Raw genomic sequence first — 60,948 nt, 5'->3', positions numbered from 1 at the left:
AGCCCCAGTGTCCAGACTGGCCTTGAGCACTGCCAGGGATCAGGGGCAGCCCCAGCTGCTCTGGGCACGGCGGGAGCCCACAGGGGCGAGTCCCAAGGGCGCTTCCCAAGCTCCCGATCCCGCAGCAAAGCCGGCCTAGGCCGCTCCCACACGGCTCTGCCCGCCCGGCAGCGCGGGACAGGAGGCCTCGGGAGCTCCCGCCGCCCCTCGGAGGCGCTCGCTGCCGCCCCGCTCCATTCCTGTTCCGTTCCGTCCCGTTCCCGTTCCATTTCCGTTCCCGTTCCCGTTCCCGTTCCCGAGCCCCTCAGGCCCGCCCCGCCCCTCCGGCGGGCGCCTCTCCCGGCAGCCCCGGCGCGCGGCCGGTGCCCAATGAGCAGCGCGGCGCTGCCCGGGGGGCGGGGCCGGGTCCCCGCTCTTTCCGCGAGCGCCGTGACATCACGGCGGCCGCAGCGCGCGTGCGTGTGCGCGTGCGCGCGGCGGGGGCGGGCGGGCCGCGGCGGGGCCTGGCGGGCGCGGGGCGGCGGCGGCGGCGGGGCCGGGCCGGGCAGGGCAGGCGGAGCGCAGCGGCCGCCGCCGCGATGGAGCCCGACTCGGTCATCGAGGACAAGACCATCGAGCTCATGGTGAGTCCCCCCGGCCCCCGCGCACACCCTCCCGCCCCCTCTCTCCCCCTCCCCCCCCCGGCTCAGGCCCCGCCGGCGCGCCCGGCCCGCGGGGTCCGGCGCCGCCGCTGCGGGGCTGTGGCGGGCCCTGCTCGGCCCCGGCCCGGCCGCGCCGTCCCCGCGGGGGGATCCGCTCGCTCCCGCCTCCGCCGCGGCCCGCCCGGGGCGCCACGAGCGCCTCCGTTTCATTGAAAATAAATAAATAACTGCAGTGAACCCCCGCGGCGGGCAGGGCCGGGCCAGGGCACGAACCGAACGCGAAATGCCCCGGCCACGGGGGATCCGGCCCCAGCCCCGGCCCGGCCGGACCCCTCCGCGCCCCCGGGGCGGGTCAGACCCCGCACCGGTGCTGCGGCTCCGCTCCGGCACACACGGAATTACCTGACGAGACCTAATTGGTGTATTGGTTCTGCTGCTCATTAACGCTCACGCCGCTAAATTCGCGCTATGGAGAGGCAGCCAGGTGGGAGCGGTAGAAAGAGGTGTTGATTATTTATTTTAAATATTAACAAATTTGTATCTCTATGGGCAAATATTGGAGGCCCCTCATTTTACTGCCTTTAGGCATGAATAAAATTAAGTTAGGAGTTGAGAGAGAATACTAATCGGTAAAATATTCTAATTTATTTGTTATAAACATAATTGCTTTTTCTCCGAAGCATAATTTGCTCTCACGTAAAAAATTTCATATAGTTCTCCAGAACTGAGTGGCAAAATGCAAATAATTTCCCTTTAAGGCACTCTGAAGGTGAGCTGGGTTCAGTGGAGACATAAATGGGTTTTTTAGCCCGTGGAGTTGTTGCTAAACTACCTGATCCAGAATATATGAACTTTCTTTAAATGTGCCATCTGGTCTGAAAAAGCAGAAATAAAAAGAAAAAGGGGAACCTATAAAACCTTTGTGTATCTTTCATTATTTCTACTGATCACTGAGGGCAGGGGCTTAAATTCATTCCTAGGGAGCCTCCTGCCCTGGTCTGTGATCTCACACTTGCCCTCAGGACATCAGAGCCATCAGTCCCTCGGCAGGACAGGCAGGGCTGGGCAGCTCTGTGGGCAGAGCTCAGGAGCAGCCTCCCAGAGATGCCTCCTCAGTTCCCGAGGTGGGAAGAGTGCTCTGGTGCCTTTTTGTGCAGTGGAACACTCACCAGCACTCCTCAGCTTTGGGTTCTGTGAGGTGCTCAAATAGCATTTGGAGCTGGAAGGTTTGGCTCCCTCACCTTTCAAAAACCCCCACTTCTTTGTGTTTTCACAAGTGCTCTCCCGTTTTAGTCTCTCCTCTTTGTGGCCAGGTTGTATCAGGAGGAAGCAAATGGGATTTTTGCTGGTGAGTGTTGTACCCTCCCCTTGCTGGAGCTGGGAAATGTGCTAATCCATGCAAACATCAGTGGGGCTTGGAGGAGTTTCAGTCTCTAGTAGGAGGTTTTAGAAATACACTTTTCTCTCTTTCACAAGAAATGAATACATGTAAAAATCGAATAAGATGAACAATTAATTCTGTCGTTTCCAAGAGAAATTGTGCTCTCTGCAATGTAGTTAGTAGTTGAATTTAATGTTAACCTTGGTAGAGGCTTGCCCAGGATCACTTGTGTTTGAGTGGAGGTGTTTCCCTAAAAGCATTGCAGATCACTGCTGGATGCAGATGTGGAGGTTTTGCCTTCTGGTGTGGTGCAGCAGGGGAGATTGTCCAGGAGATTTGTGTGAATCCACGGGGCAGAAGCTGTTTGGGCTGAGTTCCCTGTTGGGGATTTCTGTGTCATCTGGAAATGTGGGAGTCAGTCTGTGGGAACATCCCAAACCTGGGATCATCCCAGTCATCCCTGGTAGACTTAGGGGGATGCTGCTCCTTTCAAATGTTCCACATTCCTAAAAGCAGATGTTTTATACCTTTCTTTGGTCAGGGAGATGGGGTTTGCTGCATTGCTTCCCTCCAGTGCCAGGGATGAATCTGTAAATACAGAAATGAGTAAATACAGGAGCAGAGTGTGATCTGAAGGTTCTGAGGAGCAAATAGACCATCATTCTGATGAACATAATGTGTCAATATGTTAATTGCATGGAAGTTTGAGAACATGCTGCTCTACTCATCAACTGTGCCTTCCCTGGATTGATCATTTGCATTTATTTCAAGGAAAATCAGTCATGGAAATAATACTGTTCTATTTTTAAGGCTGGAATCTCAGAGAACTATTTCAAGGTTTCAGAGTGACAACTTTGATTTGCTGTGTGAAGTTTTAGTGGGTGTTCCAAGCCACTGTGTCCCTCAGGACAGCTGAAGGCTTCCTGTGCCCTGTGCTGCTTCTGTGGGTGTCCTCAGTCATTCCCAGGGGATGAGTGTTGAGTGGTGCCACTCCAGGTGCAGGTGGTGCCCACCTGTAGGGGTGGGATCCCCAGGGGTGGCTGGGGCTGCCCAGGCTGAGCTCCTGGTGTCTGGCAGGGTTCACTGTGGGCTCAGGGAAATGCTGGGTGTGAGCAGGTAATCCAGAACAGATGGAGGGACACTCACTGAAAGGGCTCTTTCTGCCCCTGGTTTTGGTTTTCTCAGTGAAATTAGATAACTGTGACCTTTTTGCTCTTTTAAAGAACCAACTGCAATGCTTTGTGAAATAAGTTTTGTTGCCTGCAGATCTGAGTTGTGTATAAAATCCGTGTTCAGTTGTACCAACCCTGTGATTTGCATTTACCTTCAATATCTGCTGAAAGCCTTGTGTTCTTCATTTTCCCAGGACCCTTCCCATAATTGTTATTTAGTGTTACCAGCAGCTTTCACACTGTGGGAGGGTTAGCTGCTTAGGTTGTACTGAGGTGGTTGTAACTGAATACATCAGTGTGGTGAGTAGTTTGAGGGGCTTTTTATACATTTGTGGGGTGAACTGTGTGCACCATGAGATGTGGAATAAATAAAATAAATCTGCTGCTCCCAGGCTCTGTACCTACCAGCCACCTATGGGAGATGGCTCCTGAGCAGGAATCCAGCTGTGTGGAAATTCTCCCACTCACTGAGCTTGTGCCCCTCATGTTCCACTGTGGCCTTGCTGCCCAAGCTGCTCTCCAAACACAGGTCCCTGTTAAATTCAGCATTCACTGCTCTGTGTTAGGAGCATGAAAAGGTTTGGGGAAGGCCATGCCTGGCAATAAAATGGGCAAGCACTTGTTCATTCACACTGCTGTCATTTGTATCTTGAAGTTGTATATATGGAAATAATCTTCCTAACAAATGGCCTTCAGTGTCTAGAATGCCTCTCTCTGGCTCTCCTAAAAGCATCCAGTGTTTAAGTATCTTGGTAAATAATAAATGAAGAATTATAATTTAATATCTTGAAAAAAATCTTTGTTTCTCCTGGTAGGACTTGGATGTGAGGTGGAGGTGTTCAGTTCAAAGGTACCAGCCTGGGAAGGAAGTGTTTCACACAGGCCTGAGCAGCAGCAGCTCCTGCTGTAAATCACTCCAGGGCTACCTGGAGTTCCTTGGGTCACTGCAACTGGAGATGGTTGTGCCCCCAAACTGTTTAAAGCTAAAGTGCAAAATAAATCCCAACATTCTAAAATACAGCTGCTGTGTATATATCTCAGTAGGGCTGCAGTGCTCTGGCTTTTTCCTTCCCTGTCTCAGTCATTGCAAGCTAAGCAGGCAGTTGGATTTGTGGGATTTATTTTTCACATACTCTTGGAGGAACCCTTCAAAGAGTTGACTTTTGTAGCGACACAGACAGTGATCATCTTTGCAGCTGAAACAAAGGAGATGCTGTTCTAGCTGAAATGTGACTGGTTCTTCACTGAAGCCTGGGAGTAGATGGAGTGTTAGTAAAGTATTTGTAAACCTGTGTGTAACTTGGATGTGTTTTCTTCAGCAGGATAACAATCTGTTTGCTTTGCTGGCATCTTTTTTTAATCTTCAGTAGCTAAATGAGCAGAGCTGAGAGCTGCACGCTGGACAGTAAAGCATGCAGGGTTTTATACGTGGGGAAATCAGCAATGGTTGGAGCATACAGCTAAAGAGGTGCTGGTGGGATGGATTTGAGGAAGGCACAGCCTTGGGGCAGGGGATGTGAGGTCTGTGCTGCTGCCAGGCTCTCAGAATGACAGTCCTGTTTCAGAGAGTGCCTTGCAGAGGAAGGATGCAAATCTGAAGAGAAGAGATTGCTGTGACTTTGGCAGCAGTGCAGAAAATGGGAAGGAAGAGCTTAAGAACATGAATTAGAGCAAGGCAACTGCACTCAGAGCCAGCAGAGTGGTGAAAGGAGGGAAGTGGACAAAGGAGTGTGGAAAGCTTTATCTTTTGGTAGGGTTAGCAGGAGCAGTGGCCTGATTGGGGAAATGAGGTGGCAGAGAGAAGGAGGTTATAGAGATGCAGAAGTGTGTAAAGTTATCTGAGTTTTCTGGTGATGGTGGCAGTAGCCATCAGATAATTCAGGTGGAGGAAAGCTGCAGATGTGCCAATTGTGGGGGAACTTCTGAAACGAAATTGCTTTTGGTTCTTAATGAAAGGAAGTTACCAATTACTGGGGAGACTAAGCCCTGGTGTTTAACCAGAGGCTTTTTAAATCTCATTCCAGACTCAGATTTCTCACTTCATATTGCAGTTACATTTTCTAACATAACAAAGTTGTCCAGGCTCTACCTGGTGCTGAGCAGAGGAAGTTCCTGCAGTCTGGAGCACATGCAGGGCTCACCTGGGGAGTGTGATGGGGCAGCCCTTGGCTTGTGCAGGGCTCACCTGGGCAGTGTGATGGGGCAGCTCTCAGCTCCAGGGGCTGCCCCAGAGCTCTGCCCCGGGGCTGGCAGCTCCCAGAGTGAATCCCTGCCCAGGAGTCGGTGTGGAAGGAGATCCTGTCTCTGCAGCAGCTGCTGTGGGTGCAGCTGCCCTCTCTGAAGTGCTCTGGGGCTGCTGCTTTGATGAAAAGCCCATCTGCCTTTGGTGTGTGTCAGACAGTGCCGGCTGTGTCCCTCAGGATACTGAGCTTTGAGCACTGCTAAGATCTGGGTCACTGAGGAGTGTTGTGAGCAGCGTCGCAGCAAAACAACCTGCCTTGTTACAAGCTGTACCCTCAGAGAGACCTGGGAGTGTTCTTTGAAAGATGGATGTACCTTTTCATTTCATGCTTTGTAAACCCCCTCTGCTGCTTGTTAAATCAGCTTGCCGCGTGTCTCGGGGTGTGCTGGGTTTGTTGCCTCGCGGTTTAGAGGTCGCTGCTGCTTTGGCATTTCCAGTTGCCCAGCCCTGGGCAGCCTGGAGTGCTTGTGCAGCAGCGTGCTCAGGGAGATTGCTGATGGCTTTCAGATGAAATGGATGTTGCAGCAAATGTGCCAATGCGAGAGGAATGATGTGTGGGAGAGAACAAGAGGCCGTGCTTGTGAGAGGGCTGCTCCGTGACGAGGAATTTTTTTTGTTGCAGGGCAGAAAATGAATTGAAGGGAAATGAGAATATTGACTGAGTTGTTTAAATTAATGCTGATGGATAACAATTCTTTCCTTCTAGCTTTTTCCTTGGGCGATGTCTTCTTTATACGGATGCCACTGTTTATGTTGTTACATAATCTGATTTCGTGGTTTGATTTTTATGGCACCATTATTCACAGAAAATCCACTTTTTCTGGAAATTCCCTTCCTTCCCCAGTTTATTGATGTATTTATGAGCTCAGTGGTGTGACATCTGACAGCCTACTCTGTTTTCCTGTATCACTTCCACACATTTCCCAATATGAGCAATGCATGACCGAGAGCAGATAATGCAAAAATAACGCAATGCCATTGGTGTTGTAACAACGAAAAGCATTGACTCTTTCTGAAAACTCAATTTGCTCCTCATGCAGGCTGAATTAACAGTGGGAACATTTGAAGGCACGTTGTTTCTTTGGTGCTTTATTAATCCACATCCCCGCAGGACTTGCATCCTTGTACTTCCACCCCAGGAAATTAACAGTTTTGTGTGGGATCAAAGAGTAATTCAGCTTCCTGGGCCCATTTGTAGGATGAATACAGATGGAAATTTGTAAGATGTAGGTAGGGACCCACTTGTTAGGAATAGGGAGTGATGTGTTTTCTGGGTAAAATGACAAAAAAAGCTTTTTGGGTCAACTTCAAGCTGTTGGCAACAGTACAGAATTTTGGTTTACTCATTGACTTAGAGGAGAAGAGGAGAATCACTATATATATATAAAAATATATATATTCAGTGTTACAAGTTTGCTCTGAGTTTCATTCTGTTGAGTTCTTGAATGTGGAGTTTTGGTATGAAAGTTGTGCTAATGTGCACTGTTTGCCTTTTTGAGGGGTGTGAGCTTGTGTATTTCAGCATGGTTTGCATGATGGGGCTGTTTTCAAGTCTTCCAACCTTTGCAGTGAAACCAGTTTTTGATTTTCAGACAAAAATGCCTAAATCTCTTTGAAAATCTATACTCAGAATTTGCCAAACTTAGTAAGTTCCAGCTTGGACTCATTGGCAATTCTCTTAGGGCAGGGGAGGACTAGCCAGGGAAACTTGTTATTCAGGCTGTCTCCAGCACGCCAGGCCTTCTGGAGACAAAAATCAGACCTGTGCTGTTACACTTGCAAATAATGTTAAGGTTTGGCTGCCTGGAGAAGTGCCTCTCCTTCCAGCACCCTGCTGGCTCTGCAGTGACTTGGCAAATCAGTGCATTTATATAATTTGATAGCTGGCTTCTTGCTGAGCTATATTGTACTCTGAAAATTCTGAGTCATATGCCTTGACATCCTAGCACTTTCCTTGGCAGCCTTAAGCATCATGCATTGGACATGGTAGTGGCCCCACAGCGCTGCTTTGTCCTTGAAACGCTGCCCTGGGACTGCTGCCTCTGCCAGTGCCTGGGAGCAGGAAACCACCCCACCAGGAAGATGCTCCTTTCTTTAAGAGCTGTGGGCAGTCAGGGCAGTCCTGCCCTCATGGAGATGGTTTCCTGGCACAGCTGGAGACAGTGGCATTTTTTCCACCCTTCTGTGAGTTGCTGGAGCTCGAGGTGTGGGGCCCAGCAGTGGAGGCTGAGGTTCAGCTCTGGAGGGGCTGCAGAGCAGAGAGGGTGAGAGGTGGTGGGGATGTGTTCCTCTGGGGATGTTGCAGCATTTTGTTCTCACTGCTGGTGGGGGCAGCTCCATAGGCCATGGCCTGAAGTTTTTGAAGCTCTTGGTGGAGGTTGCATGGTTTGGTCTCTGCAGGCTGAGCTTTCTGTTGCATGTGGAGTATGAGTTTTCTGCAGACCCCATCTTCTCTGAGGTGTCACTTTCTGGCTGCTTTAAAGTAGTTACACTCTCACTGTGCTGCTGGCAGGACTGGCTGGAGGCCTTTTATCTCCCTGCTTAGCAAGAGGTGACTTGTTTCAGGAGTGGTGTACAGTGTCTTACTCTCTTCTGGCTCTAGATTGTTTTCCAGAGACACAGCAGTACTGCAAATGTACTGAATACAGTGCTGTGTTCCCATCAGGAGTGTCTTGACAACTCCATCTTTGTGCTGCAGATGTGTAAGGCAAATGAGGTCATTTTGAGCCTGGAAACAGGGAAATAATCATTGCAGTGAAGTGCTTTAGAGGATGTTTATGGCAGACCAGGAGAACCTTATTGAGCTGTCGTGCAAACCTGTGTTCCTGGAGCAGGCCTGCGAGGTGTGAGCTGCTGGTTGAAGCTTTAGGACTTGGCTTTGTTATTTGCCTTGTAGCTTCTTCTCATCTTCCTTAATCTTAGCAAAGTGAGCTGTACCCAAAACCATTTGTTGGGGTGACCCAGGGTAAGGGAAGGAGCAGTTTCTTGTCTGTAAATGCGTTTCTCTGTCTTAGATCCACCAATCCGACGACCCCACTAACGTAGTCGGTCCCGGGCTGGGCAGGTGCCTGGGCTGCCTTTCTCTAACAGCATTAGCAGTAATTGGGATTTCGTTCAAGAAAGAAGTAGATACACCAAGCTGAAGATGATTGGCTGCTCTCTTTTAACAGACAAGTCTGAGAAGGAAAACCCATTCGAATCCCCTTTCATTCTGGATTGGTGGATCTGAAGCCCAGAAACAAAGTTTCAGGTAAGAAGTCACCCTGTACTATCTCTTGCTGCTTCTGCTTAGATGAGTTTGTCCGCACATTCAGTCCCTGCTTTAACTGCTTCATGTCCCCAGGTGTTAGGGCACAGGGAATCAGCTGCTGAGCTGAGTCAGGGCATGGCCAAGAGGTACAGGAGCAGTACTGGAGGGAATGGCCAGTCTGCTGCGGAGCATCGGGCTGGGAGCACGAGGTGACCTTCTGTGTGGGCAGGAGCGGGCACAGAGCCATTGGCTGCCACATCCTGTGTCTGGAAGGGGAGAGCAGCCTTGTCAGTGACTGTCCCGGGCTCCCTGTGGAGTTCAGGGAGCTCCCAGCTCTGAGTTCAGGCCCTGTCCTGATGGATCCATCACAACTGCAGAGAACTTCTCTGGTTACTCCTAGGACAATATCCTATAGCTTTTCCTGCTGAAATGCCATTTGAAATTCTTGGAGTCAGTGTCCTAAACCCTTCCTGAGCTGTCAGTGTGAAGGTTTGGCCTCAGCTGTTTGGGACAGGTGTAGGGCAGGGGTGGCAGGAGAAATCCCACACTGACACTGGGTTTATTTCAGAGTAGGGGTGAGCCATTGTACTTGGAGTCTCATTCCTCTGAGATTTGGGATGCCTACAAAAGGTTGTCCTAGAGATGATTTGTGTGCCTCAGGAAGGCAAGCTGGGTCCCTGGCTGGCAGGAAAAGAAAATTATGTGTGTTCAATATCATATCTGGTGTGAATGGGAGAGCTGCACCTCCCAGTGCCCAGCTTTACTGTAAGTTGGTGCTTTGATGGACTTGGCAATTTATTTCTGCAGTCACTGTGAAGCAGTGTGCCTGGATTCCTGTGGGCAGTAAGAGCAGTAATGCTCAGCATTTGTGTGTTCTCCTTTGTAGGAGTTACTGCAGTGAATGGGGAGCCTCTGTATTTAACCTGCTGTAGCAGAAACTCTGTACATGCTGTTGATCTCATGCATGGTTTGAATTCTGCATTTGTTTTCCTGGTGTGGTATTTTGTGCCAAAGTTATATTTGAATTTAATCGATAAATACATTTATAATTAATTACTTGTGCAAAGGTTTCCTGGTTTGATTTTTAGTGTAGTTGAATTTTATTTGGTTAGGGTGGAGAAGTCTGTTTTAGTGTGACTCTTTTAAATAAACCAGAGGGAGAATGTAGGGGAAATACTTATTAACCTTAGACTGACACATTTCTTGCATTCTCATCCAGTATCAAATTGAATTTGTTCCACACAGCCATCAGACTCAATTTGGAGTTAAAATTGTGAAATAGTGTCTTTCTACGGAATATTTGCTGTTCAGGGTGTGCCTTTTTCTAAAAACTAGAGAACAGGGAGGCAGAAGCAAACTTGGCATATTCAGTGATGAAAACTGAAAAGAGGAAATAATTTAAAATACACTAAGCAGGGAGAAAAAAAAGAGGAAGCATAATTGAGTGCTCCTGTTGATCAAGATCCTCAATGTTATTTAATATTGCTTAACTTTTGGAAACATCAGCCAGCCCTTCAGAGGCAGGAGTTGAGCTGAGCAGGTTGGAGGCTTTGCTCTTGCCTGTGTTTTGAATGTTGCATTTCAGAAAGTGCCCTGTGAGGCGCTCTCAGAGCTGTGGCAGTGCTCCTGTGCAGCCCTGCCTGGCAGTCCTGGGTTGTTCTGGCAGCCCAGCCTCCACAGGCATTGGAACTTGAGTGCTTCTACCCTCCTTGGCTGTCCTGCGATTTATTGTCAGCTCTGTTAGGCCTCAGCCTTGAGAACATAAGGGTCTGAGACAGCTCTTAACATGTTAGACAAGTTTCAGCCATGTTTTTCTGTGTTTGACACCCTGCAAGTTTCTCCTGTGTGATGGGCAGTGCTGGGTCTGTGTTGCCCACTCAGGATTTGCCCTGAGCTGCTGGTTGGAGATGTCTGCAAGTCCCTGTTCTGCTGCAGGAGAGCAGAAGAAAGTGTTTTGTTTTAGAAATGGCCTTTTTAGTGTAACACAGGGGATTAGTGCAGAAAGGTGTATCATACAGCTGTGGGAGGTGGGGTGTATGTACATGAAGGAGGCAAGGGCTAATCTAAATGCTGTGTATTTTGGAAAATTGAGATTATTTCAGTAATGTTCAGAGTGGCTTGTGCAAACATTTTAGGATTTTTTCCCAGTCCTTTGTATCTTCTTGAAAACGAACTGCTGCATCTCATGAGTCTTATCCTGATTAATAAATTATAATGGAGTAAGGTGGTTATTCTATTCAAAGAAAGCATTTAATCTTCTCTCCACTGAACCCATATTCCTTTTGTAGCATTGACTGTGTGTAGCAAACACACTTTGATCTTCAGGAGCAGAGTGGGACAGCGTTCTCCATCAGCCTCCTGTGAATTCAGTGTCCTATCTAGAGCATCGCTGTGGTAATAAGGAGAATTTCTCTCATCAATTCTTTTCCCTTGTCTTGCTTTCAATTTCCTGATTCCTCACTTAGTGTTTTTCCCCCAGTGCAAGAGCTTATGTGCAGATCTTGAATGGCTGTTGGAAGGTTATTCCATTGAACAGTTTAAAAAACTATTGTGAATGGCAATGATTTGGCTAAATTGATTTTCCTAATGGCACTGTGACTCAGCTATTGGTTACCTAATTTTTTTTAGAATGCTCTAATAACAGAATAATAAAAAAAAATCACAAGTTAAAATTAGTTTTCCACTCTGTGGGTATTTATTTTTGAGAAATTAATTTTTGCATGGAAAGAGAGAAATAAATGCAAGAGTAAATTACGTCTGAAACAACTTTGTTGACCTGGGAGTCCAGTTCTGCTGAAATTGAAGCAGATTGCTGGAATGGAATGTAAAACTCCCTGAGTGTGGAAATGTGTTGTATGGATGGTGCTCCAACAGCCTTCTGAATGCCCAGGCCCAGTGGGGCTGCCCTGGCCATGGCAGCGGCAGTGATGTGGTGGCACCGGTTCCAACAGACCCGTGTGGAGCACAGGGCACCTCCCCGGGCACAGCCTGGCTGGGGGTGGCACAGGAGCGGTCAGAGTGCTGCTGGTGGTGCCTGCAGAGCTGTGCAGGGATGTCCCCTGGGGAGCTGGTGTCACCCTGCATGTCCCAGCCAGTGTTCACACACACCCTTGGATGTTCTGCTTCCCACCTGTGCACACTCCATCCCAGCCCAGGGCTTCACCACTGCTCTGCTTGGCACTGTTTGAAGCCTGAACAGGAAAAGCACCAGGTAAGATCTGGAGGAAATCCCAGCCTGCAAACCGGGAGGGAGTTGGACTTGGCTGCTGTTCCTGCCGAGTGTAAAATAATAATGAAGGCCTTGAAACAGTGTTACTGCTCATGTTTTTTTTATGTCTTAGTGTGGTTAATGCTGATTTTTGAGGAGATCTGAGCTTGCCGTTAAGTTGGAGGTGGGAGCATAAGGCTTTCCCAGACTGTCAGACTGCCCTCAAATCCAAGTTGGCTTTTCAGAGCACCTCTTGGGCTGCATTAAACTGAGCCCCCAGCCATGGAGAGGGGTTTAATTAGCACCACTTACCCATAAAATTATCAATATTAAGTGTTGGTGGAAATAAATACCAATTGCGTTGGTCCAGGCCAAAGTAAACTAACCAGGAAGTCACCATTGCTGAGTAGCATGTGAATTTCTTATTGCTGAAAATCTCAAAATAATTGACAGTGAAGGCTGAGGTTATTTGGTTGTACCTTTTTTGCATGTTTTTTCCTTAAGACTGGAATTTCCCAATAAATTTGGATTCTCTGAATTATCTTGTATAAATAAAATGAATGGAGTGAAAAATTTCGAGGTCATATTTTTAATATTTTATAAAACTTGCAGCATAAGTCTGGGTTATGTAAATGCTGTCATTCTTAGTTATGACGCTGCAATATTGCCATGCCTGGGTTGCAAAGGTGTTCTAATTCCATCAGAAACACAGGCTATGGGCATTTCTTGGGCAGTTTAAAGGGCTTTAGAGGATAAATGTGTGAGGTTTTTTAAGGGATACAAAATTGTGAGGATTTCTCCGAAGGAAATGATTTCTGGGCATGTTACAGTGCTTTAACCAGGCCATGCTGTAACCTGGGAGAAGTCCAGAGTGAAGGAAAACTTTAAGATAGGATAGTTCAGGGCCTGAGGAGGTGTTTTTTATACCTCCATCCTAAAAGTTCCCAGCTACAAAGTTGGTTTGTTGGATGCACACTGCTGTGTGCTTAATTAATATAAGAAGTTCTTAACATTTGAGTTTTAAAGACATTGAAGCATCTCCCCTTTTTACTGAGGATTTACAGATTTCTCTGGGAATGCAGCATTTTGTATAGGCTGCTTCAGTTTGAGATTTAAGATTGAAATGCAAAGCTTGAAATGTAATTCCTGGGGCTAGACCACCAAAGCAGTTCTTTGTGTATGGAATTAGCATCAGTCGTCTCATAATAAAATTAAAGTAGGAATCTTTGCAAGCCCAAGGCATTGAAGTGATCAGAATGAGAGTTTGTGTCTGTTCCTGCCTTGCCCTGGGGCTCAGAGCCCTCTCAGCTCTGCAGATAGAACCTCCAGGTGATCCCCTGCCCTCACAATGTGAGGCACTTAAAGCTCTGCATTGCTGATTACCTTCTTGCTTAAAATCTGAGTTTCAGTTTACCTTCACCTGTGCAGTTCTGTTCTCATTCAATTCTGTGCCTGTTGGCCACTGGCACTTTCCCCTTCCCAGGCTTTGTTAAACAGTGCTGCACCTCCCTGGGCTCCTGGTGAGAGAGGGGCCAGTGCAAAGTGAAGCCTTTGGAACACTGTTAAGCTTTTATTCATCCCAGGTCAGGCAATAACAGGGAAGCACACAAATATTTGCACGTTGTTGTTTTGGTGTGAAGTGGGACACAATATTTAATTTGCAGCATTGTGCAATAGCAGTGCTGCAGCTGAGTGTCCAGGGAGGTTTTTGTAAAGCCTTTCATGCAGTTTCATAATGCTGTGAAAAGGGTTTTGTGTGGCTTAACCTTGGCATGGAAATGGCCTCAGTGTCTAATGCATTTTGAATTAAATTTAAAAAATGTTCTCAACTTACCCATTTTTGTCTTAAGCACTTCAAATTCAGTTTATTTAGCTAGAGTAGTTCCTAAACTCCCCCCCACATGATAACCTCTAAACCAGTGATTTTTGGTTTATAATCTACAGGTGTAGATTCATTATAAACATTATCCTCAGCTTTGTACACCTCATCTGAACATCTCAGGAGAGGAGTTTGCTGTGGTTTTTATCAGTGACTTTTATAAAGTCACATGAGCAAAGTGACTTTTTAAATCAGGCCTGGATGTTTAAAAATGTTTTTGGGCTTTAATCAACACCTGCAGAAATACCCTGAATTTTGCTGGTTCGGTGTTTGCAGAACCATGATGAAGGTATTTTCCTAAATGGGAACTAAGAACAAAATGAATTGGAAAGGGAGTTTCTTGAATTATACACTCATTTTTGAGAAACAGACCTATAAAATGTGTATCTTCAATCAGTGGGTTTTAACAGTACATCCCATCTTTTTTGAAAATATGAAAGCCACTTTTTTTTTGGTGTCTTCTTGAAGTTAAGGTAGTTTCCCTGTTGTCACTGATTGTCTGTCTTAGAAGTGTCCTGGGAACTAAATTTCCAATGTTAATGCAAGGACATGTCAAAGTTAAGTAATGCAAAATAATGACAAATATAGTGGAGTAATTACTTTAAAGCTAAATCCCATTTCTCTATAAACATTAAATAAACTTTTAAAACCTTTTAGTAATTGAAAACTATGGATTTGTTTTGCTATTAATGAAAGAATAATACAATAAAACATAGATATGACTATTTTTACCCCTGTCCATAAGAGAGATGCTCCCTCTTTTGCCATTCCAAGTGCACAGCACAGGATGTCCCTGTGGAATCAGCACCTTCCTGCTGGGTAAGAGAGGGAAATTCAAGGTGTTTTGGTGCTGCTAGGGCCATTATTGTGCTGGTTTTGCTGTAATTTCTCTCCTTGGCATGGAGATGAAAATATGAGTCTTCCTTTTGTTTTATCCATAAGATATGAAACAAAAAAAAAGTTTTTTAGCCTTCAGGTGCTCTGGGCTCTCTCCCCCTCCTTGATCCTGGCACAAACTGCTTTCCATGAGGCTTCACCTCCAGTTATTCCACTTTCAGCTTTGACCTGTGTGGGGCTTTTCTTTCAAAGTTTTGGTGTCCATTGTAACTAAATTGGAAGCCTGTGTGGAAAATAGTGAAAGCTCAGTCTGTGCCAAATATTGCAGCTGGGTTTGTGCTCTGCTTGATGCTGAGAAATTGAATCCTTTTCCCTAACTTCATCTGGGGTATGTAAGCTCTGTCCTTAAAAAGAACTGGGAAATAATATTGGGGAGCTACAGAAATTTTGGGGAGTCTGTCTGTATCAAATTTCTTCAGCTTTCTCCAAACTTTTCCTACTTCTCATGTGGGGAATTTGGTAGTTAAGCTTGGGTGGCAGGAAGAGCAGTAAACGTAGCCAAGGGATGATTTGGCTTTAGGATATCTTCAACTATAATTCCAACATTTTTCCCCAGGTCATTAGGATTCCTTGATTAAGCAGAGCTGGGTCATGTAATGTGAGCTCAGTTAAGTGTGGTTCCTCTCTAAAATGTGCTCCCATTGTCGGGTTGAATAAAGAACCACAGTTTGTTTGAGAAAGCTGAGACACTGGGGAGTGCCAAACCTTAATTCCCAAAGCTCCTCCAGGTGGATTCTAAAGTCTTGCCACCCCAGTGGCACCTCCTGTCCCCAGGGCACTGTGCAGGGCACAGCTGGGCAGGGATTTTGGCCAGGCTGGGTTGCTGGGTGGGGGCTCTGCCCTGAAAGCTCTGCTGCGGGCAGCAGTGTGGGTGAACTGAACTCTCCTGCTGCTGGGAGTCAGTGAAAGCATTCAGCTGGGCACTGAAGGCACGGGGTTACAGAGGGGAGAAGGAGCTCAGGCCAGAGGGGTGGCTGGTCCTGGGCAGGCCAGAGGGGTGGCTTGTCCTTGATGGCTGCACAGCACCTTCAGTGGTTGTTTCGCCCCTGGCACTAACTATGGTGAATGTAGAAATAACATAGATAAGTACCCACGTTAACATACTAATGAGTTGCCTGCCTTGAGTGATTTGTTGTGGCATCTAACTGCTTCTTCTCTTCCTTCCTTTTTGTCACCCTGCAGTGTTCTGTGCCAAGGTCTTTGTGGCTAGGCTGCTCCAACCTGGTAGAGAGCATGTGCGCACTGAGATGCCTGCAGAGCATGCCCAGTGTCAGATGTCTCCAGGTGCCTTTCTTCTTTCTTGTTGTAAATGTTATGCTGTTGAACTTGTGTTAAACTCTCAGGACTCTGTTTAATCGAATTGTTTAGTCTGCTAAATGTTTTTTGTGCATCCTTTTCTGAAATCTTCTACTTAACTGCATTGTAGGAGTGACTCTTTAAGGGCTTTCTGTGCAGCAGGGCTGGGGGGAGCTGTTGTGTTTTATTGCCTGTTTACTGACATTGTGATATCAGTAGCATAGTTCTGCATGTTGCCTGCTACCTTTTGCTTTCTCTTTTAACTTAAAAATAACGTAATGAGCTTTGCTGTTAATGAACTGACCAGCCTGTGATATTTGTGTGATTGAATTTAGAAAGGAAAAGCTTTTTATTTGCTCCTAAGCGTGGGCCTGGGTGTAGCCTTACCTTAGTCTTTGCACGTGTTTGAACAGAGAATAGTGAGCATGGAGTCCTGGGCTCTTTGGGTTGCCCTGTTAACTCAGTTTTTTAACTTCTTAGAAGTGAGGGATGGGGGTGGGGGGTTGGTCTGCATAGAAAACCACTAAATCCTAAGTTGTCTGTTGTTTTTCTTCTAGTAAACTGTTGGAGCTAAGCCTGCATAACTTATAGATGGGGAATTGCTGCTTCATTGGTTTGGGAGGGATGTAAAATGATAAAAAGGGAACTTTGGGGACCAGTTAACAATTTTTCCCAGGGTATTTACCTTGGAAGGAAATGCTGAATGTGTGTAGTAACTTTGTGGCACCTCCCAAAGTGTTTCTGAGTGTAACATTTTTTTTAGCAGAAAACAAGGATTATTTAACATTAGTCTGTTTGCATAAGAGCATCATTCAGTGGTTCAAGTCTTTCATGTGCATAAAATGAGTAGTTAAAAGAAATTGCTTTTTTGTGAATGAAAATGAACAATTGTGTCACTCCATTTGAGGTCAGCCACTGGAGAACATCAGTGTCTTACCTTAGAGAGTAACCAGTTATTTTAAAACTTCTCACCTGAAAAATGTGGCCACTTGAAAGTCAGCAAATGTGAATTTCAGAATCAGAAATTCCTTCAAAATTTTTGTTAAAATACGAATCTGTTTTTCCATTTGAATGCTTTACGTTTCCAATTTTGAAATAGTATTCAAAGAAAGGACAAAAACTCACGTCCAAGACAAACTCCTAGATGGGTAATTCAGTTTTATAGAAATGAACAGTCTCATGGCCAAATCATTGCTTATAGAGGAGTGCCTACAGTCATGCCAGGGCAGTGTCCCAGAGGCTTGGTGTCTGTCTTGGCAATAATCACAAGCTACTTCTAATTTTGACAGGGTGGGATTGTTGGGGTGTCTGCAGGACTGGGAGTTGGACTTTGCTGATCCTTGTGGGTCCCTTTTAGCTCAGGATATTCCATGGTTCAGTGAAACATTGTGCCAAAATAAAGACTTTTTCTTTTTATTAAGGTTTGATTGTTCTGTAGAGCTGCAACCAGAAGAGGCTTTGAGACTTTTGGAAGTGTCTGTGAAGGATTATTGTTTTTTAAAAAGTTCTCCTTTTAGGTGTGTGAGTCAGTGATGTTGTAAGGGGAACTTGGAAGCAAAAGTGACACCAGCTGCTTTCCCCATTTATTATTTTTGGCACTGTGACTTGCCCTTCATAGCTTCCTGAACTCTTAAGCCCACACAGAAATCAGGTGGGGCACAGGTAGCAGGAGCTCTTGGTTCTGCAGCACACATTGGTTAGAGTGAAATGATGAATAGGAAGTGCTGGAAGAGAAATACAGAAGCTCTTGGTGATTGCCAGAAGTTACCTGGGATTGTTAATGTTGTGTGTGGTGTGAGCAGGCCAGAAAGGGGGAAGAGCAGTCTGGAGCCTTGGAGAATCTCTGCAGGAAGCTCTTGCTCAGTCCTGGGGGTTTGTCAGACCTTTAGGGTTCAGCAGTCACCTGCCATCCGCCTAAAGGAAGAAAGCAGGATTTGGTTTGTTCTGCCTTTCTGGGAGGTTTTTAACAATCATCACACCTAACAAAGCTAGTTAAAATCAAGCTGTAGAATTTCAGCAAATCCCCTCTGCCCATGGATGGGGAGGTGCTCCAGTTCTCAGTCTGGGTGTGTATTCTGTGCTTTTCCTCATGCAGTAAAATACCCTCACAGTGTTTTAAACCTTAGTATTTTAAACCTTGCCCTTTACTGGAGAAATATTTGCTTTCTGTATTCTGTGAGCTGTTAGTGAATGCAGAAGAGAAACAGGTCATTTATTTAAAAAAAAAAATTATTCCTGTTTGTGGTACTTGAGGTTTCTTCTCATCTACACTGGCTTTTGGTTTAATTGGTATTATTAGGAAATGCAGTCCCTGACACCTAACACTTGTTTCTGTTGCATGGAGAAGTACATATTAAGTGCCAGTTCATAATACTTGAAACTGCTGCAAGGCCTTATTTTTAACTGCTAACTGCTTAGTTACCTTTAATGATGTTTTTGTACGTGAACACACTGGTATCCAGTAGCTCCTGTTCTCATTTGCTTTGATATGGATTTCTCTGCAAGATTAAAACCAAAATTCTTGTTTAGGTCTTTAGAGAAACTGGTTCTTGTTAGAGAAATTTGTTAGCAGGTGTGTGATGCAGCCCTGTGGATGCAGCACCTTCCATGGCTCCATCCTTGGAGCTCAGCAGGGATTTTTGGAGTGTTTTGTGCTGCTGTTTGGGAAGTGGCTCCAGCAGGGCTGCCAGGCAGAGACTGCAGGGCTCTGGGCTCTGTGAGTAAACATCTCCAGTGTGGTGTGAGCACTGCTCATTAAGCAACAGAAGATAAGAGCCCAGGCATCACTTTGAATTATTGCATAATGTAGGAGGTGATGAAATAAGTCTTGGGAAATGAATTATTAGAGAGATATAAATGAAATTAACCCAGTAACCAAATACTGCCCCACCAAGTTTCTTCCCTGCCTTCAGTTATGCCTTTCTTCTACTTCTGTTTTTTTTAAAAATATTTTTATCTCTCTTTTAAAACTCCACTTAGGTTTTGTTGGGCTTATTTACACCCTCCCAAGGTCTTTGGGGTTCTTAGAAAAGTTTTCAGCTTAATTGCATGCAGTGCCCTGCTCTTCTTTGCCTCTGTGTTCAGCCATGGCCTGTGTGGCCTGGAAGCTCTAACAGAGTTCATTCCCTGCAGGAACAAGAACTGTCTCACTTCCAGAGCTGCCAGTGGGAGATCTCAGCTGGTTCCTCCACAGGCCAGACCATAAAGCTCATGCAGTGGCATTGTCAGACTCCTCCAGGCCCATTCTCCCAGGTACTCAGAGGCTTGGGGCAGCACCTCTGCCTTCCCTGTCCTTCATCCTTGCCTCCTGCCCAGCTCCAGAGGTGCTCCTGGAGCTGCATTTTCCTTTTCATGGAGTCCCCATCCCCAGAGGTGGCACTCAGAGCTCTGGGCTGGGTATAGAACATAAGTTTCCCTTCTTTCAGTTTAAACACAGAAGTTTTCAGAAGGAAGTTTATTTTTTTTTATTTATTGATGTTACAATTTAGTATTAACTTGCTTAAGCTTCTGTTTGTTTTTCTTTACTAATTTTGAGTTTCTGTTGATGTTTCTATTCTGATACCAGAGGGAAGCACAACAACAGAAAGTGTAGTTGGAAAAACTTGCAGTTGAAAGCTAAGAAATGAACATGAAAACTATTTAATCCTCCTTTTCCAGTACAAATTCAGGCACAGACATGATGCAGCTTTCTTAAAACCACAGAGTGCTGGAGATGGGCTCTGCTCAAACCTCCTCCTCCAGAGCATGAAATCACCAATGGGAGATGATGAGTGGCCTGTTGCTCTGGAGCTTGCATCCCTTTGGAAATGTTACTCTCTGTAGCTGTTGAAATGGGTTGTCATAACCAGACAACTGTTTTGCTGCTTCTGTTGGGTCTGAAGTCATTTACAAATACCTTTTTGACATGTTTTCTGGTATTTTGCCTCAAAACAGTGGAACTGTTACCATTTCTTTTTGGAAACAGTCCAACAGCTCCATTAAAAAGAAATACATATTTGATTCCTTTTCTTTAAAGGAACAGAATGTTCTGTCCAATATCTGAAATATTTCTGCTTGTTCCCTGTGTTTAAACAGACTTTTCAGGGACACAGCTTTCAAACCCAGGCCAGCAGTGTAGAAGCAAATAAAACTCCCCATGATGGGTCTGGGGGCAGTGTGGCAGGGGCATGGCCTGGATTCCCCAGTTCCTTAACCTGAGGTAAAAATGGCCAGTTCTCCCTCTGGTAATCAGCAGTGCTGCTTTCCAGTGTGGTTCCTTCTGTCTGGAGTCTCCTCTCAGTGAAAAGTGACACCAGTTTGGGGTTTGTTTTCAGCAGTTTCTTGTAATAACTTTTCTTTTTTAGTTCTCAGTGTGGGTGTTACAGATTTTGAGGCCTGATCCAGCAGCTCAGTTTGGTGGCAGTTGCACATCCTGCAGGCATTTGCAAAGGGTAGCATTGCATTTTATTCCCTGGTGCTCCAGTGCTTGGCCATCCTTGTCCTCTCCACCATATCCCAGCCTGTTTCCTTTGGAGAGCCTAAACTGGGATGAGCATTCTGCAGTCTGGACATCTTTTAGAGTCACAGCAGCTTCTGGTGGTGCTTCCAGCTGGTGTGGCCAGCCATGGCTTGGTGCTGGATCCAGATACCTCTGCCCAGCAGGATGGGGAAATGTGAAATGTAGGGATTGCTTTGTCCAAGTGTGATTTGTTCTCCAAAGGAAGCACTTCTCTGGTGTCCCTCATGTATCTGAGTGCTTTGGGCTTTATGACTTTAGTTTCTAACTGAGCCTGTTCATTCTTAGGGGCAAGAAGGGACCTTCTGTGTCTTGGGTCAGTTCTAGTGTTTGGTTGGAAATGGAAGTGAGTTGTTATTTACTGGAGTGAATCCCAGGATTGAGCTCTGAGCCAGAGCTTTGCTTTCCTCAGCTGAGGAGCAGAAATGTGTCCTTGATGTGGGAGAAGCAGCAAAATGGAGTAAATATCTGTGAGTTTTGGTTCCTGATTTGCCTGGGACATGACGTGCATCTGTCACTTGGAGCTGGCTGTGGCTCCTGCTGAGGATTCCAGCTGTATTCCCTGTGATCACAAAAGGGGGTGAGGATTCCAGCTGTATTCCCTGTGATCACAAAAGGGGGTGAGGATTCCAGCTGTATTCCCTGTGATCACAAAGGGGGTGAGGATTCCAGCTGTATTCCCTGTGATCACAAAAGGGGGTGAGGATTCCAGCTGTATTCCCTGTGGTCAGCAGAGAGGGGTGAGGATTCCAGCTGTATTCCCTGTGATCAGTTAGAGGGGGTGAGGATTCCAGCTGTATTCCCTGTGATCAGCAGAAGGGGATGAGGATTCCAGCTGTATTCCCTGTGATCAGTTAGAGAGGGTGAGGATTCCAGCTGTATTCCCTGTGATCAGCTAGAGGGGGGTGGGAGCAGCCTGTGAAACCTTGTGGCAGGTGGGAGTCACCCGTGGTGGCCTCCCCTGGCTGGCACCATTTGGGTGCTGCCAAGCCCTGACCTTTCTGCTTGTGGGGAAAGAGTTTTGCTACTACAGCCACCTGACACACACGAGTGCTTTTTTTGGACTTTGTTGTTTTCAGTGGTTTTTGGAGAGCGTTAAAGGTCATACACTTCATCCCCAAGCTGCCAAGTGTGCTTGAACAGAAGAGTGACCCCTTTCAGGAGCCTGCTCCTCTTGGTGGGGAGTTCTCTCATTGTGGTCTTCTCTTCAGAAGCTGCCAGTATTCAGAAGTCAGTAATTGACTTCATCACTGATCTTTCTGAGCCAGATGAGGTGGAAGTAGTGAAATGAGTCCCTCTGAGATACATCACTGCTGAAGGGACCTCTGAACACACCAAAAGTGATGGGAGCTTGGAGATCCAGTCCTTACTCCTTTGGGTGACTTGCTGGCCTGCCTTTTTTGTTGTTGGTGTTTCTGTCCTGTTCCATTCAGAGATCCCAGTCTGTCCACTCCACACTGGGCAGGATATGTCCCTGTGGAGGGAAGTTTTCCATGGTGAATTCATGGATCACCACAAGGTATTGGCAAATCCAGTGCCCATTGCTCAGAGCTGCAAGAGTGGATGCAATGCCAGACATTAATTGTGTCCCTCACAAAGCACAACACAGTCCCACTAAGCCTGAGAGATTTCACAAGTGGTGGGCAGGAGCTGTTATTGCTGATGGCTCTGCTCAAGTGTCTGCAGAAAGGATGCTGTTAGCCACAGCCTTGTGTTGATGCTTTCTCAGCCTCCTGTGGAAGAGAGGATTTTTTCTCTCTCTGATCCTGTTATGGTGGAAAGAAATGTGTTAGGAAACGTGCCTTGCTCCCTGCCTGCCTTCTGGAAGTGCCATGCTCGTGCTGGGAGGGATGGAGGAGGGAAATCTGCCCAAGGAGAGGAGGAGATGCAAGGCAATCTGCTCTGGGTGTGTGTGACAGTCCTCTTCCTTGCAGGTCTTGTCTCTTTCTCACAGAGGAATTTTCTAGGAAGCAGAAATGTATAATCAAATATTTCCTACCAAGATTGAAATATGGCATTTGTGCAGTGTCTTTGCACCTCAGCCTCCTCATCAGACCCCCCTGGCAGGAGGGTGGGTCCCTTGCTGAGGAGGATTCAGCAGCTGTGTGAGTGCCAGTGTTGATGGCTTTGCTGATACTGGAGGTGCCACTCTGCGTCTTCATCAGGACACTTACCCTCTCCAAGTGAGAGACTCCTGGTGCTTAGCACACTGCCCCTTCCCAGCTTCCCCTGAGCCTCTGTGATTTGCATCTGATGAGTTGGAGTTGTTGTGTGGGCCTTCAGGACTCACACTGAAGAGTCTTTACATAGGTGGTTGGTTTCTTATGGCAGGAGAACCCAAGTACATCAAGGGAGGCATCAGAGTCCAGGGTAGCACAGCTGGCTGCAGACACAGCAGGGGATTGAGCAAATTGTACCAATTCCCATCTGGCAGGGCTGGGGGAAGTGCTACAGCAGAGAAAGGAGGAACTGTAAAGTGAGCTTTTTACTCCTCTGTGTAATATTTCTGTGGCAAAAAGGTCCTGTTTGCAAAGCCTCACTGCTCTGTGGTGCAGGATGGTCTTCCACTGTTCCCAAGTGGATTTTGGGATTCCTGAGAAGTTTGAGGTGAAGCTGTGCCCTTGAAGAACAGTGCTGTAACTGATTTGTGTTATCCTGAAGTATCTGTGAAATCCTCTTTCAGCCTTGCTGATTTACCCTTCCCAAAGACCCTGCAGACTGTGGGGCTGCCCCAGGAAACAGAGCTGGGACTCCTGGGGCTGTCCCTGGGTTCAGAAGCTTTCCAGCAGCTTTCCTGCCTCTGTGCCATCCTGGCAGGCCCTGGGGCAGGGATTGTGCTGGCACTGCCAGGGCACAGGGCTGGGCTCGGGGTGCACAAGGTGTCAGCTGGCCCTGCCTTTGGTTTGCCCTGTGCCACAGCTCTGCCATCCCTCTCACACAAGAAGCTGTGGTGTGGATTGAAAATAATCTTCCCAAGCCAGGAACCTGACACGTGGGGCAACTGTTCCTGCTGTTCTCACATCCTCTTCTGCAGAGTCCCACAGTGAGGTGCTGCTGTATTCATCAACTGGATCTTGAAGTTGTAGAGAGAGAAGGGGTGCTGACCTTCCAGGTCAGGAACATTTACCATCCATTATATAAATCATGTGAAATCTAAATTATGCAATTGCACATGCCTTTGAAAAGCCAGATGGAATCAGCACTCAAGTGCAGAGTGTCTGCCTATCCCCAGGCAAGGCTGGGTGAATATTTTTAAAAAATTATTTGAGTATTTTTTTACAACTTGTATCACTGAAGGCCTTTTCATTTAGCTGCAGTTAGGCTGCAGCCCTCATGGAGATAAGATTTTCTCCACGTTCTGGGTTGCTTGGATATCAGCAGTTCCAAACCCACACTGAACCTGTGCATAAAAAGCTTGTGTTTCAGGCAATTAGGGAGTGATTAGAATTTCCTGAGGAGTTGTGAAGATTGATCCATTTCTGTGAGCTGCCAAGTCTGGAAGACCCTGCTCTACATCTCTGGAGGGAACAACTGGACTTCCAGCAGGACAGGATTCTTCCTTGGGGTAGCTCGCTGGTTCTTGGCTGCAGTTGTATTGAATTTTCATTGTGGTGGCTGCTTTTTTCTGTATTTCTTTTGTGTGCAAATACCATCTATTTTGCAAAAGATGAATAATTGAGGGTTATTGCAGGTTTAGTATTTCAGACTGTCCAGTGGCTTTCAGTAACCTTTGTGTAGCTTTCCCTGTAAAAGTTTGTATAGAAGCCTGTTCAAAACCTGCTTAAAGTTTTGCAGTGTCTGAGGCCTTTGAGTGTCCCCTCCCTCTCACAGCTCTTCAAACCCCTCATGCTGAGGGTTGTGCTTTGGGCTGACAATTTGAGGTAACTCCCTTTAGTTTGATATGGAAACAGCAGGAGAGATCTGAACCCAAATTCCCTCTGGGAAACCAGGAATAATCTTTGAAGTATTTTAACTTTGCACCAGGCAGCCGAGTTGCAAATGTGTAGTTAATCTTAACAGAAGCTAATTTATTTTTGATGAATTTGAACTGATCTAATTACTAGCTTAGCCTGAAATTTGCTTCCCAGATGTTACTTATCCTGCCTTGAATCTGGAATACTGTTAACATTTATTAATTCTGTGGGGCAGAGTGTTGTCTTCTGCCTTGTTTACCCCTGAATGTGGTGTAGAGAAAAAGGTCCAACTTCTGGAGCTTTTGGAGTTTGATTTTGCCTTGCCGTGGTGTGGAGGTGTCCATCCAGGCCCTGGCTTTGGGAAGGATGCTCCATGGGAAAGGCAGAGCTTGCAGGAGGGGCTGGGCAGGGTCTGAGCTGTGAGCAGCAGTGCTGGTGGAGCAGTTGGTGCTGCAGGGATGCAGCCGCTGCCTCTGGAGTGTCTTGGCTGCTCCTGGAGCTGGAATTCAGCTGCTGTTCTGTGCTCAGCCCTCGGTCAGGTGTGCGAATCTGAGCACTCAGCAGTCGAATGCAACTTTAAATAGTTTGTTTTACTTTTACAAGTCCTGTAAATGACGAGATGAGTGGATCTGAAGAGGTCTCTTTGCATCTGCTCTAAAAGGAAGAAAAGCGATGATAATCTTAAGCCGGTATTTTCCCTTCAAGTTTTCTTTTTTGGATGCTTTTTTAATACAGGAAATAAAAGCCAAATCAGTTTTTTACTAGACATTGAGAGAGTTTCTAAGGTAGTAAATATGACTTAATGTTTTCATTATATATATTAAAAAATCCCAAAAGCTTGACATACCTAATCCTCCTAACTGCCTACCAAAATCCAGTTATTAGAGTAGCTTTTGATACAGTTACAGGTGCAGATGTTGTGAACAAGAGTGTAACATGGTGTAGTCAAAGCTTTGAAAACTTAAGCTCTGCTTTTCCTTCAGAACTTTCAGTGAGTTTGCTGTATAAGGGACATGGTTTGAAGTTTGCCCTGAGTTTTAAAAGTACAGAGGAAAAACTGTTCTGCTTTGGGATGGATTAAGATTAAAAGTGCAGATTCTGCCTAAATAAGTTTATCTCGAAAATAGATGAACCATTAGTGCAAAACTGCTGCTAATAATTGTGGCTGAGAACTTGTGGTAACTTCTTTATTTAAAAATATCAATTGAAAAAGCAAATCACTACCTTGCTCCTGACATCTGTATACCTTCCTACAGCCTGTTTGTCAGGGCCATGTCTCTGGTTTAAACATTGTACTTTTAAGAAAAGGTTATTCACAGGCAGAAGGGATTTGTCTTTTGAAGTATTTGGCCTGTAGGGCAGTGAAAGTTAATTGTGAGATGTTTTAGGCAAGTGACTGCAAGTGTTATCAGTGATATCAGTGATAAGCTTGATGGCTGCTTTGATTCACATTTGAGTGTTGAGATTTGCTGCTGTGGCAGGAATGGATTGGGGTTCCTGCACACATCGGTGCCTGCCAAGGAAAGCTGAGTGACTGGGCAGTGAAAGGAATGAACTGAGACACCTGGAAAACAAACACCACTCTGAGCTGAAGGTGCAATTAAAGCTCCTGTTGGGTGGGAAAATGAATCCAGTTTTCCTCTGGATGAGCCTCAGGTGAGGCTTTGCAGAGAGCCTTGACTGAAGCTCCTCTTATTGCTGGCTGCTCTTGTGCAAGCTGGGAGATGATGATGATGATGGTTATTATTAATTGAAAATTTCCCCCTGGCAGCACAAGCTGAGCTTGTGGGCACCTTAACCCCCAGCCCTGGCTGAAGTGCCAGCTGTTTTTGCCATTTCTCCTGCATCACAGGTGCTCTGTGTCTGAGGGCAGGTGGACACACAGTGGTTTTTCTGTGTTTGGGCTCTGGTTTCCATCCAGCATCAGGGTTTGCACCATGTGCAGTTTTGCAGGCCGTGCTTTGGTGCTGGAGTGGTGCAGGGATGAGTCATCAAATTGCTACAATTACACAATTCCCTGCTCATTGTCCTTGTAAATACACCGTGGTTTTATAGCATGGGTACAGGCAGGTTTGGGTTACTGACTCTTTACTCCAGACACTCAGAACATTAAATGAGAGTTTAGGGTGTCTTTGAAACAGTTCTTGCAAGGAAGGTGTTGTTAATGGGATCCTGCAATACCTGTTGAGGTAAGGCTGCCCTTAAGACCCAGCCAGTTACTGCAAATTTAAAACCCAACCAAACCAAATCAAACCCCCACTGGATGTCTCTTGGGATTGCAGTAATTACATTGTTTTTCTGGTGACATCAGCCTGCTGTGTGGAAATGGAGGCGTGCTGGAAAATAGCTCTGAACTTGGACAGAAGTGCAATTGTTTTGTTTCTTATGACAACCTACACTGAACTAACTAAGTCATTAAGTCAGTCAGTGAATATTTTTGATGTAAATCTTTCTGAGAACATGTGATACGTTATTTCAGAAGTTGTAAAAGCCCCAGAATGACTTTCCTGCTACAGTTCTCCATCATCTGTGGCCCTTCACAGGCTGGGGTAAGGATTAAATCCTGCCCTGCCAGGCAGGCTCAGGCTGCAGTTTGGGCACAGAGCTGCCTGTAAAAGGATGTGCCATCACCAAAGGCTCATGGTGCAGTTGGAGTCCTTGCTGAGTGTTTCATGGAATTGGATCAGAAAAGTAATCCTGAGCTGCTGAGCATTTTCATGTGTAATTTCAGTTTCAAAAGAAGTTATGTGCTGTGACTCTGGGTGCTGCCCCCACTGACCTGACTTGTGAGGGCCACCAGGGTCATCAGAGGGATGGAGCACTTCTCCTATGAGGAAAGGCTGAGGAAATTGGGATTGTTCAGCCTGGACAAGGGCAGGCTCCAAGGAGATCTCATTCTGGCCTTCCAGGAGCTGAAGGGAGAGGTGACTGAGCATGGAGAGAGATGATTTACATGATTTTATTAGTTTCATGTGAATTTAGAAATTCTGAACACTCAGAGATACACAGTTTTATGTGTTTTATAGAAGTATATACACACACACACAAGATCAGTGAGTTAATTCATAATAAGTTTAAGGTGAAGACTGATACTCTCAAAGGAAAGTTAACATAGTGGTATTAATTGTCAGTCATCAAAGCAGTGGTGATTAAGCAGAGTGATCTCCTTAGTGACTGCTTGTGGTCTTTGGAACCTGCAGAAATGACTGTTCTGGAACATGTAGGTGAGGGATGGCTTGAGGTTTTCCTTCTTTGAGCAGAGGCAAGAGCAAGCAATTCTAGTTTTGGGAGACTTATTGCTCTGGCCAAAACCTCCTGCAAAGCAAACCCTTGAGAGGTGTCAAACTGGGGTATGGAAGAGCATTAGGTATCTTCTAAAAACTTACCATCTGTAACTTGTGGTCAAACTTTAGTTTGTAGCAGCTTGAAACACAAACTGGGGAACTGTGGTGCTGAATTCAGCATGTCTTCCTTTTGACTTTTTGGTGGTTAGTCAGAGGCCAAATAAAAATTAATGCCCTATTTTTGGTTCCGAGGGTTTTTTTCTAATTTTGCCTTCAGCTGTTGGCTCTTGGTAGACTCTTTAAGTATTTTAAGTATATTTTTGTCTGAACTTCCAGCAATAGCTGCACTAAAATAAAACCTGGCAACTGGGAGAGCAGCAAGCTAGGTAAGAATTGAAGCATGTTCAGCCTAATTCGTGCAGCTCCCCAGTGCTTACATAAACAGTTTAGTTTAAGCTGAAACAAGCAATTACTAAAACAGGCACCAAATATAGACATGGCTATGGTCAGCAGTGTAAACCTTCATGTTTGGTGGACAGCCAGCTGTCCCTGGGGGCCAAGGAGGCCAATGGAACTTGGGGACATGAGGACTTTTACGTTTCTTCACAGGCAGATTTTGAGGAGGGTGAGAAGGGAGGGATTTGGTCCTTGCTGTGAGAGAGGTTCATTCCCATCTTGTGCAGTCTAGGTTAGGGGTTCTCCAACTTAATTTCATATTTGTGCTCCAGAACGTTTTTACTGAGAGCCTCTCCATAGTTAGAAGAGGAAAATCCCCTCTAATCCCTGATCAAATATGAAGATGTTGTTAGTAACCATTGTTTAACAGGTTCCTGGGTCAGCAAATACTGCCCATTTCTCCCCGTGGAGATGCTCATTCCATTTGGAAATGCCCTGAAGCCTTTGGCAGTTTCTGGCTCTATTAAAAGCAGGAAGCCATGAGGGGTATGTGCTCATCACTTCTGGCTGGTGCAGATGGCAGCCCAGCTTTGTCCCTTGCTGCTGGCTCCAGCTGTCCCAGAGGATGGCAGATTCCTCTCTTGCCCTGGGAAATGTGTGTGGGACCTCCACAGTCCCTGTGGGGCAGAGCTGGCTTCAGGAGGGCATTGAAGCTGCAGTGCTGTGTACTCCACCTGCAGAGTTTGATTCTGAGGTATCCAAGTATGTATTTGTTATTTTGTGTTGGTTCTTTAGCTTCTTCAAAATCAGATGTGGTTTGTTAAAGGCGTTCAGAACCTGTTCAGCTGAATTGTTTTAATTGGTTTTGCTTATTTTGTAAGTTTACCTGAAATTTCCTGGTGGTTTTTTCCAGAGAGTGAGAACCTTGTGAAAAGTTAGACTGTTGAAGACTTAGCTGGGTCTTTAACTGGGATGGGAATTACTGCTGTAGTTTCAAGGGCAATGAGACATAGAAGTTCTTGCTTCCTTTCCCTTTCATTAAAGCTCAAATATAAGACTCTCTTCTTTTTTTCAGGGCAACAGAGCTGTTGTCTTGTTTTGTCCATCCATCCTCTGTATCCTGTGAATCTTTTATTTGTCAGGGAAAGCTTTATTATCATCAGAGAAACTTAGCAGTGCTGTGAGCCTTGCTCAGTGCTGAAACTTGTGTGTTCTGCCCCAGTTCCCAGGATTTCCTGCTATCACTTCCATGATTGCTCTCCCGTACTGGAGCTCTCAGTGGCTGCAGAACAAAGCTGCACCTGGCTGTTCTCCTGCCCAGGCAATTGAGTGACTCAAGGCACTCCCAACTCCCAGAACCCAGTGCAACCCAGGCTGAGAGCAGCCTGCTGGAAATCTGGAGCAGCCTCTCCAGGTTTGATGGATTTCTGCTGGAAAAGGTGCAGCTTTTCCTGCTCCTTCTGAGGGAGGGGAGCCTTGCAGTGCCACTCACCTGCAGGAAAACACTGAGTGCTTTTGCCCCTCACATCCTCAGATCTGTGCAACTGCTGTACTGGAGACATCAGATGCTGTTGGTATCCAAGGATCTTAATTGAAACTGTGATTTGTGGAGTTATGGAATACCTACAGTATCTTTGCCTTTGGGGATCATTCATAGTTCTTTCTGTTTCAGAAGCTTTTTGTAATCTCCAAAAGGAATTAGCTTGATGTAATCAGGCTCGTCAGAGCCTCTTTCTCTCCAAGTAACTTGTAAACCTGTTTTTGCCACAGTTTTCTGCACCCCATAGAAATCCCATAAAATTAAAGTATTGTGGAGCAGAAAGACTAAGGAAAGCCTGAAGTTTCTGTGGGACTAAGCAAGAAATGTGGGATACAAATCTCCAGGAAATGAGCTTTTAAACTTGCCCAGCTTGTGAAGCAATGTGTGAATTTTACTGCCATTTCTGGTTACAGTCAGTGGAAATAGAGGCTGGGGCTTTGCTCAGTGTAACTCAATTCATTTGGGTTTCAACAACTGTGAGGCAGCAACAAACCATCCCAGCTTGGACCCATTGTTATCTCCTGGCTGTCACTGCTGTTCCCAGTAGGGATGGAGAGCACTTACTCCAGGCTGACTAATTAAGGAATGACAGCTGGTTGGAAATAATCATTCTACTTTTGCAAGAGCCATGAGCAACTTCACAAGAATTCCTGGAAGAAATGAACCTATAAACAAGATGAATTGACAATATTTAGAAGCTCTTGCCCTGTGAGAAGCTGCAAGGCTCTTGTGGAGGTCAGAATCACACTTGGAGAATGTCTGCAGGGCAGCTCAGCCTTGCTGGGGTCACTGGGATGAGATGTCAGTGCTTCCATCAGGCCTGGGAGCTGTTGAGCAGCGGAGCTGGGGGAATTGGGGTGAATTCCGTGGTGATGGCACTTCAAAGCCACGTGGGAAAGCAGCTGTGTGTGGAGCTGGGTGGGGTGAGCAGAGGTGCCACTGAGGGAAGGGAAGAGCTGCCCTTGGAGATGCCTATTGGTGTTCTTGCACAAGGACTGGTGACACCATCTGTCAGGAATTCTGAAATCCTTCTTCTGCCAAGTGCTGGGAATGGACAGGGCAGATCAGAGCTGTCTGATTGCTTCTTCCAGCCAGCAGGGCAGGACCCACCCATCACCTCCTGCTCTCCAGTTAGTAGGCTTAAGTGTTGGAGAGAGAGATTGGAGTCTGAATTGGGATGGGTGTGATGCGGGAATGACCCCAAAATGAAGTGTTTTAAGAGAAGCAGAGCAAGTTTATTAGGAAAAGAAGATATAATAGGGAAAACAAGATATGTATTTGGGAGCAGAAAGGGAAAGGATGAAGGATTTAAAAGCTCTAAAATTCAGTAAGAAAGTGTGGAATGAGTCAGGGTGGGAAAAGAGTAGATGTAGTAGTAGATGCCATTAAATGAATGCAGCTGTCAACTTCCTGGTGAAATATCTGAATACCATGTTCATTTCCAGCCTAAAATACAAGCTGAGTTATCTGCCCCCACACTCATGGCTCACATGGTGACAGGACACGAGTGTCTCTGGGAGCAGTGCATTTGGAGTCCCCATCCCTGGAGGTGTCCCAGGAACACCTGGAGGTGGCACTCTGTGCTCTGGGCAGGGGACAAGGTGGGCATAGGGCACAGCCTGGGCTCAGTGGTCCCTGTGGTTTTTCCAGCCTTAATGGTTCTGTGGTCCTGTGAGATTCCAAGGCTGTAGCCTCTCCCACAGCCTGCTGCCCAGGTCTTTCCCAGTTCAGTGGAATTGAGTAGGGCACAGCACAGAGGGAAACTCACTTTACAGTCTGCTGATGTGGAAATCTGATGGTTTTGGTGACATTTGTGTCCCTGCACTCTGTGTCACAGTGTGCTGTGCTGTAGTTCTATTGGATGTTCATAGAATGACATCATGTTTAGGAGGCAGTTCTTGGTCTCCATCCCTGGGAAAGCTGGCAAAGATCTCTGAGATATTTTCTGATAAAGGGAGAAATGCAATGGCAGAGTCCCACCATAGCCTGCTGAAGGAAAGTTAGGACATAGATGGATAAAATGTGAGATTTCTGCTGAATTTGCTGACCAAAGCCACCTGTTTGATATTCTCAGTGTTCTTGTTTGTAGCTGCCAGGATCCATGGGTTTATTCAGCCTTCAGCTGCCAAAGGACACGAGATGTTCCTTACTCATTTAAGGACACACTAATTGGATGCACAGTTAACAACATATAATCACTCTAATGAGTGTTTTTACATATTCATATTGAAATAAAATCAAATCAAAGACACCCTGCATAGTTCCCTGGTGGCATGTTTGCTTTCCAGGATGGTGTAACTGGTGTGGGCTGGCTGGTCCCAGTCAGTGAGGGGCTGCTGTGAGTTCCCTCCTGGGGAGGATCAGCCCTTGCACTGCTTTGTGCCCCAGTGAGAGGGGCTGGTTGGGACTTGTGAATAACTGGGATGGCCCTGCAGAGACTGTGACTGCAAAAACCATGGAAGGTGTGGCTGTCTGTTCTGTGGCTGTCCAGAAACACTAAAATCCATGTTTTTGTAGAGACACCCCAAACATCTCCTGCCTTTTATTCCTTTCTGGATTTCCCTCCAGCCACCTCCTGGGTTTGTACATGTCACTGTTGTGTGTCATGAGCAGGCACTTGAGTCTTTCCATCACCTGTGGGCACAGTTTTATCCTGCCATCCTCAGCCCATGTGCCATGTGTTTTCCTCTCCTTCAGAGAGGGCCCGGGGTAGGCTTGAGCCAAGGCACAGGGCAGGGGAGGGAGGGTTGCTGTGGGCAGGACACTGCTCATTTTCCAGGTTCTCTGGTTTGTGCAGCACATCCTTGTGGAGGAAAGAGGAGGAGATGAATGCTTTTGAGATGGAATTGTGTTTTGAGTGGGGGTGGATGCAGTTTCTAAGGAGTTATCCATAATCCAAGATGGTAGGAGTAAGGGAATTGTGTGACTTACTCCATTGGATGTTTTAGCTGAGCTCCTTGTTCCTGTTGAGACAGAAGAGAAGAAGGCTGAAATAATTGCAGGTGTTTGAGGACACTCAGTTTGTCCTGCTAACCCTCTGCCAGTGCCCTGGGCATGGGGATGGGGAGGGCAGGGCTGGGGGAAGCTGGAACTGCCTGGGAATGAGGGATTTGGGAGCAGGGAGGAGAGGTGGTGGTGGTGTACCATGGGCAGCAAAAGGGAACAGCTCATCAACAACAGGGACAGAAAAGAGACAGGGGTGAGCTCAGAGAAACGTTTACAGCTGCAGCTTTGTGGAAATGCTTCCATCTTTCATTGGTGAAGGAAAGGGAGGGAAGCAATAGTAAGGATCAATTCTGGTTTGGGCAGAGCATGCAATAAAGGCAGGGGTGACTGCCAAGGGTTGTAGGCACAGCCTGGGCAGTGAATTGCAGAGATGTTCTGCAGAGAATGATCCCTATTCCTAGAGCTGGGAAAAAAGCATATTCTGTTGCATGTAAGTAGTGTATAGTGATTTTTTTCTTTTTTTTTTTTTTTTTTTGCCTAGCTGTATGCAATTTAACTTTGGCAGAAAGTGCTGGTTGAGTACATTGACAGGTTTAATTGCTTTGGCTTGAGTAGGATGAAAGTGAATTTATTTCCCAGTGAGAAAAGCGTTGAAAGGCTGCATGAAAACCTGTCAAAGGAAATTGAAGCGGGGTTGGGGAGTTATCTTTACAGTAAATGGAATTGATAAACATGTCAGTTAAAAGGGGAATTTATTTATAAGACTCAGGTTTTGTGGCCAGAAGTCTTTGAGAATTCCATTCACTGGGAAAATGAATTTTATTTGTTCAATTGGTTTGCTTTTTTGTAATGCTTGTAGAGCAAGAAATTGTCACAGAGTAAGAAGCTGAAGTAATATTTGTTCTTTTTTTCCAGAACACGTCAGTAATGGAGGATCAGAATGAAGATGAGTCTCCAAAGAAAAATACCTTGTGGCAGGTAGGACTAACATGGATGTAGAAGGAGAGGTGCCAGGATTTTGTATGTTCCTGCTTTTGAGAAATGGCCAAATCTTGGTCTGCATAATCATCCTTGGATGTAGTTGGCTGTATCCTCCTAAAATTAGCTCAGCCTTCAAGTGAAGGATGGTGCCAGTGGATAATCCTCAAGAAATTATCATTTTTGCTCAGATTTTATAGTTTGTGCTGACCTTGGAAGGACAATGCTCTGTCAAAGCAACCTTGGGAATAAAGTTAATTTATATTTCTGAGCATGTGACTGTTGTTTAGAATGAGAAGTTCAACATGGCAAGGACTCACAACGTCTGCTTTGAAGAAGTTTGGGGATATTCTGGAGCTCCAGTTGCTCCCCAGCAGCCCCTTGGCTCCTGAGGGGCTCAGAGGAGGGGGCATCACTCTGAGCTGTGCTCAGTAATTAGCAGTGGCTCCTGCTGGGGTGTTCTGATGTGGAGCTGAAGCTCCTGGGATTTTAATGAGGTGTTCATGTGCATGTCCCAAACATTGACAGGAGCAAAAACAAACCAAGCCTTTGATTCTCAGTTTTTATTTGAGGACAACCAGTGCAACACTGACATGAGGGTCTCAAATTCTTATTTTAACTGCCAGAATCTGAGCAGAACATTTGTGGAGACAATCTGCAATGTGCCTAGAAACCACTGCTTTGAGCTGGGAAAGGTAGTTCTAAAAACAATTACATCCTTGGGGTTTAAGTGGTAAAAAGTGTAAGGGAGGAATTCAAGATTTTCACTGTAAGTAGTAATTTTGGGAGCAAAGGCTATGAAAGACTTCAAAAAGTCTTTGAAATTCATCTGATGTAACTCATTTCTTGAAGAATGTGTTTTAAAATTAAGTTTTGATTATTTCTTTGCATCTTCTTACATGTTCTTCCTTGAGAGAGATTTTATTAAGCTGTTCCTGTAGCTTATATATGAATACCAATATTTCAATATTGGTATTTATATGTATTTAAGTATATAAATATCAATATTTAAATGTACACTAACATATAAATAATGTTCCTTTTCCAACCCCAGATAAGTAATGGAACTTCATCTGTGATTGTCTCAAGAAAAAGACCATCGGAAGGAAATTACGAAAAGGAAAAAGACTTGTGTATAAAATACTTTGACCAGTGGTCTGAATCAGATCAAGTGGAATTTGTGGAACACCTCATTTCCCGGATGTGTCACTATCAGCATGGACATATTAACTCCTACCTGAAGCCCATGTTACAGCGGGACTTCATCACTGCGCTGCCAGGTAAGGCCAGGGCACGAGCAGGGACTCCCCTTGGGGACATCCCTGCATCCCACTGTCCCTCAGAGAGCCTCTGCTGCTTCCTGCTGCAGGGAGGGGCAGCAGGGTGCTGAACCCCTTCTGTGATTGATTGTGTTGGCCACTGGATGCCAGTGTTGTTCCACGTTAACACGGTCGGGCTGGTGTAGCCCAAAGGATTTGTGCTGGAATTGGAGCTGAGCTGTCACAAAAGTTGTGTGTCTGCAAGCTTTGGTCTGAACTCCTTTTTCATACAGAAACTGCTACTGCAGAGGTATTTTAGTTTAGGAACTCTTACATTTTAGTGTTGTTCTGAGTTTCTGCTTAGATGAGTGCATCTAGTTTGTCCACTCTCGTTGCTGACCTGAGAGCAAAATCACTTGTGGATTTTTATTGTGTTGTCCAACCCTGGCTCCTCCTTTCACAACCTCTTCTGACACCCACAAGTGTCAGCGTGTGTTGATATGTTCACATATGAAATCTGTTTTTGTACTTGCTCAGTGAATTTTTTCACAAAAATGCAGAGCAGCAATAGTGGATATACAGAATATCTAGGTTGTAATCTGGTAAAGTTGTGGTTTTTTTCAATAAGTTTTTGGAAGAAATTGTATCTGGGTTCTTGCTGCTAGGGGCAGTGATTCATATGATTCTTGGAAAGGGAAAAGTATGGACTTGTTTGCAGAGTGGGAAATCAGCCTGGGTGAGTGCTCAGTGTGTTCTGTGTGCCCCTGGCACAGCCTCACCCTGCAGTGTGTGAGCAGCCTGGGCACAGGAATGCCAGGACAGTTCTGAGCACTGAGGGTGGAAGAGGCCTTGCAAAACCTGAAAGCTAAATCCTATAACTCCAAATCAGCTGCTCCTCCTAGAAATGACTCTCCAGACCCTTCATTTGCAAGTCTGATCTTCAATTAAAATTTTGTTTGCTTTTATACCTCAGGGCTGATAGAGAATTGGACAGATCTTTCATTTTATGTATTTCTGCCTAAGAAAATGTTGGAAGGTTTGTAAGGTGACACTTGTTTACACCACATTTGTATATACCAAAATACATCTTTACAACTTCTGTTGCTTGTCCCCAGTGTAAATACTGGGAGTTGTTCCCATGTTCAGCCTTCCTTGAAGGTGCTGTGGTGTGCAGAGAACATCTGTCCAGATTTACCCAGGAACTTAATCCCAGCTGCTTGAAATCAATGCTGTGTTGGGCTGCAGGCACATTAAAGGAACTGGAGTACCACTCTCAGGCACATGGAGGGATTTCTGGGGTCATTCTGTGCAGGGCCAGGAGTTGGAGTTGATGATCCTTGTGGGTCCCTTCCAACTCGGGATACTAAATTCAATTCTTTTTAAAAGATGGCTTTGCTTGTCTTGAAGAAGTCAAAATCTTTTTTTGTAAAGAGTAGTAGTTTTTGCTCACTGTCCTGACCAATGTTACACCTATGAGAATGCAGGAAAAATGGAAGAAGAGTTAGATGGAATTGTTTTCAGTGACAGAGTGGTAACTGTGGCATGTTTCCTGATCTAAGTGACTGATTTGTATCTGATGTTGATCACATTTAGAGAGTTGACATCCCACATTTGGGTTTCATTTCACACAAAGTGATATTTATACACAGACCTTTGAAATCCCTGTGAATTTTAATTGTTTGAATTTATTATTGAAATTCAACCAAACCTTCAGCTGTTCCCTCTAATCAACAACAGCTCTTTTTCACCATTTTGGTTAAACTGTAAAGACTCTGTAGCGTCATAAGGGATGGCTGTCATATTTTCCTTTGAAAAGTCTACCAATAGATGTCAAATTCATTTTTCTTCAGAAAGTGGAAAGGCTTTAGTACCTATTTCAGAAATTTTCTAAAACAAATCTCTGTCTTTTAATATAAAATAGGGATATGCAGCTATTTCAGGCCTTAATGTGTCTTAAACTTCGTCCTGCATGTTGTCTGACATCAAATCTATTCTTGAGATTTTTACTGCTAGCAGAAGTTCACATGTTTAAATTGCTACATCCAAAAGAGATGTCAAGTGAAATATTTACCCTAATTAACATAATAGGATCAGGTCTAAAGCACAGACACAAAGGACAGGGCCACTAGACATATGTTATAGTTACCTAAATAATGTAGAATAAATCAATAAATGAGTAGACTCGCATGTATTAGTTTCTGCTGTCTGCTGCTGTTCATTTTTATGAAGGCCATGTGAAATTCAGTGTGCAGTGGAGGACTGTATGAATATACTTTCTTCATGCTCTAAAAAATAACAGTAGTTCCTTTGATTTGTCAGGACTGTTTGAAGCCTAAAGTGGGCTGTCATGAGATAAAGTGGAAAATTAAAAAGGTCGTCATCTCCTGGTTTGAAAGATTTTTTTCATGCTTGGCCAAGGGGTGTATGTTACTCATGAAAATTGAGTTATTCAACATCTCAGGTTCAGGGAAGTTTTGTGGAAAGCAAAATTGCAGGTCTTTGAAATAAGGAACAGACCGAGCAGTGACTTTTCCACAGGGAAGAATTTCTCTCCAGTATCCCATCTAACGCTGCCCTGTGGCAGGGAAGCATTCCCCCTGTCCTGGCCCTGCAGTTCCTGATGCAGAGGAACTTTCCTGCAGCCCTTCCTGACACTGGCAGGGGCCCTGAGGCCCCCACAGAACCTTCCCTTCTCCAGGCTAAACATTCCCAGCCCTTCCAGCCTGGTTCCAGGGGGAGCTGCTCTGGTCCCTCCAGCAGCTCCAGGGCCTCCTCTGGACGTGCTCCAACAGTTCCATGTCCTTGTCTTGGGGACACAGAGCTGTAATCCCTGCTCCAGGTGGGATTTCAGGAGAGCAGAGTGCAGGGGAGAATCCCCTCCTGGGCCTGTCCGCGCTGCTTTTCCTGCACCATAGGAAGAGTGGAAAGACAGGCAGGGAAGACAAAACCTTGGGGATATTTTGGTGTCTCTGTGTGCACTCACCTGTAGCTGGTGCCTCTGCCAATGGCAGTGTTCTCACATTGGTGCCCTGCCCTGAAGCTCTGCATTCTCAGTGTCTTGCAAAGCTGCTTTGGTTGTTTCTGTGCACTCACTGACTGCTCTTCATTTCTTTGTAGAGCAAGGCTTAGATCACATAGCAGAAAACATCCTTTCCTATCTCGATGCCAGATCCCTGTGTGCAGCAGAGCTGGTGTGTAAGGAGTGGCAGAGAGTGATCTCAGAGGGGATGCTCTGGAAGAAGCTCATTGAGAGGATGGTACGCACGGACCCGCTCTGGAAGGGGCTCTCCGAGAGGAGGGGCTGGTGAGTGCTCACTGTGGCTCTCAGTTTTTGGGGGGTTGTGGGTCCCAGGGTGAGGGGAGAGATGAGAATTGACTCCCAAGTTCTTAGAAGGCTGGTTTATTGTTCTATTCTATTCTGAAAATTATATACTAAAACTATACTACAGAAAGAGAAAGGAGACATCAGAAGGCTTGAAAAGAATAATAATAATAGAAGATATATATAAAGATATCTTATAATAAAAGATATATATAAAGATAGCTTATAATAAAGACAATAAAAGCCTGTGACAGACTCAGAGAGCCTGACACAGCTAGACTGGGATTGGTCATTAAGTTAAAACAATTCACATGGAACCAAAGATGCACGTGTTGGTAACAACCTTCAAACCACATTCCAAGCAATCAGATAATTATTTACATTTCTTTTCTGAGGCTTCTCAGGAGAAAAAATCCTGGTGAAGGGATTTTTCATAAAATATGACAGTAACACCTGAGCTCCCCTGCTGCTGCACAGCCTCCTGCACACATCCTCCCACGAGCTCTGCCCCAAAGGAAGGGTACAGGAGATGGGTATTGCTGAGCTCCTGATCTCTGCTGGGGCTGGAGGCCAAAGCTGTCAGCTCCCCTTTCTGCTCTGCCTTTGCCCCTGTCCTTTTGAGCTCCCATGTCTGACACCATTTTTTCTTGCTTGAGTCTGTGCAAATTTGGAATTTCTATATTGTGAGGAGAACTGTCAGTTCCATCAGCTCACAAAAAACAGTGCCAGCACATTTGCAGGGCTTTTTCTCAAGTGAATTATTTCCAATTGACTTTTTCTGGTTTGGTTTTGGTGTGGTTTATTTTTTTTTGTTTTTTTTTTTTTTTTTTTTTTTTAATTTGTTTTTTTTCTGTTTGGTTTTTGTTGTTGTTGTTGTTTTTTGTTTTTGTTTTTTTTTCTTAAAGTATAAAATAGCAGCTTGGGCTGCAGGAGCCTCTCAAAGGGGAAACCCTTGTTTTCCTGTCCATCCCAAGTTTCTGGAGAGCTGTTCTGCTTCAGAAACCTGTTTCCCTGTGCTCTCTAGTGGTGTGCCTGAGCAAAGGCATGTACAGAGCAAGGGGATGGCACAAGGATGAAACCTTGTGGAGCAGGAAATCAGAACTGGAAAACACTTGTTATCTTTTTAACCTTGGACATTCTAAATATTTGCCAAATTGCAAAGTCACAAGGGCTGTAATAGCGATACTAAAATTCTCCCAGACATTTCTGAGTATATGTGCTGAGGGTTTTGTTCTGGGCAGGCTTTGCATTCCTGTGAAGTTTGAATTCTTTGTGGTACACTGAAAACTGTTTCTCCTTCTTTCTAGGGATCAGTACCTGTTTAAAAACAGACCAACAGATGGGCCCCCAAATTCATTTTACAGGTCCTTATACCCAAAGATAATCCAGGATATAGAGGTAGGTGTTCTGATCTGTCCTGTCTGCAGGACAGGTAATGGGGCTGATTTTGGGGTTTCAGAGGTGGTGAATGTTGAACAGTGAATCTGTGTCACTGCTGCTCCTGGGGTGATGTAAAAAGCATCCTCAGCAGCTCCCTGGCACAGCAGGTGCATTGGTTTAGGTATTAACACCATCTTTTTTGCATTTCAAGAGTTTTGAAGCTCTTCTGAGACTATGGATTTTAATAAAATAGCAGGTTTAGGATACACTACTCCAAGAAAATTCCCTGTATTGCTGAATGTTCAGTATATTGGTGATACACTCACTTAGAAGGTGATCTGACATTGATGCCTTAAACAGCAATTATTTAAATGTAACTTATTCTAAAGCAGTGGCTGAGTGTTGCAAATACAGCTTTGGTCCTCGTAGGGATTTTTCCTCTCGGCAGTGGTTTGATGGGGACAATCATCAGTGATATGGTGATGAACCCACAGGGCCATCAGCAGTAAAGAAGCTTCAAATATAAAATTTGGCTTATCTTGTTTTGAGATTTACAGAGCTGGGCTTGCCTTGGTGGTTTTGAAATATTTCTGATAAATCAGGATTATCCCAGCTGTTCTGCCAGCAGGAGAAAATGTGTCTTCCTCTGTTTGCTGTACTCACCACAAAGCTCTGAAGTTACACCACAGACTGTCATGGATTTATTTCAGGATGGGAATTTATTGGTCTGAAATTCATTAGTGAGGAAATGTGTTTTGATGTTGAAGACAGATGTGAACTAATGGAATCACTGTGTGGAATGGCAAATGGCAATTTGTGCTTCTTGGCACTCAGGAAACAAAATTATCCTCAGCTCTGAACTCAGCTGTAAAATGGTTCTGCTGGAAGCCATAATGTATTTTCCAAATATCTTTTTATAAACCTTGCTACATTATTTAGAGACGTTTAAAGTACTGAGCATGAAATACACCTCAGGCAAAATATGACCAAACTTGATATTTACCTGTAATATGAATGATCCACTTAATTATGGGAGGGGAGTTGTATTTCCCTGTAGGGAATGAGAGTGATGCTGCAATGATAAGAGGCCTGTGGGATTAAGAGCTTTTAGTGTGATATTCTCTTGCTTTCTGCACAATTCTGGCCTAGTTCTGTAAAGAAAATGGGCAAAAAGCAGCATGAAAATGTTTGCCTAGAACACTAAAACAGTTTGGCATTACTGTAACTCACACTTTTAATGTTATTGTTCTGAAACTCATTTGTATAAGTGGAACATTTGTGTAGGCACAGTTGTTATTAGAGATGGAAGGACTCCTTGAAGGTGTTCTGAGGGCTTTTGAATTATCCCAATTTACTCTTTAGTGTTTTGGTTCTTTAGTTGCTGTGGATTTGCTTTCCAGTGCACAGAAACAAAGCTCCTGAATTAAATACTTCTTGCTAGGATGAAGCAAATAGGAAAAAACCCAAACCCCTTGTGCTTTTCTCATCCCCAATATCAATAATAAATAGAATAAATTGTCAATATTTGAAAAGCTGTGAGTGGAAAAGAGTAGGATTTTAAAATGTATTGTAGCAATGAATGTTTCTGCCACAGCAGGTTTCCCCCTGCTTGCCTATTCCCTCAAGCCCTCTGAAATATTCCTGTTTGCCAGGTCTCTGACCTGGAGTGGGGTTGGTGTTTGTGCTGATAGTCAAGGGCCCAATAATTCTTCCACTTCCAAAAGTCTATTAGAATTTTTCAAATAAATCACCCTTTAAAGTACTTTTCACAAACTGCTTCCCTAAAGGGCTGTTAAAAGAAGCTTTCAACACTGCTTAAAATGTAGAGAGTGTGAGTACCAATAACAACAAAACCTAGCTTTAAGATTAACTTTTTCCTCCTCTTCCTGTTTTTGTTGCTCTTCCACAGTTTTGTATTTCTCCATTCTTCCATGTTTCACAGCAAGGTGTAGAAGCTCTTGAATAGAACTTTCATCTTAGATGTCATGAAGAATTTTTTGTCTCTGAATACCAAAATGTTTTTTCTTCAAATATTTGCCTGGATCTTAAATCAAAGATCTTCCTGTTTCTGTCAGAGGGTCAGAGTTTAGGGAGCCATATTAGCATTTATAGAATTATATACCTGTTGTTAAAAACAAATCCAAAGGATGGGGTTTTTTAATACAGTTAAATATATTTGATGTAGCGCAAAAATCTTGTCATTTGGTATTTTACCACAAAGATGGACCAAATCCTGCTAGATTGTTTCCAAGGGTGAGAGTTAGGAATTTACTGCTGGTGCTAAATTGGGTTGTGGGCAGAGATAAGCTCAAGGCAGAATGTACTCTCTGAGTGTCAGAATTTGAAAAATAATCCCAAACCTGAATTAACAATTGGAAGGAAAAATGAGAAATGATAAACAGCAAATTTGAATTCTTTCCCTTGGGCTCTGCTTGCATCGTGGGTCAAAAGTTCATGCAGCCACAGAGTGGTGGGAGCTGAAGGTAACACAGGCAGGGGTTTGGCACAGGGAGCTTCCCTTGCCTCTCCAGAAATGTGCTGGTGCCAGTGTCTGTTTACTTCATGCCAAACACATTTTAGGAACTTCATGTCACTTCTGAAGTCATTTGATTTGAAAATAAGAGGACATTTAGAGATCAGAAACCAAATTCTTGGAAAGAGATGGTTATTCCCCACCTCCACTGTGAAACCAAATATTTAATTAGGTTTCATTTCACAAGAGGTGGCCCAGTCCCTCCAAACATCTCCAAGTCACATGTTGAACTGCCAGCGTTCTTTAGGAGCTTTTTTTAAAGGGAAAACCTTTTTTGATTTGGGGGTTTGTCCTAGCAAACCAGTCTTGGTGTGAGCCCTTGTTTGTGGGGAGCCCCAGCTGGTGCGGGGTCGCCGTTCCCATGGGGCCAGGCTGGGAGAATTAATCCTGCCCACTCCAGAACCCCAAGTCCCTGGAATGTTCCCATATTATTTGTGAAGCTTGGCCAGCTATTGTGTTGTCCCCTCAGGATTAGCACAAGGCTCTATTTCTGGTGATGAGTTGAGAAGACTTTCTTTCATAAATGTTCTCCTTATCTTGAGGCACATGGTGAGTGCCCTCAGTTTGTTTCCATGGAGACTTGGGTCCACCTAATTAAGATGAAAATAAAAATGTGGTTTATTCGAAGACTTTACAAAGATGTGGTGCCAGGCCATCAGATAAACACTCTGTGTTCTTCTGATTTCTGGAAAAGTTCAGGTTTTAGGACTGGAACATAAATTTTAAAGCTTTGGGACAATTTGAAAAGGGAAAGAAGTCAGTTCTTGCCCTGAGTCCCTGCCAGCATTGGGACTTGGTTGTTTATGAAGATTGCAGGGTGTAATTTCTGAGGGAAATGGGTTTGTTTAGTACAGCTCTAATTATGATGCTGGAGAAATTTTATGTGCATGTGTGGGGAGAATCTGGTCAGCATTAGATACCTCGACATTTTTTCAGCCAGCCTTTGAAATCTCTATTCCACAGGCTCTTTCCAAAAAGCATTTCTTAAAAATGACGCTGGCCAAGGAGAGAGGAGGCTTTGGAGCAGGAGGGACCAAGTTCTTGTGGTGCATGGCACAGATTGCAGCTCTCTCCTCTGAGCAGGGCAGAGCTGCCCTGGGCTGGGGCCCTGCCTTGGCTCCTTGGGTTCCTTTGCCCCACAGCACTCCTGCCTTTGAACACAGAGAGGCTGGAGAGCAGCCCTGGAAGGGAACCTGGGGGTCTTTGCTTATCAGACCCTCTTAGTTTGATCATGAATGAATTATTAAGTTCTCACCTACCCTGGTGACATAAGTTCATTTATTTGTGCCTTCCCTCTGCCATGGTCAGGAGGGATTTTCCTTTTTCCCTTTGAGGAAAGCATGAGGAGAACAAAGGGTTGGATTTGCATGGCCTAATGCATCAGGAGAAATCCCTGCATTCATAACAAATGTGGATGTTCCTTCTGCTTTGTCCTGCCCCACTTGTCCTGCAGGAGAATTGTGTATTCAGAGGGAACAGGAACTCCTTGGTTTATGGGATTAAGATAAACCCACTTACTCTGCAATAACATTCACAAGGATAAAAATGCAATTCTTAGCCAAGGAACTGAACACAGTGTACATTATCCAATGGTAAAAAACCCCTGCTCCTAGCAGATTATCCTTAATACTTCCAATGTATAGTTAATGTTCCAGCTGTTAAGGCAGATGAATTGCATTTTTTTCACTGTGCATCTTTGCACCAGAGAATGTATTCTGGCATGGTCAAGACTTGGCTACACCTCTACATCTTGGACTATGTTCTGTTTGTACTTTTCTTGCTAAATGCCTTTTTTTCATTCAAGCCATTTGTGCACCACTTCAGCTGCCAAATGACTCTCCTGCTGTGGCAAATGCTAGGTCTTCCCCTTGTATGTCCAGATTTTGTTGGTTGTGCAGCATTTGTGAGCTCCTCACTGCTGTTGCTCTGGTGAGCTTTTAGGAGAGTGTGAGAAGCTGTGGGTGTGAACTCAGAGACTGTTCTGCCTTTTACTGGGGAAACCTGAGTTCAGAGGCAGAGAAGATTTTTGAGGGCATGTGTAGAAAATGCAGTAGTGGCTTTTGGATGTCTTGGTGTTAGTTTGGAGTCGTAAATACACAAATAAACTGTGGGATTCTTCAGCCCTGACTCCCTGGTGCTCATAAGAGGCCACAGACACAGTGATCTCCCCATACCTGCTGTCCTCCCTGCTCAGTGTACCCAGTTAGGATCTCTCCTGGCAGGAGGGTGCAGGTGAAGACTTTCACTCCTGCACCATGGAGCAATGACCAGAAATTCCCTAATTCCCTGTAGCAGAAGCTTTCATGTGGTTGCCAGTTCTTCATTAACCATGTTCCTCTTGGAGGGTCCTCCAGTTGCCCACCCACTCAGTCTGTTCAGTCATCCCAAGTGTTATTTCTCTGGGTGTGCACATCTGGTTTCACTCCACTGCCCAGGGAAGTGCTGCTGTACATTCTGTGTGCCATGGCTGCTTTCCCAGCATCCCAAGAATTAAGGCAGCGTGAGGGGATTTTACAAGTTCTCCAAACACAGGCACTGTTTTCCCACAGTAGCCACACCACATAATGCCTGTATGGAATGACATCTCCTCACAGAGCTGAAATGTGCACTTGTATGTGCCTTACTGCCCTCACAGAGGTACACAAGACAGTTTCCTTTGTCTGGAGCCAGCATTTTCCCATGGGGAGCAGCTGAAGTAGCTTCCTATAGTGCACCTGTGAGAATTGAGCCAGCTCGTGTCCCCAGTGCCTGGTGAGCAAACTTCCACTGTGTGCTGCTCTGTCTGGGGAGCTGTGACCAGCAGCATTTCTGATCTGGAGGGTTCCCAGTGTGTGCTGGAGCTCTTGGGAGTGCCTGGCACAGCAAGCTGAAGTGTGGAAGTGCTCACAGATCCTTCACAGCCCCTCTGGCACATGCTTGGTGCAAGCTTCGTGCAGACCTTTCCAAGAACAGGGCTTTGGGGAAGCTCTCCCTTAAGACTATTCAGAACTGAGTATCTGAACATAAATAGTTTCTAAAACTATTTAAATTGGCTGACTGGAATCTCTGATGCCTTATCTCCTGTGCCTCCAGTGTTACTATTTCATATTTAAATCTGCTGCCTTCAGATGTATAATGACATTGGTTCCTGCTGTTATGCCTGCAGTCCTGTCCTGTTCCTGAGGGTCAGAGGAGTTGATGAGCTGCAGTCATGCCCTCCTAGCCCAGATGAGATGAAGCTTGGGAGCTGCCTGTGCTTCCCCCTCCCAGCCTGCATTGCATGTGAGCAGGGAGATGAGCTGGGCTGATCTCCCCAGGGCAGTGCCAGCTTTGGCCCAGCTCTCAGTGTGCCAGTCAGCAGGGCACTGGCTGGCCAGAAAGCTGATCCCAACTCACACCCTCACTGTGTCCTGATTTCATTGATTTCCCCACCAAACTGGAAGGGAATGAGGGGGCTCAGTGATCTGTCAGCTGCTCCTCCAGAAGCATTTCTTCATATTTGTGATTTACACAAATTCCTGGGGCACATCAGGTTTGTATTAGGACTGGGTGTAATTCTCTCCAGATTGCATAATGGGAGACAATTTAAGGAGCAAACAAGTGGAAGACAAAGTGGAAAGTCAGTTTTCCCTTGAAGCAGACATGTTTTCCTAGAATTGGGATGTCACAGTCACACTCCATTTCTGTCTTTACTGAGGCTTCAGTCAGTTTTAATCTTGGAGGAGCTGCAGAGGTGCCTGCTACTGCTTTGGAAGTTAGGATTATATAATAAATATGCTTTTCCAAACAAACTGTCAGTCTGTCAGCTTCTCCCAGTTTTCCATGCAGTATTTGGGGAGAATTCTAGGGAAATAGCTAAACAGATGGCCTATTCTGATCAAGGCATCCCAGCCTGCCCAGGTGCTGCAGGTGTTGGCCTGGAGTTCTGGGCATACATTCTCTTATGGTTGTGTTAGGATCTTGCTGTCCAAAACCCCACATTTCTTTGAATCCAGCATTGATTTTCCAACAAGGAGTAAATCTGATTAAGACCTGAAAATCATGCTGGTTCTGCTGTGAAATAGTTTGCAGCTTTTTGAGGCATGTCAGGTCTCTCTCCTTAAAAATACCTCTCCGAATGAAAATGTTGAGAATTACTCTTGCACAGATTTCAAGTGGGGGGAGGAAAGCAAGTTTGGGTTGTTTGAAACCTTATAGTTCCTGCTGAGCCTTATTTTTTATCAGGATATCTTAACACCTCTTTGCAGGGTGTGTGAGTACAATTAATGGGTGATAGGACTGGTAGGAGAAGGGAAGATCCAGGAAATCCCTTCACCCACATGCAGGAATCAGCAATTCTGTAATGTTGGTCACCCAGGTGAGGCTAGACAAGGCACCATGTGAGCTCCTGGTCTCATCTCTGCAGCTTTTGTTAGTTGGTCACATAAATGTGGGGGGAAATGGTTCTGGAATGTATCTCTCTAATGGCTCCTTGTGTAATCCTCATTAAGGCTGGTTGACCATGATTTCCTCCATAAACACAGCTTTTGTCATGACAAATGACAGAAGTGCTAATGGTAATTCATTGTGGTTTGTGTGCCTTTATTGGGAGCAGGAGAAGAGATTTGGTTTATGTCCTTCAGATTCAAGGATGGTGTGTATAAAAGTGGGGAACTGGGGGGTGTGGGACTGTCCTGCTGCAGCCTGAGGCCCAACTCTTGTTTCTGCCCTCTGGCCAGACTATAGAATCCAACTGGAGGTGTGGGAGGCACAACTTGCAAAGGATCCAGTGCCGCTCTGAGAACAGCAAAGGGGTCTACTGTTTACAGTATGATGATGAGAAGATCATCAGTGGCCTACGAGATAACTCCATTAAGGTGAGCCCTCCCCTTGGTCCTTGCCCTGGCTGTGGGTGGGGCCCTGCCCTGGAAGCTGCCTGTGCTTCCTGGTGTCTCTTCATGGGACAGTGCCTGGTTGGTGAGGGTGGCATGTCCTCACCCACACTCTGCTCTGGGCGCCTGGGGCACTGCCAGGGATCACGTCCATTAACCACAGACGTTGCCCTGAAATCAGTGTTCCCCAGGAGGGGGAGGTCTCTGTGTGCCACTGGCCTTGGCTGTTTCATTGCCAGGACTTTGCTTCCGTGCTCATCCTCCTGGCACTGCTTTGGCTGGCCAGGATTTGATCTCCTCATGGTGCTTGGTTATTTTTCACTGTTCTCTCAGAAACATACATCAAGACTTCCTAAAGCTGAAGGGAAGGACAAGGCCCACTGATGGGACACACTCACCCCTCATGGTTGTCCTCCTTTGCAGCTGTGACAATGTTCAAGTCTTGATCCATGTTCTTGATGTGGATAAGCCATTTACCCTTCTTGTTTCCTACAGATTTGGGACAAAACAAGCTTGGAATGTTTGAAAGTATTGACGGGACATACTGGCTCAGTTCTTTGTCTGCAATATGATGAAAGAGTTATTGTAACTGGATCTTCAGATTCTACAGTGAGGTGAGTGTTAAGTTCTTGTACAAAAATAATTTGAGTTTCAGGGCTGGGAATATTTTCAATAATCTCTAAATATCAGAAAACATCCCTATGATTAATGTGATATTTGTATTCCAGAAGCAAGATACTCGTACTTGGCAAAGGATCACATTAAATAATTTTTCTTCAAAATCTGTTTTGTTCTTTTAGCATTAGGAATTTTGAAGGAATATGACCTGAGGGATTCAAGGCATATCCTGAAGTTTTGGAGTGGCTGATGGCCAACTATGCAATAATTTCTTCAATTAGGGTTTCTTTAGTGCCCTGTGACATGTTGCAGTTGTGACTCTTACTGAGAGGGTGTTCAGTACACATGGAGCACTGCCTGACGTGCAGCTCTGCTGGCAGTGAGGACACTTCAGCAGCCAATCTTCCTGCCTTGCCAGAGTTAGCCAGCCAGAGCTCTCCTGTGGAGACTGGGGCAGGCTTGTGCCTGTTCTCCCCCCAGAGCCATCACTTCCCGTGGGATAACACTGCTCTCTCCCACAGAGTCTGGGATGTAAATACAGGGGAGGTTCTCAACACGCTGATCCACCACAACGAGGCCGTGCTGCACCTGAGGTTCAGCAATGGGCTGATGGTGACGTGCTCCAAGGACAGGTCCATCGCCGTGTGGGACATGGCGTCCCCCACGGACATCACGCTGCGCCGCGTGCTGGTGGGACACCGCGCCGCCGTCAACGTGGTGGACTTCGATGACAAGTACATCGTGTCAGCCTCGGGGGACAGGACCATCAAGGTCAGTGGCAGAGCTCTGGTGTCTCTCTGTGAGCAGTGTCCTCTTGCTGGCTCTTGGTGACTTTGGGCACACAACTGCACTGGAGTATTTTCATGGAAAAGCAAAGCCCATTTGCTGTTTGAACTCTTTGTCTCCAGATCAGCTGCTCTGTTGAATGTGGCACATCCTGTGCCTTTTTCCAGTGGTATTTTTAATTTCACTTGGCAGTTCTGTCCAGACATGAAATTTCTCAGCAGTGCCTTTCCTCACCATGCCTTCCCAGCAGCTCAGCCAGGCTGTGCCATGTTTGAAGGATTCAAAGGCTGCATTTGACATACCAGAAGATTTGAGTTACCCAGAGTGCACTAATATAACAAAGGCATTTCCACCCTGCCCTCTGTGAACCAGAGCTGCCTTAGCCTGGGCCAAAAAGTTCTTGGCAGTCCCATGTCCAAATCTCTGCAGAGATCCTGCTGCACTCTGTTGGAAAATGAGGCACTTCATACTCTGTGTTACAATTTCAATTACAGTTCATTAAAAATGGGCAAAGTTGATTGAATCCTTTAAGGTTAAGACCAAGCCTAAAGGCCATTTGGACCTTCTCTTACTAAGAGCTTCCTAATAATTTTTTTGGTAAAAAAGTGTGAGGGTTTTTTGTTTGCTAACTCCAGTTTGAAGAATTATTTTTAACTTATGAAGTGTAATGAAGGTTTTGAAATTATTTGGAGCAGTCTGAAAATATTTTAGATACAGCCTCCAGTTCTTCTCAGTGCCATAGCAGTGCCTGTGCCTCTGTCCCTGCTGGGTCCCCAGTGGTGCCTGGGCCCTTGGTGTGGGTTTTCCCTCCTGTGTGAGCCCCAGGCCCCTTTGTCTGTGAATTCCTCGTGGTTTCTCATGTGGAAGGAGTGCTGTTTGCTGCAGCTCTCAGGGGTTTGTCCCTGTCCCCAGGTGTGGAGCACCAGCACGTGCGAGTTCGTGCGGACGCTGAACGGGCACAAGCGCGGCATCGCCTGCCTGCAGTACCGCGACCGCCTCGTGGTCAGCGGCTCCTCGGACAACACCATCAGGTGGGTGCCTCCAGCTGCTGGCCTGCCAACAGGGCCTTCTGTCCTGGAAACAGCATTTCCCTCAGTTCTGATGCTGCAAAGCTTCCTTGGCGTGGCTTGCCATTGGAGCAGATGGTTTATAAATGGGGCTTACCTCAGTGGGGGAGTAAAGTTTCATAACCTTGTGGAAGAATGGGATACTGAGGCTTCAGAGTGAACAAAACCTCTGATCTGCTGCTGTATTGCCTTGTCCTTTGCTGGGAGAGATGGAGAAGACATTGCTCTTTCGTTTTCTTATTTTCTGAACTTCTAATCAATGGCTTACAAAGAACAGAAAAAACTCAGTTGGGATTTCCCAGAATAACACACATCTGAGCTTTACTTGCATGAGATTCTGAATGCTTAAAATAATTTTAATATGTGTACTGTAGCTGCTCTGAATGACACTTCTTACAGCAAATTACATACTCCCCATAGCAAACCAGGCAGTAGGTGCTTAACCCTGGCTGTGGGAATCAGCCTTTCTCCTGTGTTCTCCCCAGGCTCTGGGACATTGAATGTGGTGCCTGTTTAAGAGTGTTAGAAGGCCATGAGGAGCTGGTTCGGTGCATCAGGTTCGACAACAAGAGGATTGTTAGTGGAGCCTATGATGGGTAGGTCTGAAAGCAGTTCCCAAAATTTAGCCTTTCTCTTGTGGGGCTCTCAGGAGTCTGCAGACCATTTCTGTGGGCTGATTGCAGGACTCCTCTCCAGGGTGCTTCTGGCTTGCTCAGCGTCTGCGATGCATTGTGGATTCATGGCTGTTACATCCATATCCAAATTCTCCGTTTCTTTCTCTGCCTGGAGAGTTACTGAAAATAATTCTGGAACTGGGTTTGGCTGTAGTCTTTTATTTGGGCTCAGTGTCTGCCTGGGGTTGGTGGGCCCAGCTTCATTCCCACATTGCAGAGGGGTCTGTGTGTGCATTGTCAGCTTGTCTGTCACAGGTGTCACAGAGCCATCACTGGAATGGCTGCTGCAAAGAGACTCAAAATCACCTGGCTTTTACAAGCTTGAGCATTAGTATTTCTCACAGTGTGCTTGATCCTCAGAAAGTAGCTGTAGGGAAAACATGGCAAGCTTTCCAGGGCTTTGGATGTTATTTTCTATGTTTTCATAATTTCTTTCTTCTCTTACTTTTAGGAAAATTAAAGTTTGGGACTTGCAAGCTGCTCTTGACCCTCGTGCCCCAGCAAGTACGTTATGCTTGCGTACATTAGTGGTAAGTAAAAGCTAATTAATTTGGAGCAGTCAGAGTTGTTTCAGTGCATTATTGGGGGATAGGTGGGAATGTCAGGATGGTTTATGAAGTCTATAGGGCTTAAGAATGAAGAAAAATTTATTATCATATCCTGAATGATTTGCATCTGAGCTTAAATGAAAGAACAGATTTTTCTGGTTTGAGATTCTCAGATACTCTGAAAAGAAACAGAAATCATGATACTGTATCAAATCACTGGTTATTGGTGTTTCCCTAATGTCACTGTAGGGCTGCTTTTAAATTTCCTCCTATTAAAAAAAGGGGCAAGAATATTTCCCAGACTTTTTTCCTAACACTTCACTTTGGAAGGAAGAGCTGGGAAGGGGAAGGAGGCTGAGTCCAACAGGTTGCCACAGGAACTCTCAGCCCCTCAGAGGACAGTCACATTTAAAGCTTAAGTTGCTTAAGGTATATTTTTCTTTGTAATGAGGGCTTTGGCTTATGACAGCAGACTTAATTAAAAATGGGGGAATGAATTCCTTATTCTTTCCACCCAAATGTGTGTGGAACTTTACTTCAGGAGTCAGTTTGACAAGCCCATAGCAACTCAGAGTCCTTGACTCTAGGTGATGCATGTGTTTAGCTTTTCCAGCACCTGGAGAAGTGCTTATGTGCCTGGAAATGCTTCTCCTTTTTCTTTCTCTTCAGTAGTCTTGGTATAGAGATGAGATTTAACTATTCTTTTATTTAGTTTTAGTGAAGAAGTTCTTTGTTTCTATGTTCTGTAGGTATCCTGTGGCTTAGGTTGGAGTGTGGGATCACTCTGCCAGCTTGGGTTAGTTCTCCAGTAAAGGCAGAGTCCTCACTTTAATGAATGTGGATAATGCACTAAAGGGGGAAGAGCCTTTTCTGGGCTTCTTGGGCCACTTTGAGATTTGTTGGAAGCTGCTGGAGCATGTGCTCCCCATCTTATGGCAGAGTTTGAGTTCCTGGCTGCTGCTGTGTGAGCGTGAGGATCCTCTCAGCAGGGTGGAGCTGTGATGTGCTGTTTGGGGCTTCACACAGAGTCAGCAGAGAATTCTTCAGGAGATGGAGCCCTGGCAGAGCATCAGTGCCAGCTAGGGCCAAAATTGCTGCCCCTTGGTGGACAGACAGCTTCCATCTGGAATAATCTCAGTCTGTGGCTGGGCTGGGCCCACTGAGGGAGGCTCAGGGTGCAGCACTGGATTTGGGAGCCGTGTGTTTCTGTAAAGAATTTATATACAAAAGCAGCTTTTCTTCTATCTGTGTATAATTATGAAGGTTTTTAGTCAGCATAGCAGAGTTTGAACATACCTTGTGTGTCCGGATCCCTGTGCGATACCAGTGCAGTGCCATGTTTCCCTCTTGCCTTGCTGACTGCTTGCCTCTTGCCCACAGGAACATTCAGGACGTGTCTTTAGGCTCCAGTTTGATGAATTTCAGATCATTAGTAGTTCCCATGACGATACAATTCTGATTTGGGATTTCTTAAATGTGCCACCGAGTGCCCAGAACGAGACCCGCTCTCCATCTAGAACATACACCTACATCTCCAGATAACAGTCTGCACTTTACTGCCCTCAGAAGGTAAGGCTCCTCACTGGCTGGGGCTGGGAAATGTCTGAAACATTCCCTCTGCCTGCAGCTTGGCTTAGTCAAACAAGCTGAGGTTTTCCTTAGGAGAATGAAACCTTTTTATGCCACTTCTTTCCCCATCTGGCCTTTGTGTGGTCATGCTCCAACATGTCCTGTTGGCTTCTCCCTCCTGTAAAGCCTCATGGTTATAATTGGGTGTTGAGGCATGTTAGAGAGAGCTGTCATGTATTCACAGCATTGCTGGCAGTTGAGGAGCCTTGGTGTATGGCACAGACATTCCAGCTGTCCCATCAAGTGGGAGCTGCTGGGGGCTCTCCACGGCCCTGCTGCCTGTGAGGAGCAGTGCAGGGATCTGAGCCTGGGGCAGGAGCAGCAGCTCTGTGAGGAGCACAGGTGGCAGGGAGAGCTCTCAGAGCTGTCTGAACCAGAGCCCAGAACTCGCTGGAGTTTGGTTCCCTTTCCCAGTGACTGCAGTCAGTGCTCAGAGCCCTTTGTTGGGATTCTGGATTCTTCTCTCTGCCAACAATTGCACTTCAAACTACACCTGCCTGTGAGTGCTGGGGCTTGGAACACAGGCACTGCCTTCCAGAGCTCAGCAGGCTCTGCCAGTGCTGCCCAGGAATGGGCACACCACAGCAGGAGGAGCTGGGAGTGACATTGCCCCAACAGGAAGGATTTACTTTGTTTGAAGTAGATAATGAGCACTTTGTTTAAATGTGGTGTGGAAAGCCTTCCTGTAAGAAAGGATTTTCATTATCTCTCTGGATACATTTGTCCCTGCTGTGGCAATGTATTCCTCAGGGTTTTGCACTCCTGCAGGACCTGTCAGGCTGGGAAATCCCTTCCCTTGTGGAGACACACTTGGAGGTGCTCCTGCTAAAAGATGAGTTTTCTTTCATCTCAGGAAGGGTTAGCTGCCTTCCCTGCTACCAAACTCCTTTAAAAGCACCAGGGCAGCCTCCTCTGTGGATCTGACCCTGGGATCTGTTTGCACATTGCTTTGGGGTCTGAGCCAGCAGTTGGCCATTGCCAGGCTGAGCTGCCTCTCAGCATTCCTGGAATAAGGAAGAGCTGTAATGCTGTGAACATGGGCCATGTGCAGAATCCCAGCTAAACCTTCCCTTCACAGCAGGTTTTAAGAACCCTGCTGCAGGGGTAGCTTAGTGACAGTCATGGAGTGGCTCATCCTGCCTGGGGCAGGACAGGGACACCTGGAAAAGCTGCATTTTATCAACAGTCTCCATCTGCCTTCCAGTCCTGCATCAGTTGCATCCTTGCTTCTGTTAACTAAAATGATAATTTGAGATGGACAAAATCTGTTTTTAAATTACAGATTGGGCATAGGTCTTTAAAAGCCACATATAGGGTGTCTGAAACACAAAAAAATCACAGAATCATAGACTATGCTGAGCTGAAGGGACCCACAGCCCCTGGCCCTGCCCAGACCCCCCAGCAGTCCCCCCTGTGCATCCCTGGTGTCTAAAGGCTCCTGGAGCTCTGGCAGCCTCAGGGCTGTGCCCATTCCCTGGGCAGTTCCTGAGGAGAAACTTCTCCCAGAATCCAGCCTGGCCCTGCCCTGGCCCAGCCCCAGCTGCTCCCTCAGCTCAAGAATGAGGCGTTGTGTAAAATTCCTGTCACTCCTTGAGCAGCGCCGTGCTGGTGCCATTTGGCCACGTGGCACACACAGCTCCACCTCTGGGTTTGCCAGGGCAGGGGGAGATGCTCTTGGCAGGGGGTTGTGCTGCTCACACCCTGCACCCTTGGCAGCTGAGCACAGCTCAGCCTGCCTGGCCCAGGAGGCACAGCTGGGACCACACAGCCCCCAGGTCCTGCTGTTGGCAATGACGGTCCCTTAACAGCCATTTCCTCTACTGCAGAGATGCTGTGATGTCACTTCTTGACAGGTTTGTCTGACTTGAGAATCCAAAACGCCTAAATCTACATAAATTATGGTCAAACAGCTAATATTTCATCATGACATTTAATGAAACAGTTTTATAAGCTTTCAAACATCACAGTCTTGCGAGTTTTGAAGCAGCCCTGCACACGTTTTTACAGGCTTTGCAATGTGAGGCTCTTCAAAGTGGATCAATTTTGACAGTCCTGGCAGTTGGCTGTGAGAGTTTTATTGCTTTCTGTTGAATTCCTGTTGTTTATTGTAACATGATAAAAATTGTTACCATATGATAGTCTAATATTCTGGTATTAAGCATTAGGCCTTGGGCTGAGGGAAGGGAAGTCAAGAGCAAGTGCCTAAGGATGTTTTAACCTTTCATGGGAATGTCATATCAGAAGAGGGAAGTTCTCCCTAGTCCATTAAAGGTGGTTTTGGGAAGTGGCAGGTAAAATCAAAGTTCAGATTTAATAACACTCAGACCTTACACTGATAACAGAGCCACCAGGCTGGAAATGGGATTATCAAAGTATTTGAGGGTTTTGTCTGTTTTCCTAAAAGCTGCTCATGTATTAAAGCAGCTGAAATTGCCTCCTGTGCAGTGGGAGGAAGAGAGAACCATCAATCCCCTGGCCATTTTGGGTTGGGTTCAGGGGGCTGGGCTGGGACTGTGGCTTTGTGAGAGGAGACTGCCCCTGGGTCACTGCCAAGGAGCAGAGCTGTGCAGGGCCTGGCTCCTGCTGCAGTGGGGCTCAGAGCCCTGCCAGCAGCCCTGGCTGTCCTGCATCTGTGTCACCTCCTGCACATGCCCTGCCCTTCCCCTCCTGGCCTGGATGCAAAGGATGCTGTGGGCCTGAGTGCCTGGGGATGCTGCTTGCTCTGTGCCTCCTCTCAGTTCACTTGTCTTTTGTCTTTTTCAGGGTTCCACAGTCTTGAACTACTGGATTTTTGGCTACTACATGCCTGAAGATGATTGACAGCTAAAGTCAGAATTGGTTCTAGATGCTGTGTAGATGCAAAGCAGCACAATTCTATATCTAAATTTCTTAATCTTTCCTGCTCTCAGTGGTCGTCTTTGAATTTGCTACAAATTCACTGACTTGGAGTAGATGAGTTTCAGAAGCCTATCCTTCCCTGCTGTGAGAAATCCAAAGCTTCACATGTAAATTGTCTGTAGAAACTGAACTCTGATGGCTTGTTTTTCAGATATAAATCAGAAGTCAAGAAAGGACTTGGCCTAATTTATATTGCTTTGCACTTTTGTCTGACTTTAAAGGAAAAAAAAAAACATTCTCCAGTGAAATTTGGGTGCCAAACACATGCCCAGAATGTACAGAGCTTTGCTTTCCAGTCACCACTGTCCTTTAGGCGTTCCCCATGGCAGGTTCAGAGCCCGTTCTGTTCCATAGGTGTACGTTGGACTCTTAGAAATATTTCTGAGTTGCTCAGTAATATTTTTGGATTACAGTTTACTTGTTTCTGCACCAATAATTTCTTTTAAATTAAAGATTCCCTGTAATTCAGGCTAGGTTATCTGAACTAGTTGTATAGCACTGTCTTTTCCTTTGCCCCGTGCTCTGTACTCCCCGTCCTGCGCTTCCTGATGTTTGCTGTAGTCCCCTCCTTCCCTGTGTGCTTCCCTCATCTCGGATACTGTGTAAGCATGTAGATACCTTGTACATACAGCAGAGCCTCTGGTGCCAGCCTCAGGGTGTCCTGACACTACACACCTAACACTCAGCGTGGTGGCACTTGGCAGCAGGATGACCCGACCCCTGGCACTGGTGGTGACATGATTACCTAGACACTGTCTCTGCAAAAGGAGGTTTTCAGTATTCATTAGTTGGGGTTTTGTTTTTGTTTTGGTTATTTTTTGTTTGTTTTTTTTTTAATGGGAACTACATATTTTAAAATGTAATTTCTAAACTTTTTAAAAATTAAAAACTGTTTAATTTATGTTCTGTATCTTATATTTTTGTGCCGCGGGGTTTGCAGCTGTGTGTCTCTGACACCAGTGGGGCCTCCCAGCCCCTGCTGATGTCCTCGGTAGCATTAGTTTGGCTGCTCAGTGGAGAAGATACCATGGGCCAAAGTTCCATTATTTGTGTTTGATTTGTGACACTTGGTGACGGTGAGAGGAGCTCGTTCCAGTCACCGCTCTGCTTCCTGTGCTGGTGTCCCGGGAGGATCGGCTGCCGTGTCCTGGCTCCTCCATGCTTTTGTTAGGGAGCCTCCATAGCTGCTTCTTCAGTTCTCTCAATGTCCCTGTCATCTGTGTGGCCACACAAAGCCCTGGTTGTGCCGGGGCCGGGAGGAGCCGTGCACATGGTGGATTCACTCGTGTGTGGGAGGGCTGGGCTGGCACGGGCTGTGCTGCCTCCCCTGTCTGTGTCTGTGCTGTTCTGTGCTGGCAGCAGCTCTTGGCTCTGTGGGGTTGTTGCCTTTCCCTGTGCAGTCCTGGGGCAGGGTGGGGGCAGCTCGAGGTGTCACAGCCCAGCCCCTCACAGGGTCCCTGCAGGGCTCCCTCCCCGCCCTCCCTGTTCCTCCAGCTATTTATTCATCCAGATGAGCGAATGTGATGAAGTCCAGAAGAGCAAACTCGCTCCTGAGCGTCCATAAGGTCACTTTTTGGTAAGCTTGACAGTAGTTCGTGCAAGTGTCTTACTTTACCCTTCTCATCTAATAGCTTTAATATTAAACCGTTTAAAAAAGATCTGTTGCAGCCCTGAAGAAAAAGGTTCTTTGTTTCTGAAGAGCGGAGTCCTTTTTTTAAAAATGCATGTGTAAGATTTAAATTCCTGTTTTTCCTTGGGAGATAATGGTATTTGGACATGCAGTCTAAACTTCTTTGTGCTTTGTGTAACATAGCAGTGGACTTTTGTGATTGGCACCCAAGGAACTCGACTCCTGGGATTCATGGTAGTGATCCTGGCTGCACTCTGGACTTTGTTTTGCTAACCATAATTGAGCAACTGTACATTACTGCGATATTAATGTTTCAAAGCACTGGGATAGTCTAATTCTAACTTGTAATTATGTTTGCCAATTATCTGTTTGGAAAGTTGGTGTATGAACAGCTTCTTGAAACTGTTAAATTGTACAGATATCGTTCATGATCTAAAGCTTTGTACTGTGGAATGTGCTTAATAAAAAAAACGTTTGAACTTAATTTGTCACATGAATGGATGAGTGATGTCACCTCAGCAGGGTTTGGGTGTGAGTTAAGGATGGTTTGGAGCAGCCTGGCTGGGGGGTCCCTGCCCAATAAATGCCCTTGCAGCCCAACCCCAGGGGCAGACACGGCCTGTGGAGCCCAAACCCATCTGGCACAGCCCAGCTCCTGCTCTGGCACAGGGGTGGTAGCTGCTGTTCCCCCCTTCCCTTTCTTCAGGACAAACTGGGAGGAACACTGAGACCTGGAGCTGAGCTCATTCACCCATCACAGAGGTCTGAACCCCACTGCCTCTGCAGGAACATCACAAGGAATTTTTCTTACTTTACTAAGATTGCAGATAGAATTTTTAAAATACTCCTCATCTCCTGGCTTGTTGAAGCAGCCTCCATGCCTTGAGCTGTGCAGAGTCTTCCAGGGCTCTGACTCAGGAAAAGCTTTGCCTTGGGCTTTCCTTTGCTGTGCAGTGACTTGTTCAGTGCTGGGTTTGGTGGGTGTTTCTGGGAGACACTGACCTGAAAAGGTTTTGGAGGTGCCAGAAACTCCACTATAAACATGAGCAGTTCTGGCTCAGCACTGGCAAATCCAGGCCTCAGGAATGGCTCCAGTGCAGATGACTTCTTGCTCTCCTTGCTCCACTGGTGATTCTGGATGGGAGTGTTGGGAGCAGCGTTGCCTCTGTCAGGCTGAGGCTGCCCCTGCAGCTGGGTGAGTCCAGGTCCCTCTGGTGCCAGGAGAGCTCTGTGGGAGCACAGCCTGGCCCAGCTCAGGATGGGGTTCTGAAGGCCTTGCTGGATATCATTATCCAAATAAGCCACAAAAGCTCTGGGATGGATCTGCAGTGTAAACCTTGAGGTCAGGCTTTAACATTCCAGCACACCTGGGTGGCCTTTGGGTTTGGTTGTTTTGTGGGTTTTCCCTTGCAGCTTTCATGGTTGGCTGTAATTCCCACTAGAGAATTTCCCAGGGAAGTCGTGGAGGCCCTGGGTGCTCCCACCCATCCTGGGGGATTTGAGGCCCCTTTGGACTCTCCCCACACCCTGTCCTGAGCGTGGAGTGCTTGTGGGGCTGGGCAGTGCCCTGGGAGGGCGGGCAAGAGGGCAGGGCTGGACCCCAGGGACCCCCACAGGCACTGGGGTCTCACTCAGGCCCAGCAGCTCCTGCCAAGTCCTTCCCAAACTGTGGATGGGGCTGAAGCAGCACAATTCCAGAGGGGAAAACTCCATAAAACCTGGCCTTGGGCACTGCCAGGGATCCAGGGGCAGCCACAGCTGCTCTGGGCACCCTGTGCCAGGGCCTGCCCACCCTCACAGGGAACAATTCCTCATTCCCAATATCCCATTCAGCTCTGCCCCTGTGTCCTGTCCCTCCATCCCTTGTCAATTGTCTCTTTCCAGGTTTCCTGGGGCTCCTTCAGGCCCTGCAAGGCCACCCTGAGCTCCCCCCAAAGCTTCTCCTGTGCAGGTGAACAATGGCAGCTGTGCCAGCCTTTCCTCCCAGCAGAGCTGCTCCATCCCTGGGATCATCCTGGAGCCTCCTCTGGCCTGGCCCCAGCAGCTCCAGCTCCTGCCTGTGCTGGGGCAGCTCTGCAGGTGGGAAATCACCTGAGCACAGGGACACAGGGACTGAATCCCTCCTGCCCTGCTGCCCATGCTGGGGAGATGAAGGGAGAAAAAGGACCTTTGGAAAAGATCCTTTTCTGCTCCCCATCCCAGCACAGCTTTTGCTAAAAATTCCAGGCCAGGCTGAGTCTCCAGGATCACTCCCCAGCCTGGCTGTGCTACCAGACACAGCTGTGCCCATCCCTGCAGTGGGAATGGCTCCCGTGGGAAGCTGCTCTGGCACTCAGGCTCTCTGTGGTGTCTGTGTGAGCTGTCCCTGTGCCACAGTGCCAGGCACAGTCCCTGCTCTGTGACAGTGACAGGATTTGGGGCTGCCCTGCCCCGCAGCCCTCAGCAGGGCAGGGGGATGGAGCCAGCATTGGCTTCTCCAAGCTCCAGCTTTTCCCTGGATACTTTAAGCACATTTGTGCGATGCTCTGTGGTGCTGAAACAGAACTCGAGTCACTTGTTAATCACTCACACACCAGGACCAAGCAGTTCTGGGCAGTGGGTGCTCCATGGCAGAGCTCCTGTCCTCTGCAGAGCTGCTCTGCAGCAGAACTCAGTCCAGGGCAGGGGATAACAGAATTCAGCAGTGATTATCCAAGCCTGTAGGTAACATCCTCTTGGAACAGCTCTGGGCACTGGAGCAGGGTGAGGGACTGCAGGGAGTCGAGGCCTCTCTGGTTTAGGCTGTCTGAGCTCGCTCAGTCTCCCTGAGTGGTTCTATCATCACCAAACATGTGGCACATGCCCACTAAAATCTGTGAGCACTGACTGAAATGGTCCTTAGTATTTTTGTTTTGAGATTCTTTTCTAAAAAATGTTGTAAACAGTAATTTAACAGATCAAAATTGCAACTGAACCAAAGAGAGACTCGCAGTATTTTCCTTGGGCTTTGAACACTCAGGACAGGAGCTGGGCGCATCCAGCCGGGCTCCAGGGTTGAACACCAGGACTGTCCCGCTGCCTTCCCTGAGTAGCAGCAGCGCTGTGGGAGCGCTAATTGGGAACCGTAATTGGTTCCGGCTGCCTCTGGGAAGGTTTGCAGGGACCTCCCTCTCTCCCATCTCGTGTTTCCCAGCGTCTGCTCGCTGCTGAGCCCGGAGTAGTCCCCGGCCGGACAATCCCCGTGGCAGAGGATTTAGGGATGCTCTGTGGGGTTCCCGTATCAGCTCGGGGAGGCTCCGCGCCCCGGGGACCCCGCTGCTCTCGCGGGTCTCTCTCGCCCCTGACGAGCTCTGCAGGTCCTGCAGTCCCCGCCCTGCAGCTCCTCGCGGATGGATTGGGTGGGAAAAGGCGCTGGGAGCGCTCTGCAGACACCTCGGCGGCTCCCAGTGCCGGGGCTGCTTTGGACGCTGGCAGGAACATCCCTCTGGGGGCTTCCCTCTGGGTCATCCCGCAGGGACATCCCACAAGGACATCCCTCTGGGCCATCTCTCTGGGGCATCCCGCAGGGACAACCCTCTGGGACATCGCTCTGGGACATCCCTCTGGCTCCTACCCAGAGCCCCGGGCACCCCTGGACGGTCCCAGCTCTGTCCCCAGGCCCAGCGACTGCCACGGGAAGGTCCGACACAAACCCGCCCCCAGACCGGGGCTGTCCGGAGCGGGGAGGAGGAAAGCGGCGCCGGGGGTGGCCCCAAACCTTTCCTTTCCCTTGGGTCCGGATATCGCCCCGGGCTCCGCATGTGGAGCCTCGGTTTTAGGGGGGGGACAGCGCCTGCTCCGCCCGACCCCCGGCACTCCCCATTCCCGCCCGCTGCTCCTCGGCGGGGCTCCCGTCCCGGTGCCCGCTCCCTCATCCCGGCTCCAGGGCAGGGGGGGACGGCAGGAGCAGCCCCTGGGCTGCCGCAAGCACGGCAGGAAGGAAGATCCTGACTGCGCCAATTGCTTGGCGGGGTCGGCGCGGCTCTGGCTCAGCCCCTCCCGGGTGGCGAAGGCCGGGGACAGCGGCGGGGACAGCCCGGGCGGGCGGGGCCCCTTCCCGAGAGAGCCGGGCCGGGCTGCCCAGCACAGCACAGCCCCTGTCCGCCGAGCACAGCCCCTGCCCGGCCCACTGAGCACAGCACAGCCCGGCCCAGCACAGCCTCGGCCCGGCCTGCCCGGCCCAGCCGCTCCCCTCAGGAGCTCCGGGCTGCCCTGCC

General features: G+C 46.6%; 1 protein-coding gene across 4 annotated transcripts; it reads left to right on the top strand.

The window, feature by feature from the left end:
- Positions 1 to 519: 519 nt before the first annotated feature.
- On the top strand, positions 520 to 57,197 carry FBXW11 (F-box and WD repeat domain containing 11). Of its 4 annotated transcripts, none has more exons than XM_058815042.1 (14): positions 530 to 623; positions 8,607 to 8,686; positions 33,457 to 33,519; positions 34,574 to 34,799; positions 37,896 to 38,082; positions 39,408 to 39,498; positions 46,711 to 46,848; positions 47,359 to 47,477; positions 48,003 to 48,252; positions 49,180 to 49,298; positions 49,820 to 49,930; positions 50,460 to 50,538; positions 51,937 to 52,125; positions 54,949 to 57,197. In XM_058815042.1, exons 3-13 carry the CDS (start codon positions 33,469 to 33,471, stop codon positions 52,096 to 52,098), a joined length of 1,533 nt encoding a protein of 510 aa, XP_058671025.1. In that variant the 5' UTR covers positions 530 to 623; positions 8,607 to 8,686; positions 33,457 to 33,468; the 3' UTR covers positions 52,099 to 52,125; positions 54,949 to 57,197. The 4 variants fall into 4 exon arrangements, 3 of the variants coding, with proteins under 3 accessions (XP_058671024.1, XP_058671025.1, XP_058671023.1); XR_009275398.1 differs by lacking the exon at positions 530 to 623 and adding an exon at positions 15,853 to 15,954 and having other exon boundaries at positions 50,460 to 50,512; XM_058815040.1 differs by lacking the exon at positions 530 to 623 and adding an exon at positions 15,853 to 15,954.
- The last annotated feature ends 3,751 nt before the right edge of the window (positions 57,198 to 60,948 follow it).

Source organism: Ammospiza caudacuta, chromosome 16 (genome assembly GCF_027887145.1).
Source record: "Ammospiza caudacuta isolate bAmmCau1 chromosome 16, bAmmCau1.pri, whole genome shotgun sequence".
In the NCBI taxonomy this organism is placed as follows: Eukaryota; Metazoa; Chordata; class Aves; order Passeriformes; family Passerellidae; genus Ammospiza; species Ammospiza caudacuta.
Note: the sequence above shows the minus strand (reverse complement) of the source record. Positions and strands in the feature narration are given on the sequence as shown.

What these genes read in the sequence shown, in the direction of transcription:
- FBXW11 (XM_058815040.1), top strand. Translation starts at nt 15,904, where the DNA reads ATGTGCGCACTGAGATGCCTGCAGAGCATGCCCAGTGTCAGATGTCTC. An exon ending in TACGAGATAACTCCATTAAG is followed by an intron (nt 46,849 to 47,358) that starts GTGAGCCCTCCC and finishes TGTTTCCTACAG; the next exon opens with ATTTGGGACAAAACAAGCTT. An exon ending in TCCTCGGACAACACCATCAG is followed by an intron (nt 49,299 to 49,819) that starts GTGGGTGCCTCC and finishes TGTTCTCCCCAG; the next exon opens with GCTCTGGGACATTGAATGTG.